Genomic DNA, 72,089 nt, shown 5'->3' on the forward strand with positions numbered 1-72,089 from the left:
TAATCATATTGGTGATTCTGACATTGAGTGGATAGTTGACATATGAGCGGCATATAAATATGTTCCTAAGAAGAAGTTATTTACAACTTACAAAATAGTGACTTTAATTACACTAAAATGGGAAACAAGAGTATGTTGCATATTATTAGAATTGGTGATATTATTGTATAAACTAGTACAAGCTGTATGTTGACTTTGAGGGATGTTAGACATATTTTGGATATGAGAATGAACTTATTTGCTATTAATGTCCTTGATAAAAAAGGATATAAGAGTAGATAAAAGAATGGACAGTGAAAGCTTCTCAAAGGATCTGTGGTAGTTGCAAGAGAAAAACTATATTGCACAATGTATAAGATATTGATGGAATTGAATAGCAACTAGATAAATACTATTGAGAATGATGCTTTAGCAAACTTATAGTATAAGAAGTTGGCACACATGAATGAGAAAGGGTTACAAGTTTTAGCAAGGTAGTTTCTCATTACATTTATCAAATGTATGTCTTTTGATTCATATGATTATTATTTATTTAGCAAGCATTATAAAGTTTTTTTTTGTAAGCATTATCAGAGAAAAAAACATATTAGAATTGATTCATTCTGATGTATATAGTCCTATTGAGGTTGAGTCATTAGCTGATAGTAGGTATTTTGTTACTTTTATTGATGATGCTTTACATAAAACTTAGGTATATATGTAAAAAACAAAAGTTAGGTATTGCAGTATTTTTAAAAATTTTATGCCATGGTGAAAAGGATGACAAGATTGCCCTTGAAGTATATTCGGATTGATAATGGTGAGAAATACACATTTAAAAATTTTGTAAAATATTATTCAAAGCATGGAATCAAGCATGAGATGATAAATTTTGAAACACTATCGCATAATGGTATAGCTAAAAGGATAAACTGCATCATTATGAAAAAAGTCAGATGTATATCAAAGATGACAAAATTATCAAACCATTATGGGGTGAAGCAATCAATATAGCTTGTTGTTTGCTTAATAGATCACCATTAATTCCTTTGAGCTTTAACATTTCAAAAAGAACGTAAACAAGGAAAGATGCTTTATAATCTCATTTGAAAATTTTTGAGTGTAAAGTATTTATACATGTGCTAAAAGAGCATAAATTAAAGCTTGACAGTAAAGCCCCACAATGTGTGTTTGTAAAATATGATGATGAAAAATTTGGCTATAAGGTATGGGATCTAGTGAAAAGAAAGATAATCAAAAGGAGATATGTGATCTTCTATAAAAAAGAAATCATAACAAACTTTGAAAAAAATGAAAAGGCTATACGGGTTATTATTGAGTCTGATGTTTTAACACCGATAAAGGTTTCACTTGAAAGAGTCACAAATGGTGAAAATGAACAAGAGATAAAACTTGAAGATACGAATGAGCCAGCCACAGTAAGTGATGAGCCAGTTACAATCAATTTTAAGTAGGAAAAGTAATCTTCTCTGCTTAAGAGTATTTAGCAAGGTAAGCAGTCCTCTCTACCAGAGAGTGTTAAGTAAAGAGAGCTACTTTCGGAATTAGATAGTGTAGAGTCTTAACCTAGAAGATCTACTAGAAAGCATAGGTCATCTATCAAGTATTCAAGTTTAAATTTTATTTTAGTTACCAGTGAAGGAGAGCCAAAAAGCTTTCAAGATGTGTAGATTACTATGAATATAGAGCATTGGTTAAAAATAATGAAAAAAATAAAGTATTTGTGAAAAAATGGTACATATGATCTTGTTAACTTTTTGAAAGGGAATAGACCATTGAAGAATAAATAGGTGTTCAAATTGAAAAAAGATGATGACAAACTAGCGAGGTATAAAACTTGATTGGTGGTGAAAGGTTTTTCTCAGAAACTTGACATTTATTTTGATGAGATCTTCTTTTCAGTTGTGAAGATAAGTTCCATTCGAGTGGTACTGAGATTAGTAGCTAGTTTAAATCTTAAGTTTGAGCAACTTGATGTTAAGACTACATTCTTGCATAGTGATTTGTAGAAGGACATTTATATGGATCAACCTGAGAGTTTTGAAGTAAAAAAAAATAGCACTTAGATTGCAAACCAAAAAAAAAAAAACTTGTATAACTTGAAACAAGTTTCACGATAATGGTACAAAAAATTTGATTATTTTATGGCGAGCTACAGTTATAAAAGAATACAGTGGATTTTTGTATATATGTCAAAATTTTTTTTATGGTAACTTCATTATTCTCTTATTATATATTAATGATATGTTGATTATGAGATAATATGCTGGTATCATTCACAGGTTGAAAGAACAATTGTCTTATTCTTTTAACATAAAGGATTTAGTTTCTGCAAAGCAGATTCTTGGTATCGATATTAACCAAGATAGAATAGCTGAAAAGCTGTGATTATCATAGAAAAAGTAAGTTGAATGGGTGCTTAGTAGATTCTTCACATGCAACATGTTAAATCAATTAACAATCTACTTGCTAACCATTTTTATTTGAGTAAAAAATCTTATCTGGTAACGAAAGAAGAGCAACTAGCTATATTTAGTATTTTTTATTCTTTTGCAGTTGATTCTTTGATGTATCTTATAGTTTATATGCAGCCTGACGTTACTTATGCAGTTGGTATAGTGAGTATATTTCTTTGTAATATCGGAAAAATTTACTAGAAAATAGTGAAATAATTTTTAGATATTTGAGGGGCACTTCAAAAATATACTTGAGTTATGGAGTTTCAGAACCAGTTCTAAAAAGGTTCATTGTGCTGATATGGCAAGTGATTTTGAAGATAGGAAATTTACTTTAAGATATTTATTCATTTTTGTAAGAAGAGCTATGTCTTGATAGTCTAAGTTATAGAAGTATATTACCTTATTAACTACAGAGGCTGAGTATATTGCATCAATTAAAGTAGGTAAAAAAAATGCCTTAAATGAAATATTTTTTCCTAAATTAAGATTAAATCAAAAAGAGTATGTGTTATTTTATGATAGCCAGAAGTGCTTTAGATTTGAGTAAGAATGTCATGTACCATGCTAAAACAAAGCATATTGATATTAGATATTATTGGCTATGTTCAGTGATTGCGAAACAGTAAATGCAATTAAAGAAAGTTCATACTAATGAGAATATGATAGATATATTAACTGAGATACTTCATAAGAAAAAGTTTCAGCTCTATAATAACTTGATTGAAATGGATTTTTTGACTAAAGTAAGTTTCAAATGAAATTGTTATAGTGATGAATCTCCTCTTAATGGGATTGGAGAGAGAGATTGTTAGGAATGTAAGGCCCAATCTTATGTAATTTTTTTTAGCTAATCAAAAGTCGTGGGTTTTTGACTTGTAACCTAAAATAAAGCTTTAAACAATAAAAGAAGTGGTTGGGTAATGGGTGAAAAGAGTGGTGCCATAAGTCAAGGAGAGAGAAAAAAAGAAAAGCCAAAAAAATAGAGAGAAAAGGAATAAGGGAGAGTTGGTTGAATATAAGTTGATTTGTGGTCTGATTGAGCTAAAATTTTGTTAGTAAGTTTATGATTCAAAGTTTTACATTTTGAATGGTGGAGATCAGGTTTGAAGCTCTCTAGGAACAAATCCAATATATATTTATTGGGTTACTTATTTAGTGAGATTTTTTTTTATTTTTTTAATTGTTAATTAGCTCTAGTTTTAGTTAGAGAATAACTTTGTATATCATTATTTAATTATAAAAATTTTTCTGATGATTTATGATTTTTTTCCTCTACACGAAAGGGCTTTCAACATAAATTTCGATATACTTTATTTTTTCTACGTTATTGATTATTGTTTATTATTGTATATTTATTACGATATATTATTTTAACGTTGTTGGTTATTGTGTTTGTTGCTTCACATCCAATAAATTTATCCAACTAACCTTGTAGAACTGGAACATCCCCTTCTTCAATGAACTTGCATAGATGAAAGTTTGTCCAGATTCAACAAGCGCTCGTTGTTCGATCGTAAAGCGAAAACAGGAATCTGGAATTCCTCTGCAACATCCATAACCGAATAAGACAAGATCCCATCTTCTATTATGCACGTAGCAGGCCGCCACCTTCCCTTTTTCATGCAAAAGGAAACCAAATGGTCACAGAGGGCTGGCTTCATCACAGCACCTGTAGACAATAAAACATCAGCAAGACGCACAGGACCCAAAAGTGGATGATCAAGTGGTAGACCATCAGGGATCGTTAAGAACTGAAAGTCAGGGTAGCGTGCCGGCATGGCGGTGGAAAGGAGACACCCGTGGAAGTGTTGAGTGTTTGTATACGAAGGTGACTTGGAAACTACCATGGCCGAGAAGCTCTGCTAGGTAAAGCATGGGTTTGATGTGGACGAGGGCAGAGAAGGGCAATAAAACTACGTGTGGAACATGGGGTTCTGATCTGCAGAGTGGATTAATTAGCTCCAAACAATCGTTAAATTCATAGATAATTGGTTCTTTGTAAGTCGCAGCATTTGCATGACTTTTACAAATTTAGTCATCTATTTCAAAATTTTAAGTTGAAGTTTATGGAAACTCGAAAGGTGTCTAATACCAATAGAGTATATTTAAGTAATACTGCGTCTGTAGACAGATCACGAGCTTTATGTTGGCCCTGTGAAAGCAACAGAGAGATTAAAACTTGCAGCTGCCTCACTTCCAGCTCCATTGTTTTGGAATAAATGAATAATGATCGGCATACATTTGCATTCTGAGGACGGTGGCTTTCTCATTTTTGTTTTATAATCTCATGTCAAGTACAATTGCACGAACCCGAGCGGATTCATGGCCAGGCTGGGGGCCTATTTCACGCTATAAATTTGTTAGGTTGGGCTTGGTAATAAATCAGGCTAAAACAAACCCGAGAACCCAAAAAGAATTATATCCAACGTACTCAAAAGAGACAGATCAAGGTGGTTGGATGAGTACCAATAGTGCAAAGCTGGACTCTCTGTATCAAATGTTGACACCCATTATTCATGACTGGTCCTGTCATTCCCAAATTAGTGACGCAAAAAAAGATATAAAATTTATTTTTGGCAGGGACGCTATCACAAAACAAGAAGTTAGGATAAAGATTTTGGACTTTAATCTCTTAATAAAGTGCGTGTTTAAATCGCCCATAGTACTTTTTTTTGGGTAAAAGGTTGAAGGTCGAATGCATGCGAAGATTGGAAAACGACAATCCCAAAAGAGACACAGATAAAGAAAAGAAAAAGAAAGATTGCAGAAATAAAAATACCAAACAAAGATTCCCATTAGATAAAATGTCCAAGAACACCCAAAATTTATGTGGGCTGAGCTCGTCTTTGCCCTTTGTCAAAAAAATAGGCCACGGCCACACTAGAGTGGTGAGTAGTAGGCGTTTGGTGAAAATTTCGGTAATTTAAATACTACTCGCTCTGACTTATTTTTTTGTTTTGTTTTGAGATATCTTAAAATTATAATTTATTTTTTAAAATATTTATTTTTTTATATTTTAAAATTACATCTTACATTTTTTATTTTTTTTAATATTAAAAATTATAAAACTTTACTTTTATAAAAAAATTTTAATTTTAAAATAGCAAAAAATTTTTTTTTTGAATTCTATAAAATTTAATATAAAATAAATAAATAGGGACAAAGAGGATATTATTTTATTTTCTATCTGTTTGAATGATAAATTACCTTCTCAAAACTCTTTATCTTAACCTTTTCTTTTATTAACGATTGATTATCCAAAAATCTAACAATGAGAGATGATAAAAATTAAAACTTCACAGAAGACAGAAAAGACAAATATTAAAGTCATTAATGTAAGACTTATTTTTATCCCATCGATAATCGGTGCATGCACTCATAATTAATAGTACACGAATATGTAGACCCGGCTGCAGTGGCGCGTGGACCACACTTCCATCGGGATTCGCCCCGTGGAAGTAAGGAAGACACAGTTTTCAAAAGTCACAACTAGCGGACCCAACATTTCTACCCAAATCCCCCGCCTCGTCTTTGCTTCGCTTTTAACCACCGTTCGATCTCAAAAACATAACGCCAACTTCCCACGCTCACTCTCCCTTCTCTTTCACTCACTCCCCCAACAAAACACCCCAAAAAAAGCCGCGTCTTTTGTTTGTCACTTGATTGTTTCCTTCCTCTTTTGGCGCTGATATAATGAACAAAAATGATTTTTTTTTTGGGAGAGGGAAGAAAAAGATTGGTGATTGCTTTTTTTAAGAGAGTTATTTGTTCTTTGGTCTCAGTTGGCGGTAATTCTTAGTTCTTTGCTTTGCTTAGAATCTACGTTTTTGAGCTTGTTTGGCGCTTGGGATTTTCGCCGACTTATTTCTCTCTGTAATCGTGATCTTTCTCGATATCGACGAGGTATTCGAGATTTACGTCATTTTCTTCAACCTGCATTGCCTCCATTTCTACCTGGTAATGGATGATTCTCTCTCTCTTCTTTCTTTACGTTTATCTGTTTTTCTTGTCAGATAATTAAAGTTCTGTTTGATAGCCGAGAAACAAGAAGAAAATGAAGAAATAGTTTTGTTTTCTATTCATTTTGCTTCAGCTGAATTTAATTTGTAATTGTAAGAGAAATGATGTTTGCTGCTAGCTGTTAACTTCAATTCAAGAGTGGAAAAATGTGAACTTTATATCTTGTTTTCTTTTGCATTTCCCGTAATTTTCTCAACTGCGAAACAGAGGCAGGATTCGGTGATTCTTCATTAAGATTCTTTGCGGATCTGTTTAGATGCTTTATTTTTGGACGTGAATCGAATGCAGCAGATTGTGTTTGATTTTGGAGGATGGATTTTTCATTAGAGCTTTATTTTAGTGGATCTGTAGATCAAAAGAGAGAAAAGTGTCGTCGCTAAGAACTTAGAATCTTTCTTCTTTTTTTTTTTTTTCTATATGCTTTAGAATTACTGGACCTAAGATTGACTTCCGTTCAAGTGGGAAGAAAATATTTACAACTTTGGGACTTTTTTCAACGGTAAATAAATGTGGCTGATGAGATTAGTATGAAAAGAAAACCAAATGATTTGTTGGGTAATCACCCAAGTCATTTCTATTGGTCCGTTGACGTGCTGAGGTGCTATAGATTCCAATTACGGAAGCATTACTAGTTTTTCTAATGTTACTTTTGTTATCATTGGATTTAAATTTTATGTGTTTTTCCAGGGGAAAATGGACTTATAATCTTATATATGGGCAGGTAAAAATGATGAGCTAGGATATGCTAGACCCTGGATGATTAACATAATTTTTTTTCCGTATTTGTTGATCAGAGATGATTAGGACAAGTTTTTGTTCAAATAGGTTTGGAGAGGAAACTTGACATGTTTTGTTAATGACTTTTAAAACTAGCGATAATTTAGTAAATCGTCATGTATATCGTATTCAGCCACAAACCAGGTTATTCAATTAAATTGGCAGCTTATGTGAGAACTTTCTTTCTTTGCACTTTTGCAGCTGAGATGTTTTGGTAGAGCACAAGAATTTATCCGATACCATTTGATAGAAGAAAAGCTAATGAATACTTAACCCGGAGGGACATGGGATTTGGTTCAGTGTCAAAAAAGAGTTCAAACCCGCAGCAAAATTCAAAGATAGGGAAGGAGAAAGCTGAGTTGCCTCAAGCAAACCTGAGGTTAAAGAATCAAGGCGAGTTAAAAGTGAAGAATGGTATTACTTTTTCATATGGTAATCCACCAGGTGAACTAGGAAAATATCAAATACACAGCACCTTCGTCCAAACAAAATCCTTAGGGGATTACCAGGGCCAGCCTCTCAAGGGCAAGCCAACAAAAGAGGAGGAGCTTGTCAGGTACATGTCAAACTTGCCAGGTTACCTACAGCGTGTAGACACTGGAGAAAACCTTCAAGAGAAGGCATTGAATGTGGGAGTTCTGGATTGGGCACGTTTAGAAAAATGGAAGTACCAGCAAAGGCATATCCCGACAATAACTGGCAATGATGTATCATCCACAAGCACCAATTCATCATTGAAAACAAAGACCAAGTCATCTGCCCTTTCTAGTGCAGTTCCCAAGGATGCTTATGCCAATAAAAGTAAGCAACACTCTTCAACTTGCTCCGGTCTTAGCTCATCTCATGAGGATGGCTTTCCCCGAGGTGCAAAACCATCTACTCAGAAGGTTAGACACTTTCAAGATACTGCTTTCAAGAGCACCGTGGATCAGCAGAAGAAGACACCCAAGACACATACATCCTTTGGCAAAACTTATTCAGATGTAGTCCTTGAGAAGGGAAAGAAAAAAGTCTTAGATCAGAAAATCGCTTCTGAAATGGGAAATATTTCATCAAACATGAGAAACCTTTGGGCCTCACCTCTGCCAAATGAAACTGCAATTGCTGGTGAGGGTGGAGCAGCTAAGAGAGTAGAGCAAAGGCTGGAAATTGATGTGAATAAAAAGGACTTGGATCAGAAGAATACTTTAGATGTGGAGGCTTCTTCATCCAAATCAAGAAATTATGCAGTTTCATTGGGTTCTAGGAAAAAGTTGAGTGCTGAGAGCGACAAAACTGAGAAGAAAGAGACCCAGGAATCAGAAATTGGCCTTACTCATCAACATTCTCCTGGTGAGTGCAAGAATGTTGCTCTTCATCTTCCAAGATCCTACCGAAATAGCTTTTTTGAAGAACCCCGAGAATTATTGGATGAGACTTTGAATGAAGCAAATCGGAATAGTTTTTCCTATGATTTCCTTCAGAAGGTTCACTTTGGGGAATTATGTTCTGAAGTCCCTCATTCTTGTCCGCTTCCTTCTGAGATGATGGAACAGGGTCGGGAGCCTTCATCTGATGCATCTCATGGGTCAGCATGCTCAAATAACACAGGAAATATAAGAACTCAGGGCATGTGTTCAGCAGAGAACAAGATTAAATCTCAGGATGCTGATAATGAAACTTTAAAGATACTGCAAGAAGAAATGGCCGAACTGGCAACCAGAAAAAGCAGAACAAATTCACCAAGTCGTCGTTTTAGTTTCAGCTTGAGTCGTATTGGTAGAAGTTTTAGTTTCAAGGAAGGTTCTGCTGTCCCACAATTGAGCTCCACTTATGTTTCTGTCAGGTCTGGCCCATTGAGATCTGATTCTTCTGTTTTTTCAGATGACGCAAACAGAGAGAAGGTCCATACCAGAACTAGGTCCAGCCCCTTAAGAAGGATGCTAGATCCACTACTGAAGTCGAAGGGCTTAAATTCCTTCCCTTTCACTGACACTGTTCAGCCATTGAAAGGAAGCTTGAATTCCTCTACTCCAAGGCCAGTTAATACTAATGAATCCCTTCTGGAAGAAAAGTTTGGGTCATCAACGGTTCAAGCTCTTCTACAGGTTACAATAAAGAATGGACTCCCACTGTTCAGATTTGTTGTCGACAATGGCAGTAACATGCTTGCAACTACCGTGAAAAGCCTATCATCAACTGCCAAGGGGGAATCTGATCAGAATTACATATTCTATTGTGTTAGTAAAATTAAGAAGAAGAGTGGCAGCTGGATAAGTCAGGGAAACAAGGAAAAAAATTGTGGCTACATCTATAATATTATTGGACAAATGAAGATTTCCAACTCTCATATTTCAGACTTGACTGCACAGGACTCTTGTAATCAGTATCTGGTAAGAGAGTCTGTTCTGTTTGGCGTGGAGCAAAGACAAGCAGATCAAGCATCAGCAAAGTTTACAGCAAAAACGGAGCTTGCTGCTGTTGTAATCAAAATGCCTGGTAAGACCAATGATGTACAAGAGGGTGATAACAACAAAATGAAGAAAGGCTTTTCAGAATGTTTGGCTACGGATAGATTCACTTGCGACTCTGTGGAAATTGCAAGCTTTAATGGTACTATTGTCATACTTCCTGGTGGTGTCCATAGCTTGCCAATCAAAGGAATACCTTCCCCATTGATTGAACGATGGAAATCTGGTGGATTATGTGACTGTGGAGGTTGGGACGTTGGTTGCAAATTATGTATTCTCTCCAACCAGTACAGCAGATGCTGTAAGATTTCAAGGACATGTCAAGCTTGCCTAAACCCCAACCGACTTGAACTCAATGTGCAGGTATCCTCTTTTCTTTTTTATTACCTTTTAGTTTCTCCATTATATTATAATTTTGTCAAGATATCTGAATTAGTTCTTTTTTTGCACTTCATGCAGGGAGAAGCACAAAAGAACAGGCCTACCTTTAGCTTGGTTCCACATAAGAATGGAATCTACACAATTGAGTTCAGTTCATCAATCACTGCATTACAAGCTTTCTTTATTTCTATAGCAGTTATAAGCTGTCAAAAATCGTCTGGTCTGCCAGAATTCAGTTACCTGTCCAATGGAAAAGTTATAAAGGAGACCGTGGTGAATGGCAGCCGTGGGATGGAGAACAAACCAGCCATCGTTCTTGGAACCATGCCTGCAAAATATGCTCCTAACCCTCCTCATTCCCCTGTTGGGAGAGTATAGTTTCAAACGTGGGACGTGCTTTGTTTTTCAGGTATAATTCTCAAGTCTTAGAATTGCTACAACGGGAAGCCGGGTTTAACTCTTGAAAAGTGCATCCTACGTTGACAATCAATCATTAATGAGACGTACATGGAATCAGGGTATAGGCTTGTTAGACATTGTTAATCATCATGATTTTGTAATAGGTGCACGACATTACCAACAGATCACTTGTATAAAAGAAATAAAATTGGCAATTTAATAAAACACTCACTGTTTTAATCAAGTGAGTTTTTCTGTGTTGGAAAATGCTTATACTTTTGGAAGCAGGGAGACAACCTTGTTATGATCATAAAGCAACTTGACTACATTAACTGAACAACGTCCACGGCAGCAGCAGAGATCCAAGGAAAGAAACGAGGGAAGGTTGATGAAACACGAAGTTAAAAGCCCCTGGTAATAGTATTTACAATTTAATATACCGTATCAAGCTGAGAAGTCTGAGAGTAACTACGGCCGAAAGAACTGGGATAAGCAAACCCCCATTTTAGAAATAGAACAGCCTTTAATGAAATGACTTGATTTATGTAAGAAACGAGGGACGTGATGAAACACGTAGTTAAAAGCCCTTTATCTAGTCCCCTGGTAAGAGTATTTACTATTTAATATACCGGATCAAACTGAGAACATTGACAGTAACTACAGCCAAAAGAATTGGGATAAGCAACCCTGAAACCCCCATTTTAGAAATGGAACAAACTTGATGAAATGACTTGATTTATGTAACATCCACTCAAATTGAGGGTGGAAAATCAGACACCAACAAAAAGGAATATGTTCGGACAATCAGTTCTACAAATGGGTATCCAAAATGGTCTTAAGCAAAAAAACCAACACGAATATGCATGATAGACTAAGCGCAAAACGTACTGAGGCAGAACTGTGGTTCCAAAATGTAAATTGATGCTTTCACAACTCGGCTGGGGAAGCATGGTGAATACATACAAACCACTGACCATCAATCCTCTCAAACACATTCGTCACAAACTGTCCCCCCCAACTATTACCTTTTGTCTTGACAAATTCCATGCATGTAACATACCCAACATCTCCTTTAACATGAACTCGAACATTTTTCAGTTCTATCTCTAGTGGAAATTCATAGTTCATCCATACAATTTCCCAGCTTTCCATTACAAAATCATAACCGGATATCCCATTTGCTGCTGGGTGTACACAACAAACATCATCTCCTTTTGCCCAAAGGTTCTGCATTGTGGCTAGATCCCCTCTTCTGAAAGCATCATAAAACCGAGAATTTGCTGCCAGCACTGAAACCTTACTATCCTCATGAAGGACTCGAAGGTCATCCCTGATTTTTGCTGCTTCGGCATAGTTCTCTTCCTCAATGGCAATCTGTAGGTCCCTTCGTAAGGTTTGTTCATCCAATATGGAGCTTTCAGCATTTAGGTTCCCCTCAATTTCATCTCCTTTTGCTTGACAAGAAATCAATGGTACCACCATATGTGAATTTTGTCTAAAGGGTGCTGCACTAAATTAATCGGGAATTAGACCTGTGTGAAACTCAAGTCCTATTAGGAAATACAGGAAATTATTTTGGTGAAACAATGAAACTAAATAAAAGTAAAATTGATCCAATAAAAAAATATATTGCATTACTCTTTGGAAGCTAAATGTGGGCTCAAAACATGGACAACCTCACCAAAAAACTAAAAGGAAAAGCGCAACCAACTTAACAATGAATTTATATGGAAAAATCCAGAAAAATCAGAGGAAAATACATTGTTTAATGCATAACATGCTCATCGAGGCAACAAAGTTTAAAATACACTATGCATTCTAAAACTTAAATCAGACACGGTTCATGATCATGAACAACTGAAATTACAGTGGCAGTTGACAAACAAGCCATGTAATTCAGAACAAATATGATAAAGAATTAACTACCAGTTTTGAAGGTCTACATAGAGGAACATTTAAGATCAGGTGCCGCAATTATGAAAACAAAAACAGAAACTTTACAATGCCTTCTTTCTTACACAAGCTGGGCCTATCACATACGGATGAATAGTGCAGATAGCTGCTAAGCAAAGAAACTTACGAGGTCTTCCTCTTGGCAACTTGGGCAGACATTGAACCGGAAAACACTCAGTCCTGTTTCCACTTGAAATCCTAGCTAAAACCACATTACATCGCTTTGGAAGAGGTGGAAAAAAGCAATGAAGACTCCTGAAAGTATTAGTGCTTGAACATGGCATGCAATTAACATTTACCTAGAACAATTAAAGAAAATTAAGGGTTAAAGACTGAATTATAAATATTTGTAACTGAATTTTTACCAAACAAATGTGCAATTTTCATCTTTCATTATTTCAAGAAATCATTTTTCCCAAATAAATTGATATAAAAAATGAGCTTGAAACCATATCTAAAGGATTTAAATTTAAGAACTTGAATTCGGTCATTAACTAGATTAATAAAAGATGAAAATTGTCTATTTGTAGAAATTCAAGGATCAATAGCAACTAAAACTTCAGCAAAAAACCGAATTACAAATAAAGTACTAGGAGAAAATTAAACTTACATAGTAGCAAAAGCTAGATCCTTGGACTGCCATGAAAGGAAAAGTTATTTACACGGAAAGGTATTATAACAAAGAGAAAATTTCAGGTTTTGGGCTTTGAAGATAAAAGGGTTTTTGTTAAGATGTTATCTTCTGCGAGATCACGACAGAACAGGCGCCGGGAAGCAGAACTGGAAGGCTTGCTTGTTGAGGGCATTTCAGGTAAAAGACAAGAAAAAGGGCTATGGGCTCCACAGTCCAATTGAACATAGGCTTAATTGACAATTACTTAGATAAAATATGGGTCTGATTGCAGAGACTTGAGTTTTGGATTCACTTATTCGAAGCCCACTTTATTTCACGTTTGGTATTATTAATGCCTGATTCATCGGAGAAACCTTTTGCTGAATTTTCAGAAATATACCCGGACCTTGATATGATCCTATTCCTCACAGATATGCTAATGCTAGAGAATCAAATTTCAATGATAATGTTAAAAGCAATCGCAGATATAACCTACAAAATTTGGTGGACTTTGTTGAGGCTCTATCTCCTCTCTAATTAGCCTATAGTTGTTAATTTCATTTTAGTATCGATTGTATTAATCGATATATTTCAGTTATATCAAACTACAGTATATTTAAAAATAATTTTTCATATGAAATTTGATATCAATTAATAAAAATTATTTTTATTAGTTTTAGTGAGTTCGGATGAATTTCGGTGAAATATTATATTATGATCGATACATGAATGTAAAATATATTTTATAATTTTTAACTTACTTTTGTTATTTAATTATTTTTAACTTAATAAAAATAAAAGTAATTAACAAAGTAAACTTTAAAAGTTAAGTTTCTTTATTTTTTATTTTAACTTGTTTTTTTTATATTTTATTTTTTCAAACAAAAGTTTATAAATATTTTCTTTTTTTTAAAGAAAATTATTATACTCATTTTATAAAGTTTAACAATCATAAAACTTTGATTAATTTTTTTATATATTTGTTTTTATCTTAATATTTATATTAAAAAAATATTTAAATATCATATGATCAAATTAAGTGTTTAAAAATATCATGAAAAATTTATGATATTATTTCTTATGTTTTTAAACTTATTGATTTGATTTGAATATATTGCATGTTTATTTTTTGACTTATTAATAATATTTAATGTATAAATTCATGCATGTTTATAAATATATTTGTATTAAATCAAAAAATTTAAAATAATATACCAATACAACTGATACTAATATATATCATATTTTTTTAAAAAAATCAAAACATTATTTGATACGATATTAACAACTTTTCTACAAACCCCCAATTTTGTCAAGCATAAGCATTTGTTGGATCTCTTCTACCAATCGATTTGTCCCAAGGAAGACAGAAACGAAAGAGAAAGAGGAGGATCACTGAAACCCCAGATTGTTTTTTTCCTTTTTAGTAAGCTCCTGGCTTTGTTATCTGTACCACAATTCAACTTTGCAGCTCTTCCTGTATAACTCATGAAATTACTTCTCACTTTTCTTGAACTATTTGGAATATCCCCTCACAATTTCTTTGATAAGAACAGGGGATGGATTCCTACAGCTTCACAGCTCAATGATGCTGGACTGAAATTCTCCACTTGTGAAAGCATCAAACATATCAAATTCGACAACCAAACTCTTTACCTTCCTGTCGTAAGTAACTTTATACTCAGAGCCTGACCAAGAAAACATTCTCAGCTCAAAGCTTACTTCAGAAGTGATGCTGAGAAAAATAGTGGCATTTGAAAGCATTTCAAAGGATAATCCTTGCCTTTCACTCGACAGAGTCAATTAATGAAAGGGATCCTAGATAATGCTGAGGATGTGAATTTGCTTAAGAAAGCAAACATCATCAAAGGTGATTTATACATTGTTGAGGAAATGAAATATTGCAAAAAAAAGTTGCAATTTACTATAAATTCATAGTAGCTTCTGCTTCAAAACTAATTTTTTTTGTTGAAAATAATAATAATATTTGATTTTGAATCATTTGACATGAAGAACAATGTGAAGATTTAAAGCGTGATGGTTGGTGGACAACAATTTCAAAACTTCAAGCCCTTCCGATTATGTTTGGGCTTAAGTTGGAGCCACATTGATTCGGATTTTGTTTAGAAATCGAAACCATTTGTTTTTTTAATTTTTGGTACTAAATCGAAGCCAATTTTCCCTTTTTCTTCGACGGACCAAAATTGAAAATTCCAAGAAGTTTCCTAAACTAAAACAATTTAAGCATAAAGTTGAATATTTCCAAGGGGAAAAAAAATTCCTGACCCAACCAGTTGACCTTACCAACTTAGTTGTATGGAAGGTGCAGCATGCGGTGGTCTTGTTGGAAGAGTCTGAACAGACTTCTAAGTTTCTAGCAATCAGTTTCGATAAGAACATTCTAATTCTTCAAAAGTCAACCCCTCCGTCTTATTTAAAGTCTCGTAATCATCATAAAGTTAATGAGTTCCCTGCCAGATCTTCTAGAAAATGAAAATTCAACATCGCCCTCAAATTTCAAAACCAATATATATATATATATATGATTAAATAAAATTGAACAGGCATAACATGATGACGTTAAAAGTTTTTTTTGTAGTAGACGAAAGCAATGGCAATTTTTGACGTATATTTTGGAAAAAACCAACTAAATGGTAATTTCATTAAAAGAATATCAACTCACAAACAAGACGCAATTAATATTAATGTTAAAGGCATCGATAAGATTCGAATCCAATGAAATGATAAATTTATTCATAAAATTAATATTTAATTGATCACGTAAAATTTAATTAATGAGGAAATTAAAAAAATTAATTTTATTTTTGTTAACTTTAATTTATTGATTTTAAAAATTTATAATAAAAATAATTGATAAATACAATAAATTGACAGTAAAAATTAAATTTTAACTTCTATTAAATTATTAAACATAAAATAGGATTATTGGAAAAAAATAATAAAAAAAAGTTAACAATTTTTGTTTGGGAACCAATTAAATCTATTTAACATATAAAGACCAAGGGTTTCTAAATTTTTTTGGGGTGGCTCCCATTGTGATCCACCCTTTGGATGAAAGGTAAACGTTGACCAATATTTAGCAGCAATTGTAAAAATGATATTTAAAACAGAAATCTTTAATTTATAATTTTTTTTAAATTGGAGAAAACAATTCATAAACACTTGTTAACCGATTCCTAGATGATATTATGTGGCTCTGATTTAAGTAGAGACTAACACAACACCCAGGAATGAAGCTAGGAACCATGAAAGAAAAAAAAATGATGCTGACATTGTGTTGGGAACTTGAAAGGTGGTGCTCATATTTTGGCATTTAGTACCGCACACTGCGGAACACGGAAGCTGAAGCAACAAACAAATTAGGCACCCAGCAAAGTCAGGCCTCCATTCATTGGAGCTTTCCCGGTCCCCACGGTCCTAACCTGATGGCAGCAGCCTTTCTAATTTTGAAAAAGCTTTAAAGCCTAGTTTAGGCTATTGGATTAAGAGAGAGTGCGACTTAGGCTTTGGGTTTTTTTATCCATATGCAACTTTGGCGTGACTTTCTGGTCTCGTATTCGAGACTCGAATTATAATTGTCAATTTTAATTTAAAATTATAAAAAATTAAATTTTAATCATTAAAATTTAATTTTTAATATTTTATTAATAAATCACATATTTATTAATACCATTTTAATTGCCATACATAAGAAAGGACACAATTAACTCGATTAATTTAAAACAAATGTTTAGAATTTATGACATATTTTTTTAAAAAAATACATATATAAGGGTTAAAGGTGGTCCTAAGTGCTAAAATGAGTTGTTTGAGAGAAGGACGACAATTAAACAAGTCGCAATCATGTTTCTAGAAAGCCGCCTCGGCGGTTTTGGTTCTTCAAAATCCCCCCAACAGGCCAACCCCCCCCCCCCACGCACCCTCTTCTTGATCCATTCTTTTACGTTTCATCGTTTTCGTGCTCTTTGGTACATGAAATAATAGCCCACCTTGACAGTGGGGAGAGGTCCACCCGTCGGCAATAACGACCATTGACTCGTTGAAATCCACGTACTATCTGCTTTCTGATTTGAATTTTTCTTCTATTAAATTTATCATATCTAATATTTGTGACAAATGGCAATTCCTTGCTTTTCTATTAGATTTGGCATAACTGCCCTTAACTTTCACCAAGGACTAATCTCACCTTTCATTTCCTTTCCTAATCTATACTAATAGAAAATTAATTAAACTCTAATTATCATGTTTTGGTAAAGGGGAAAATATTAGTCATTAAGAATTCAAAAAGAAAAATTGCAATTAGTGTTTGGACTAACGTCATATAACATTTGAAATTTTTTTGTAACAATTTATATATATATTTAATTTGATATCAAATATGTAATTAAAATTTTTTTATCAAAATTTTTGACATTATTTAATGATTGAAATAATTTGAAAGATAATAAACAAATAAAATTGTATAAAGTATGGTTTTAATTAAAAAATAAATTAATTAATTGAATATTTAACTTATAAAATTTAGGTAGATTTAATTTTTGTCTATCAATTTTTTTTTTATCGAAGATCTTCAAATTCAATGTAACTATTAGCAGAGACCTAAAATATACTTTAATTTTGAAATAAAATAACATCTTCTAATCTAATTTTTTATGTAAAAAATACTTTAAAATATTCAAAACTCTCGCATATGTCAATTACGTAAGCTAATATTAGTTCAAGAGGAAGGCAATGGAATTGTGAATTGCTGAATGGGGTCTGAATTTTCCATTTGCTGATCGATAAGCTTTTCTTTTCTTTTCTTTTTCTTTCGTAAGGGGAAAAGTAAACCAAAACGGCAAAACCCAGCCAGATCCTTGTTCTTTGTATCACTAATTAATTAAGGAAAGTTTTTCACTATTAGCTTCCAGGTCATAAATACTTTGGAAAAATCTTCATATTAATTAAATAATAAGCCATACAACTAAGGCCATTCCACAATTTTCCATCCCATGGTTCTCGGATTATGTCCATATATTTATATAGTTAATAACGTGTGATTAATGTCACGCTAATTTTGATTATGATCATAAATTTTCTCTCTTTTTTTTAATGAAAAACTTCAGTTTTTCTTTTGGATTACAACTTACCCCTCAAGTTTCTTATTTTACAAATTTGTCCACCTACAATTTTTCTTAATCATTGGAATTAAAATTTTCTCATAATGTATAAAATAATAAGAATTCTGTATCAAAATCGCTTTTAATAAATGTCCATTTGGAACTTATAATTTGTTGATAATAGTAAAAACGAAAAATGTTAATTTTGTTTTATATGTAAATGTGCATCCCCAGTTGCAGTTAATAACATGGTGGAAGTCACTTGGTTATAAAGTTGTTAGTAAATATATATATTTATTTATTTATAATAAGAATTAGAAAAGGAGTAGCATGTGAGATTGTTAAAGGTTAAGCAAGAACGAGAAATTCACAGACATACTGGCAAGTAAGAAATACGAGTATATTACCAAAAATTATTTCACCCTTCGAGGTGGTGCGTTCAACGTGCGAATCCCGCATGCTTTTCTCCGCCCTCCACTCCCTTTAATTTTTTCCTATCAATTTAATCTTAATCAACCAAAGACAAATGCTCTCTTCTCTGCCGCATTGTCCATCTCGCTTGACGTGGCGATTCCACGTCAATCTAAAATCTAAGAATCGTCTTCTTCCATATTTCTCTTTCTGCCACCGCTCTCTCAAGAGCCTGTTAATTATCGCAAGCTGAGACGCTCGTGACCATCTCACCCACCAAACAAGGCCACTTTTAGTAAATATAATAATCTAAATAAAACATATATTCTGCCCGAAATTGCAGGCCGAGGACGGAGGACAACTTGGTCATGAAAAATATATATTTACAGCCTCTCCGAAGGTAAAAGAAAAAAAAAAGTTACTGCCGCTCTTTTTGTAAATTTTATTATTAAAAGAAAAAAAACAAAACAAGTACTTTCCAGAAGGAGAATATCTGCCCTTGTTTTGTCCTCCTATTTCTTAATTTTTTCACCTTTGATTAATTAAATTAGTGTTACAGGAATTACCGTTTCTCTCTCTTTCACTTTCGCAGTAATAGTAGTAATTAGTTGCGGCGAAGTTTCTTTTTTTTGTTAAATTAGTGAAAAATGCCTCTTTATAAATTTTGTTTTTTCAGCTCATTCTCACAATTCTCAACTGTCTCTCCGTGTTCATCTCGCGTTTTTAAGCAGAGAAAATCAGCGAATCCCAAAGGTTTTTCTTTTTCTTTATTATTATTATTTAAAAAAACCAAAATTTTCCTTCATTTATATCGAAGCCGAAGAGAATTCTTAATTCAACCCTTTTCCTCTCATTCCTTTTCTTTGTCTTCTTTTCTTTCTCGATCTTGATTGTGGATCGCGAGTCTTTGATATCTTGAAGAATCGATTAAGCGTCAGCGGCGTTTGCTGTTGTGGTGGATTTGAAGTTGGTTATTGGACGAAAGAAAGAGAAACATAAATAAATTTCACTAACTTTTATTATTATTTATTTTTTAAGAGGTTAAGGTTTTGGTGAAAGGGGATTTTGCTGAAGATTGAGCGGTTTTTAATTTTAATGATGTTGACCTTAACTGATGGGTTTTGAAGTACTATGGAACTGGTTGTTACACGACAACAAGATGACGCTTTACATTGGTCGCGAAGCTTCAAAGGTATGTGTGTGTGTGTGTGTTTTGCTTGTTCTTTGTATTCGATAAATGGAAATTATAAGGGATTTTAATTTGATATTTTGGTTTTATTTTTTATTTTATTTTTGTAGTTATGGAAGAAAATTTCTGCAGAGACAACTACAGAGATCAACCTTCTTCTAGACAATTGGAAATACCTTCTTGCCGGTCTCATTTTTCAGGTTTCATTTTGTTTTTTCGGTGGCAAAGCTACCATTTTTTTTAATAGAGATGCTTGTTTTGGTGAAAAAAGTAGGATCTGGTAAACTGTAATGATCGTGGTTTCTTATGTTTGTAACTTAGAGAAATGAAAATCTTATGCTTTTAGCATAAGATAAATCCCTATCATGGTTCAAACAGAAAACATTGCTTTTGCAATGGAAATTTTGGCTTAAATGGATGTCGATTGTTTAAGCTTTAGTATGTTACTTTTACATTGTTTCTCAAAAGATTTGTGCGTCATCCAAGCTTGTTTAGTGTTTTTATTTTCCACATTCAAGTATACTTAATTTATGGTCATTTGTGGCTTCTGTTTTGGTCTGAAATGTGCATTTCCTCTCTACAGTACATACATGGTCTAGCTGCCCGAGGAGTTCATTATCTCCACCGGCCTGGGCCAACACTTAAGGATCTTGGGTTCTTTCTTCTTCCAGTAAGAACAAGTTTCTTTTGTTTTTGCTCTTTGCTTGTCTCTATTATGTGCCAATTATTAGGTAAAATGCATTCTTACATTTAACATTCTTGTAAATTTAGGAGCTCGGGCAAGATAAAGCCTACATCAGTGAGACGGTGTTCACCTTTATCTTTCTGTCATTTTTCTTGGTAAAGCTATTCCCATGTTGTTCGATTTTTTTTTTTTTTTACTTCTCTATTTATAATTCAAATTCATTAGTTTTATTCAGTTCTCACATATTTAGTACAGGATATTGTAGTTCTCTTATTTCAGTTCTATTAGCATCTTTTTTGTCTCCACTTCTAACATGCGAATTGCTACTTGCAGTGGACTTTCCATCCTTTCATCTTCAAGAGCAAAAAGATCTACACGGTTCTAGTTTGGTGCAGGGTGCTAGCATTTTTAGTTGTGAGTGCTGAGGCGTTAGTTTATCTTTTTGTTCTGATTATATATGCTCTCAACATAGGGCCCTGTTCTAGGACTAGTATGTAGGTTCTTACTTTTGTCATATTACACCAGTGTATGTTACCATGGTTGAGTGAGAATCAACTAAAGCATTGTTGGATTCTCTTATATTATCCTCATTCTCTGGCTAGTAATTTATTGAGCTGCTAATTCAATTTGAGAAGCTCATCCAACCTTGGTGCAATAGTAGTCAAGAGTCAAGTGAGTTCATTTTGGCTCAAATAGGACATAAATTACACAAAGGCAGATGATTTTGCCTTTCCCCCCTTTTTCTTTGTAACCAAGGTGTCTATAAATTTGAAGTACCATTTTCATCAATGACCTTTCCAATAAAACTGAACTCAATTCTGAAGTTGTTCAACTGCCCTTACTAATTTGATGAATCTTGATAAATCATGAAAAACCTCAAGCATTTCATCAGTATTTTACTTACAGTTGTTTTTTTTTTCTTTGTTTATTTATTTATTGCAGGCTTCTCAGACTCTCCGAATCATCACATTCTATTCTACTCAGCTTCCTGGTCCAAATTATCATTGCCGAGAGGTCTACTCTTGAACTTATGTTATGTTTGTATTTGCCCTCAACTTTATGTTTACATTTTGGAATGGTATTCTTTTATTAATTTTTCTTCATTGTATATGTGTTCTCTGGGGATTAATGTAAGAAATGAAATTGGATTTTAAGATCATTTTATTTAATAACTCGTATTTTATGCAGGGTTCGAAGCTTGCCAGGTTGCCAAAACCGGATAGTGTGCTAGAAGTCCTTTTAATTAATTGTATGTATTTTATTTTACTGATATTTTCAATTTATTGATTTTAAAGATGTAGATATGTTTTTTTAATAAGTACTTCGGCTTATTTGCTTGTCAAATTTGCAGTTCCTCGAGGTGTAATTTATGGTTGTGGTGACTTGATTTTTTCATCGCATATGATCTTCACCCTGGTCTTTGTGCTAACCTATCAGAAATATGGCACACAAAGGTAAAACATGGCTTATTCTTTTATGTAATTGCTTTTAGGTATTAGCCCAAAGATAAAGGGAAAAGACTAAAGGAAAAGTAACTATTGGGAACATCAAGAGATTATGATGTTGGGTACCATTCTTACAACATCTGTGATTCGCAAAAGCAAAATGTTTAGATCAGCTTGTACCCTAAGTATGTTTGATTAGTTTTCTTGTATTCAATCTTTGGGCAATTTACTCTACCTTGCCCTGTTTACATACATATGAGTAGACAAATTGATTGATTTCTGATGGTATTGTTGTATAATTGCAGGTGTATAAAGCAGTTTGCTTGGTTGGTAGCTATTATTCAAAGTCTCTTGATTGTAGCATCCCGCAAACATTACACGGTTGACGTAGTTGTTGCATGGTATGAACTATACTTTTGAAATTTCTATATATAATTAAATTTTTGTTCTTTTCAATTTAGCTTGACAATCGAATGATTTATCTGCAGGTACACCGTTAATTTAGTGGTATTCTTCTTAGACAAGAAACTGCCAGGTTAGAATATTTTGATCTTATCTAACTTTTGTCTAACCTTATTTTAATTCCTCTTCTCCATTGATTGGGGCATAAACCTTTGGTAGTGGTTCTAACACTGAGATTTACTGCAGAATTGCCTGACAGAACCAGTGGAAGTTCACTTCTTTTGCTGCCATTGAGCACCAAAGATAAGGATAGTAGGAGCAAAGAAGAGAATCAGAAGCTCTTGAATGGGAATTCTGTAGATCCTGCAGATTGGGTATAGTAATTTTATTGGTTAATTCTTTTCCGCTTTGAATATCTTTGCAGTGATATCCAATTTAGATTGTCATTTATTATTATTATTATTATTTTTTAATTTGTTTAGAGGCCGAGAACTCAAATTAATGGCAAGATTCTGGAAGATGCCAATGAAAACCATGTTAATACTGCAATGAATGGTGCGTAGATGATCGAAGCTGTAGCTGTCATTGTAATAGGGCTGTTTGAAACCTCATGATCTTGGAATAGAGGCTTAGCTTCTTCCAAGACTGGTAAATTTGATTTGTATTCTTAAGAAAACAGAACTTGAGTAGTGCACTTGTACGTTGTGCATTCCTCTCCCGTGTCTTGGTTAAAACCATCAGCCATCATCAGCATCAACATGTATCATGGAATTTTCGAAGTTCCTGTTGCTGCTGTCATTCTCCTTCTCATGATGATAGTGCACTCATTTATGTCGAATGGTGAAATATTGATTTTGTCTCTCAATGCCGAAGGCCATTGAGATAAAACTACTTTTGAGAGACTATTAAATCTTTATAGTTCATATCAAGACTGGTTTGCAGGTGGGGACTTAAATCTTAATAAAAAGAGGTAGGAATCGTGGCCCCTTAAATGTTCATGTAGTTGCGGTAGCTAGGCTTTAATACCTCTGATTCATGCCACAAAATTACCGACGGTGTGTTGACAAGGGGGAGCACATGACATTCCATTTGTTTACTGTTGCATGTGCTGGTGATGTAAGCTAATGCGTATTGTCTATGTGTTCCCAGGCGCCAGTTGTCTACAATTCTTCCCTCGCTTTTTTATACGTTTGAAAGGCGCAATAATATGCTGGAAAGGCTTCTTTTTCCTTCCGTAACTAAGACAGGCTGCTTCATTTCGCTGGCTCCTATAGGAAACCTTTTTCTTAAAATGTTCCAATTATACTTTCGCCTATATTTAAGGGCTGCCCATCTTAGCCTACGTATATAAATAGAAACTAAATATTGATTCTTAATTATTCTCATTCATACTGTGAAATTCATAATTCGTGATCTTAGATTTAATGTCTTAAACTAATGGTAACAATGAATGTGCTGACTGCTGACCATTATCAATGCATTGAAGAGAATGTGAAGCAATATATATATATATATATATATATATATATATATATATTGTCTGCCTAAAGAATCCAACAGAAGCAGCGTGGTCATTTTGATTGTTGAAGGACACAAATGCAGCCTGGACAAGGTCTTCGAAACAAAAACACTTCCATTTAAGTAATTGTGGCGTCGGTACTAGGGACTAGGGAGGCAACGAGGCATGTCGAGTATGACTTCCAATTGGAAAGAATATATCATGTGGATGTGAATGGGATACATCAAGATTGTTGAATACTTGAACATTTTCCATAACCTTTTGGGGAAAAAAAAAATTCTAATGTCACAAACTCTGTCAGAAAAAGGTATAATTTGAATGGGATTCATCAAATCTTATTTCTAACTTCATTAGAAATGATTTAAACAAAAGAAGGGTATCCATATATTTCTAAGTCTGTCGTTATAATTTTTAGATAAAATTATGACGAATATCTCTATATTTTATCAAAATTTAAAATTTAGTTATTATATCATAATTCATATACATTTACTTCTTCTATTATTTTGATTTGATAGATTTAGTTTCACTATAACTCTATTAATTTTTTATTACTAAAAATGTTAATGTGATTATTAACTCGATGATATGGATATTGACTTTGTTGATGTGATAATTTGAAAGGATGAAATCGACTATTAAATTATCAAATTATCTTTATATTGATACAAAATTTAAAATTTAGTCATTCGAATATAATTTTATAAAAATCTTATCCTCATACAAACTAAAATTAATAATGTTGGTACAATTATTAATAAAAATCAAAGTTTTACTTTTTTTAAAAAAATCAAATCTCAAATTTTTGAGAAATTTTACATATTTTAAAATATTAATTTAATATTTTTTTAATATTTTAATTTTTGTAAAAATCATATTTTTAAAGTTTTTGAAAAATCATGTTTTTAAATTTTTTAAAAATCATATTTTAATTTTTAAAAAATCCAAAACATTAAAATTTTATTTTTTAATAGTAAAAAATTAATGAAATTTGTAAGTGAATTAAAATTATCAAATTAAAATAATATAAAAATTAAATTTATGAAATATAATAAAATATTAAATTCTAAATTTTCATAAAATATAAAAATGTTGGCTATATAACAGCTAGTTTTGCTTGCCCATATGGATTCCCTTTGGAGTGTCTTTTTTAGGGATGGCAACGGATCAAGTCGAAGTGAGATTTTGCTTACTTTGAATCTGACTTGACTTTATATATAAAATTCGAATCCAATTTGACCTAATAAATTATTTTATTTTTTTCATACCCAAACTCGACTCGATTCGACATTGTATAAAATCATACCTGACCTGATTTGAAATTAATAAAATATTATTATTTAAATATAAAATAATATTTTTAATATAAATATAAAATTAAATAAATATATAGATATATATATAAATATAAAATTAAATAAATAAGTAAAAAAATAATTTTATATATATATCGGGTTGGGTCAAGTCAAGTTTGCCTAAAACCTAATCCCGACCCAACCCCGATTTTTTTTTCACAATTACCCAACTCGGCTCGACTCATTACATGACTAAAAAAAAAAAAAGACCTTAAGAGGTGGGGTTGGGTCAAAACTCGTCAAATTTGGGTTGGACTACCTTTCCTAGTCCTTGTAGTGACAATTTGATAGCAAATATGCCTTATATTTATTTGGTGATCTTGTAATTAAGGGTAAGTGGTAAACATTGTAATTATTTGGTATTCTGGATTAATAAAATTAATTAATTTGAATTTAAAGTCAATTATAGTCAAATTATAAGTAATTTTAATGATATCATATTATGATATATTCAATTATATAATATGATATTAATTAAGTATGATTTTAATTTAATTTTGTATTTAGACTAATAATGGGATGGATCAATCTTGATTAAAATGTTAAAAGATATTTTTGCTCTCACCTTTTATATATATATATATATATATATATATATAAGATCGATTTATTAGGTTTCATAACTTTAATTTTTTAAAGCAAAAAACACTTCTCTTTCTTTGTCTAGGTCACTGTTAAATTATGAATAGTTGCTGTGGTATCATATTATGATTTATCATATAATATAGTATGATATTAGTATGATTCTAATTTAATTTTGTATCTAGACCTGTAATAGAATTGATCAATTTTGACTAACGTATCAAGGAAAATCTTTACTCTCATTTATATATCTATGAAGCTAATTTATTAGGTTTTATAAATTCAGTTTATGAAGGTAAAAAACAGTTCTTTTTTGCTCTTTGTGCAAGTCATCACTTGGAGCTGAAATATGACATCAAAAAATACAGGACGGCATAACATCATTTTTGTGAATCTCGATTAAGTGGAATTAAACTTTTATCCACATACAAATGAGTTTTATTTTCAATTATAAATTGTATTAGTGACTTACGAGGTTGTGGATAAATCCAATAGTAGATACCCATTTGTGGGGATGACTAGAAATGAGAAGCTGGCGCAATTTAAATTATGAAAGTTGGTCTAATATAGAGAAGCATGGGAGAAAACAATGGCAAGTTTGATTGAGAGGTTGAGGCTTGAGAGAAAGAAGCTGCAATTTTTATCATTGTTGCATATTTAAATAACGACCAGTTTCCTTTTGCATGTCTTCCCTTTTTTTTTTCCTTGTTAAAAGCCAAAAAAAGGTTTTCTTGAACCCTGAGTGGGTGGTACTAGTTATGTCACCACCTATCACACATGAAGTCTCTTGATTCTTTTGTTTTTGTTAACTTTGCCCCTTGATGGATGAGTGTGACTAGGGCATGCTTAAATTACAATAGAGATTTTATGTTTTTGTTGTATCTGATTTCTTGGGTCCATTTCTTGATTCTATGCTTCCATTTTAGAATAGAGATAGCAACATATACTTGTGATAAGATTTTGTATCTTTTTTCTCAATGACTATTGGTTAATTATGCATTAAACATATAGAAATTCTGAAGTTCTAACTTTCAATTCATTATGAGAAATTCAGAAACGAGCATTGGGAAGAGCCTTTGCTCAATTAGTACTTTTTACAACTTTTAATGTTCCAATACCAAGGAAAAAAGTGTAGTGATACACTAATAGTTTCTTTCATTGAGTATGTTTGTTGGAACTTTTTGAAATGATATGTACTTTATAGGTAAGTTATAACCTATAATACAAATCTCTTTCAAAAAGCCATCTACCTTTTCTTCCATTGATTATGGTTTCTTAGATTGAAATTTTTAGGTTTATGACAAAAAAAAATTGGAAAAAGAGGTTGACGAGTCAAATGACAACTTGCTTGATTGTCAATGATCACATGCTTTCCCACAATTTCCTACAATCTACTCAAATCAATTATGAATGAAGCCTTTAAATTCAATCTTTCCTAAAAAAGAATTCTTTTTTATGTTAAGTTTTTTTATTGACAAGTTTAGTTAGATGATCATGTTGCTGGTAGTCATAAAACACGATTCATGTTTCATGGTGAGTTTGTCATGCAAAGTGTGATACCTAAATAACTTGCAAACTAAATGTTTATTCATTTTCCCACTTTCACATTTTATCACATTTGCAATAAACAAAGCTAGAACTTTTGAACCCAAATTTCATATTTTCTCTTTTTTGGTTAAATTCTTTATCCATAAATAGTTCAAAGTTTTGAGCAAAAAAAAAAAACAAAACATCAATGGCCGAAACAAAAAATGAAGAAAAACATAACAAAAAAATTGGTGGATTGGTCCCTGTCAAGAAAGATACTTAGCTAAATTTGATAATTATTTGATCAGGACATAATATAACACAAGTGAAAACGATATTACTTTAAGATAATTAAGGGGACGTTTGGTTTACGAAATGTTGGATTTCAAAGGAAAATGTAATCATTAGGGGAAAGTTTGATTTTCAAGGCATCTTGTTTTTAGATTTTTATGTTTGGTTAAAGAGAATTTGTGTTTATTAAATCATGTATGTTTACTATAATATCCGTGATAATATAACAAACACAAAATTTTGTTAAAAAAAAAAACACGACAATTAATGTCTTTATCTTAAAAAAAAAAAAACACAAGTTTTTATATTTTTTTATAAAATTTAAACTATACCAATTACTACATTTATATAAAAACCTGCAGTAATTGATGGTTTTTTTAAAAATAACTATGAACAATTATTGCATTATTTTTTTAAAAGACATAATAGTTGATTGTGTTAAAAATATTACAATGATCAAATAATGCATAATGAAAAATAAACGCCGTAATTGGTTATTTAAAAAAATGACTCAATTACTGTATTTTTCTTAAAAAAATACAATAATTGATCATTTAACATGTTTTAATAAATCTAAAAAGAATTATTACTATGTTTTTTTAAATATGTAATAATTGATTTTTTAAAAAAATTACTTGATTAATTATTGCGTTTATTTAAAAGAAATGCAATAATTTATATTTTTAAAAAATTTCTTGACTCAATTACTGCATTTATTTAAAAGAAACGAGGTAATTGATATTTTTTAAACCATAAACCCTATTCAATTTTAACCATTCTGTTTACAACACCTAAACCCTTAACCATCAAATGAAACGCCTCAAGCAAAAAACCCCTAATCGATTGTCAAATCGTCCTCAACTCTACATCTCTATCTCCGTCTTGCCGCCAAGCCAAAATTGTCACCCTTGTTGCCTAGCCTAACTTTAGTAAGTTTTTTTTTTTCTATTTTCTTCACGGTTGGATGCACTTGTTTGGATTATGTGTTATGTATTCACATGATCTAGCATTGAATTGAACTTTAATTCTTCTTTTGCTTTGTGTAGACTACAATGGCTATGAATGCTAGATTATATATGTTTACAATAGTATATTCTTGCCAAAGCTTGCATTTACATATGGCCACCTTTATGTATGTTCCATTCTTTACTTTTGCATTTAGAATTTGTAAGCATCAAAAGGAAAAAAAAAACTAATTTTCCTTATTTCATTATGATATATTGTAGTCTTCTAACAAGTTGGTTTAATTTGTGGTAATAATAATTAAAAATTGAGTGAGCTTTTCTAACCAACAAAAATTGAGAAAATGGTTATTGTCCCATGTTAAAATTAAATTAAAGTTTATTATATGGTTTCATGTGTATTAGATTATATATATTTTTCTTGGAATTGGTGTAATGGTAAGAAAAAACTTTTTTTTTGTCATCAAATATGTTTATATACGTTTATAAGTTTAAATTATATGGTATCATGTGTATTAGATTATTTTGCAAGGGTTATTGGCAGCTAGTTATCATTTATACAAATACGTTTACTCCTTATTTATTAGACTTAGGATAAGAAGGGTTGAAGCCTAAATTTGAGCTTACCAATATAATAAAGAGGTATTACATTCATATTTAAGTGAACAAATTTATAAAATATTATACTGTGTATTTATTAGTATTTATGTTTACAAGTTCATTTGTGTTTATTTAAGGGATTGGGTATTGTTCATAAAAATAGAAAGTTCAAATGGATGACATTTTCGGTAAGTGTAAAATATATTTTTTTATGTTGAATTTATTTAAAATCATTTTGACTATTGAACAAATTTTATTTTCAAGTTCCTCGTCAACCAAGACTTGTAAAATATGAATATTATGTCTTTTGTTTCATGAAAGAGACTGTTATGTATGATCTAATAAAAATACCAGATAAGATCAGCATAAGTACAACCTACTAACTAATATGTTTCTATTAAACATATATATAAAACACAAATTGATTGACAATGATTTTTTATATTTTGTTAATAATAAGTGAAGAAGGAACACTTCACGTAGGATAAAACTGGTGAAGTCTATCAAGAATGGTATTACTACATATCCACATTTATACATTGAGGATTGAGAACAACCTTTCAATTGTAAATTTATACAAGAGTTTCCAATTCTTTGTACTTCATATGAATGTATAGTTTTTAATTAATAAAAATCATAATTGTTTCAATTAATTTCATTCCCAATTGTTTCAATTAAACACTATCATGACCTAAACATATATGAAAATACCAGACAATGTCAACATAAATACAACCTACTAACTAATATGTTTCAATTAAACATATTTATAAAATGCAAATTGATTGACATTGAATCCTTATATTTTATTAATAGCAGGTGAAGAAGGAACACTTCACACAAGACAAAATTGGTGAAGTCTCTCAAGAATGGTATGATTATTTATCCATATTTTCACATTAAGGATTGAGAACAACTTTTCAATTGTAAATTTATAAAAGAGTTTCCAATTCTTTGTACTTCATATGAATGTAGTATAATTTAATTAATAAAAATCATAATTGTTTCAATTAATACCATTCCTAATTGTTTCAATTAAATACCATCATGACTATTTTTTTATTAATTTATACAAATAGAAATTGTATCATTTACACTAATACGACTTTTATTCTATTAATACAAATAAGAAAATTATCATAGATAAAAGATTAAATATTAAATTCAATTTTAAAAAAAGAATTTAGAATATGCCAATCTTTTTGCAACAAAAAAACATATTTATACTAATTAAATATATATCAACAATATATAAGATATGAATGCTGGCAATATTTACTACGTTCTACATGTGTCTAGGAGGAGAAAAGTCAAATGATAGGAGATAAAAATTACATTAATTAATTATTTTCATATGTATTCCTTTCTAAATACATGTGTTAGTACAAAGAAAAACTATACTTTATGATTTTCTTTTAATATATACTCACCAATAGTGAGCATTTCATCAATAAAAAAACTATCAAGTTGCATAATTTCATTGAAAAGTGAAATTCTTCTATCATTACTCTCGGGTTATTTTTTTAAGAAAGTTGAAATGCCCTCAATTTGGCTCACAACCTTATCATATTCGACTCCTAAATTGCCTATGTGCTCAACCAATTCAACAATTGATCCGTTTTTGCTCCTATAACACTTCTTACCTGACAACGTCCTAGTATAAGTCAGAGCAACTGAACCTATTTCTTTTTCTTCCTCTTCTCTTTTCGTATTTTTTTCATAATAAAGATCAAACTCTGGAGAGAAGTAAGCATCCTCATCAGTATTCATTGCTTCAACGACATTAGCTGGTATTTTAGTTCTTTGACATGTTGCTTTGTCGGTTCCAAAAATCATTTTAAAATTACCAAAAAAAGGAAAAATATTTGTTCTTTAACCCTTTAATGTATGGATAAGTCTACACAAAAGTTAAAATAAATACAAATCAAATATAATGAATAGAAAAAAATAAAATAAGTAAGTTAAGCAATAGTTCCAAACCCATTTATCAAAAATTGATTTCTTAGTAATGATACATTTATCTTGATCATTCCACCCAAATCCACTTGTATTTTTCATATTACAAATAGCCTGATATTGATTTTTTAGTAACTTAATCCTTTACTTAATGTAGAAGATGGCTCTAAGTTAGGAATTGGGAATGAGTTGCCCTAGTATCATTTCAAAACACCTTAGATATGTAACACAAAATGTTTCATTTTCTACCTTCCATCTAGGATCATTTGCCAATGCATGTAGGCATTGGACGGGATATGAACTTTCCTCCCTTGTCCATGAATGAGTACCTACCATTAAGTTTTTTATTTTTTTTCTGTTTAGGCCTCCTACAGATTGAGAAGGATTGGCACAAGATGCAGACATGTTGATTTCCTAACCACATAGTTAAATATCATGCAACAATATCAATATAATAAATCAAAAAAAAAAAGTAAAATGTCTGTATTAGGGTATGAAGCAAACCAATAGACATGGAAAGAAAACAAAGATCATTGAAAACAACTGTCATATACATTGTACACTTAACAAGAAAAAAAATACATAAATATATATTCAACAAAGGTAAAAAACAAATTGTACATTTAACCATATCGTACAAACATCAATTAAACTAAGAAAACATGCTAAGAAATAAACAAAAATTTATAATGTCCTTATTTCTAGGATTGTGACTAATTTGTGAACATCTTTTATACCATATTATCTCTAAATTGAGCGTAAGCATCAGTTGGCTCAATATACATACCAAATCTTAATGTTTAGATCCATCTAATTGGCTACTATATCTTTCAACAACATCACTTTCAATAGGGTCAATTAATATCTCAGACCTAATAAAATTATGGAGAAGATAGCAAGTAGGAATGATTCTACACTGTGTCTTTATTGAATAAAATGACTTCTCTCTTAAAATTACACATCTAGCTTTCAATATACCAAAATAACTTTTGATACAATTTTTTACTTAAAAGTGTTTCATATTAAAGTATTTTTGCAGGGTCATCGGTTTGAATCCTGGCCTTTAAATATTCATATGGTATCTTTGACATCTATAAAGTGCCATAAAATCTTTTTCATTTGTGTATTTGATCTCACACAAATACTAATTACCTATTACAGTAGAACAACATTAATACACGTAAAAAATATGTTACATTCTAAACTAAATCAAAATATTAAAATTAATACCTTATGGGATCATCAACTCATTCTTACATGTAATGGCATCCCTTAACACTCTACTATTTACTGTAAAATCTTCCCTTTTTAGTAGTAATTTCATTTTTCCTAATCCTGTATCTAAGCCTATTAACTGCATTTACATTAACCTTGATATATGCCTCATCTAAGGCACCTAAACAACTCTTAAACTATTTTCATCTATTATCTATTGAAATTTCTAATATCGATTTAGGTTTTTTAAACAACAAGGTATATAGTTTCAAAACAAAGTTCAACACAAAATGAAATTGCCTATTAATTCTCTCTAAATCTAGTTATTTAACGCTTCATAATCCTATTTTTTGTATAATGGGCAATGATGTGGAGGAAGCTAATAATCAATTCTTCTATTGAGTTATGTCTAGATGCCTATAATTCCTTTCCTATTTGAAGCAAATAACATAATTTTGCAAAAACTTTCATATCCATTCTAATGTTATCTACACACTATCTATCACTTTAAAAAATCATTGCATTTAAGTTTAACTTTTTAATATGTAGCCTATCATAAGAGATTCCATCATAAGATACTTTACCTTATTTTTTAAGTTTCATTACAATTAAAGTCATAGCAACAATAACTTACACATGCAACAAAGTCTTTTTCTGGTTCAACTACAAAATAAGCATTGTAACCAATTGCATCTTCTTTTTTAGTGATAAACGAGTTATAACTATTTACAAGAAATCTTCTTGTTAATGTTGAAAATATAACAAAAAAGTAAATCTTCGCATATGGTAAATGGAATCTATCACAAATCTAAAACCAAAACATAAACTAATAACAAAACATTTATGGACGAAGAAGCTAAAACCAAAATGAATAACACATTTGATATATCAACATATTTTCAATCAAGATCTAAATGAGATCTAAACAAATAAAACAAAAAAAATTGAATGCAACAAATAATGCAAAACAGATAATTAGGTAACAGATAGTAGGCATACTATTTATTGGAAAAAAATATAGACAAACTAAACAACATGAATATTAAATGATGGATGTTGAAGTTGATGTTGGTTGAAACATAAAAGTATTTGCTTAGAACTTTACTATGTTGAAATAAAAATCAGAAAATGGTATTTGCTATTGAAATATGATAAAGACACCAATTACTACATTTCTTATATAGAAACATCGTAATAGTTATTAAAAGATATTCTTCTGAATTTGATTAGACATTACAACGTTTATAATGTCATAAACATGATTTTTGAAATTTTTTTTTTTAAATTACTCAATTATACCATTTATTTTCAATAAACACAATAATTAATAATAAGAAATAACTGCAAAAAATAAAAAATACAACATTCTAATTACAAAAATAAAATAAAATTTTTAATAAATTAATGTGTTTTTACAAATAAATACAATAAATATAAACAATTACTACATTTTAAAAAAAAATATGTAGTAATAAAGTTTGAACTAAAACCACACCCTCTCATAATTATTACGTACTTTTTAAGAAAACATAGTAATAGAAATATGAAATTAAAAAATAATAATAATAAATTACTGTATTTTGTTTATTACAAATGCCATAATTGACCAAAAAAATTTTAATTTTATTGACAAAAAATGTTATTCAAAGGGTAACATAGATAGAATAATTTTTTATTAAGATCGTTTTTCAAAGGGTAACATGGATAGAATAATTTTTTATTAAGATCAAATGTGAAATTCAAGTAATTTTGTGTCCAAAATCATAACATATTACAGGAAAAAATAAGTTTCTGATTCTAAAAGTTTTTTGAATACTATTAAAAGTATGATATTTTCTCTAAGAATCGAATAACCTTAAATTAAATATGAAAATCAAATACTTACAATTAAGATTTAAAAAAAAAAAGTTTTAGATTTTTCCAAATCAAATACCATAAGGTTATCATCGAGTCGGATTCTCTTCTAGTTGTTCAAAAGATCTTACAGACTAAACATGAATAGGAACTCATGTATCAGATTTTAACGACTTTTATGTATAAAAGAACAATTCTTTAAGCAACTTTACCAAATCAGCTTTCCATGTCGTTGATTTGGTTGACTTTTAAGCAAAACCAAACACTATACTGTCCTTGATTTTATTCCAATTTTACAGCCTACGCGTGAAAACAAGAATTTATATCTCTAAGGACCAAAAGGCCAAAAAGACTCATAAATCAAAGTAAAAAACTTAGATAAAATTCTTTAAATGAAGATCATGAAGTTTTTAGTTAAAAATAATTAAATTAAAATTAAAATTAAAAATTAAAATCATTGACAAAATTTTTATTATTAAATAAATATCAATCAAATTTAAATTATAAATAATATTTTTAATAATTTTTTTACATATTATTAATTTTTAAAATTTTATTAATTTATCGATTTAAAATTTTTATTAAATTATTAATTTTTTAAAATTTTACAAATTTTACTTAAAAAATTTCACGTAAAATTTTTCCTAAACCATAACATATTTCTAAAAAAAAAACAAAATAACAGTTGAAAAGAGAACGGAAGAGGGAAAAGAAATCAAATAATGAAAGATTGTAGAAAAAACTGAAACCCGAAAACAAAAAAAGGTGCTCTTTTGGAATTTGGGTTGGATAAATACTTAAATTTCAACAAATTTTAAGTCATAAAATTTCGCATTTTTATAGTTTTATAGTCGAGAGAGGGGAAAAAGTAGTAAAATAAAAGTGAACCAAAAGAAACCCAAACAGCCAAAAAATTAAGAGAGATAACTTTGAGTTCACGACAATTAGATTTCGGTTTGCCGCAGCAATGTCCGGAGTCTGATAATATGAGTAGCCGTTGATTATCCGTCGTTTGATCGTTTAAATTAAAAATAATGGCAGCTCGTTGTTCTAAATTCTCTATCTGTTGGTTTCCGTCTCACCTTAAAGCTTCCGTTCTCGAACCCTCGGATCTTGGTACCCTTTTGTCGTCTGTTTCTCTTTCTCTTGTTTGAAAAAATCTCTTTTTTTTTTTTTTTTTTCGAGTAATGTTGTAATTTAATATAGAAAATGGGGGCAGAGGTGAGAAGGATAAATGGCCAAGTTTCAGTGGGCGTGGAGCAATTCAAAGCTGCCACGTGCGGGTTCTCTTCCGATAACATAGTATCGTAACATGGTAAAAAAGCTCCTAAGGTTGTTTACAAACGGAAGATCGATAATGATTAATGACCGTTGGGTAGCCGTTAAACGGTTTAACAAGTTCGCTTGGCCCGATTCTCGCCAATTCCTCGTCCGTCTAATTCAATCCCACTTGCCACTTCATTTTTTTTTTCGGATTGTTTGATTATTAAACTTAGTTTTGCTTAAAAAGACTATGAAAATGTGTTTTAGGAGGAAGCGAGAGCAGTTGGGAGTTACAAGGAGTAAGCCGTTGGCAAATCTGACAGGTTGTTGTTGTGAAGATGAGGAGAAATTGTTGGTTGCCGAGTTTTTGCCCAATGAAACGCTGGCTAAGCATCTTTTTCAGTGTAAGTTACTACCTTTTTCTTTTCCACTGTGAAAATGATAGCTCAGTCAAGCCTCGTAGTGAAGTTTTGCAGTTAAAAGTAAAGAAAGTTGAGGGGTTGAATTTGTGAGGGGAAAATCAGCCGATGAAATGGGCAATGAGGTTGAGGGTGACACTATACTTGGCGCAGGCTTTGGAGTATTTTAGCAGTAAAGGAAGAGCTCTGTACCATGATCTCAGTGCTTACAGGATTTTGCTTGATAATGTAGAGTTAATGAAGATTTTGCTTGTGAAAATGACCCTTTTTAGCCATCTTGGTTTTTTATTCTGAATTGGGTTTTCTGTAACAGGGTGGTAATCCCTGGCTGTCTTGCTTTGGGCTCATGAAGAATAGCAGAGATGGCAAAAGTTATAGTATAAACTTAGCTTTCACACTCCAGAATACCTCAGAACAGGTTAAATGTGTTCAAGTGATTCATTTGTTCTGAATACTAAGTAATGCATTACTTTGAATATCAGCTCAAAGTCTGGATGTGCTTCTTTGGCAGGTAGAGTGAAGCCGGAAAGCGTTGTATATAGCTTTGGAACCTTGCTGCTAGATCTTGTTAGTGGCAAACATATTCCTCCTAGCCATGTAAATTCTCTTTGTCTCTTAATAATTTCCATTTCTATTGGGATCTTGTCTATGTCACTGAAGTTTTTTGCAAGACAGAGTTGGTCATGCGAACTTAATAATTAGCGTTGCCTTGACATTTTGAATAAGGATGTACGGATATTGGTTAGAAAATTAATATTTACTGTTATTTCTGCTGTATGATTTGATTTCTTGAGGATTTAGCATGTTCCTATATCAAAGGTGCTGTAATAACTGCGTGCTAGAGTAATTTCATGAGATGCTGTGGTTTTAGTGATCATTGTCATTACAAAATAATTTTCATATATCCACGTTTGGTTATACCGATAGGTAAATTTCATCAATAAAAAAAAATTTTATTAATGAATTTTTAATATTGTTAGAATATATCATATTTATACTAATATTTTATTTAACCATTGTCATAATGTTTAGATCCAGAGATCCATACTAGACATTGACTTGAAGGAATCGTCACCAATTTTTTTATTTAGGTGCGATTGATCACCTAAGGAATCTATCCTTTTAAGAAACACCTAAGCCTAAGAGTCCCTAAAAAAATAGGTTCAGGTCTACTATCTAGAATAGGATTCGGGAGTATGATTATATATGAGGAAGGTTATAGCACCTTTACAACGTCCATCGAAAGATGATACTAGCTTAATTTTGTGTTATCCAATAAGCCTTAAAAATTTATCAAGTAATTAATTATTGAAAATTATTCTCAATTGACTCTAATACTTTTAGCAAAAAATTAAGAAAATTTTCTCACCTCAAGAGTATGCAAAGAGACTACTGTTTCACTTGCAGAGGCTCTATCGTCGGATTATTTAACATTAAAGAAAATTCAAGAAGCAAAAATAAAGAAAAACATGATTCAGCTTTAGGTATAAATCCTTTTCTCTTCAAAAACTCATTGCTTTTGTACAAGAAAAAATTGATACTTTCAACTTTTCCTCAAAAAAACCTTTTTTAAAAAATTATTTTCAAAGAAAATTATACTTTCAACTTTTCCTTGAAAATATTTTTTAGAAAACTTATTTTCAAGAAAACTTGATACTTTCAATTTTTCCTTAAAAATATTTTTTAGAAAACTTGTTTTTAAGAAAAATTGATACTTTCAACTTTTTCCAAAAATTTTTTTTAAAAAACTTATTTTCAAGGAAAATTGATACTTTCAACTTCTCCTCAAAAATATATTTTTTAGAATTTTTATTTAAAGAAAAGAAAAGAAAATAAAATAAAATAAGAAATACTAAATAATTCTAATCTAATCAATAAATAATAATAAATAAATAAAAAAATAAATGAAAAAAAAAATCTTGGAACGGCTCGGCTCGGCTCGGCTTAAGGAAAAAAACGGTTCAGAGACGCAGCTTGGCTTGGCTCGACTTAGGAAACGGCTCGCACTCGAGTCACACATGGGTCAAACACGGGTTGGCGCTCGGATCGGGTCGTCCGATTTCAAAACGTGCGAATCTTCTGGGAATAGTAACGCCAAAACGACGTCATTTCAACAGGCATAAAAGGCTCTAACCTTTATTTTTTAGCAGATTCCTCCTTTTTTCTCTCTTCTTCCTTTCCTTTCCTCTTCCCTTTCTCTACCCGAACGAAGAACTCCAGTTGAATCTCATCGAATTCTGAAAAATATCATCGGAATCTGGGTTTTTGGTAGAAAGTTTACCGAAAAGTTAGTCGATTTCTGAAAATAGTTGCCGAAAACTGGGTAACTGGCCAAAAAATTCAACCAGTGCCGAAAAATTCATCGAAAAATTCAAACTTTGCCCAAAAATCCAACCGAAATCTAAAAATTTTCTAGAAATTTTCAGAAAAAATTCGCCTAAAATTCTTTAAAATTTCTAAAAAATTTTTAAAATTGCTATTGACCTTTCTAAATGCATTTTTTTTCTTCTCTTCTGCTCTCCCTCTCTCCCAGTGTGTATTTTCTTTGTCAGTGTCTTTTCTGTTCTATTTCAGCACCTATTTATATGGATTAATCAGAAGAGTTTCTGATCAATCCCAATTCCTCTAGAATTTGGATTCAATCTTTGAATCCAATCCCAACTCTGTCAGCCCCAAATTCACGTCAGAATTTCAATTATTCATAATCCTAATTCCAATCGGGTAAGCAGAAAAAGAAAGAAAGAAAAGAAAAAATAAAATAAAGATAATATATTAATAGATAATTAAAAGAAAATAATTAGATAAATAAAAATATTAATAGATAAATAATAATAATAATAGATAAATAATAATAAAGTATATATATTAACAAATAAATAATAATAATAATAATATATTAATAAATAGAATAATAAATAATAAAAAAATAAAATACAAAAAATAAAATAAAATAAAATGGGCTTACCCATTTGGACCAGGCCCAATTGATCCGAGCCTGGACCAAATTGGGTGTTTACAACCATTGATATAAATGAACTTTTTTTGACAGTATATGACTATCCATCTATATAAATATGTTATATATTGACGGTTATTAACATAACGGTCAGTATAAGCTAAAAAAAAACTTTTGGCTTACAAAAAATTGAATGAGATTATTGAAGATATTTTGGGTTGAAAACACCTTTAATAATCTATTCAAAAAAATTTGAAAAGGGATTATTGAAGGCGTTTTTTTCTAAAAATGCCTTCAATAATCCATATAAAAAAATTTTATATGAATTATTTACTGATAAATTTTTAATACTGTCAGAATATATCATATTTATACTAACACTTTATTTGACTGTTGGTATAAATAAATTTTTTCTGATGATATATGACTATATGTTAATATAAATATGTCATATACTAACTGTTACTAGCGTAACCGTCAGTATAGGCTCAAAATATAAAAAATTGAATGGAATTATTGAATGTGTTTTTTGCAAAAAATGTCTTTAATAATTCATTTAAAAAATTTTGGAAAGAGATTATTGAAGATGTTTTCGACCAAAAATGCCTTCAATAATCCATACAAAATTTTTTTTGTATGGATTATTTACTGATGGTTAAATTCTGTCAGTAAAAGAGACTTTTACTGATAGATTTTTAATACCGTTAAAATATACCATACTTATAAATTTTTAATAACATCAGAATATATCATACTTATACTAATATTTTATTTGACCGTCGGTATAAATAAACTTTTTTTGATAATATATGACTTTTCGTCAATATAAATATGTTATATACTTATAGTTATTAACGTAACTATCAGTATAGGCTTAAAACAAAAAAATTTATTGGCTTACAAAAAATTGAATGAGATTATTGAAAGCGTTTTTGATCAAAAACACCTTTAATAATCCATACAAAAAATTTTGTTGAGGGAATGATTGAAGGCATTTTGACCAAAAATACCTTCAATAATCCTCTGAAAAAATTTGGAAGGGATTATTGAAGATTTTTTTGACCAAAAATGCTTTGAATAACTCCTCATAAAAATTTATTAAGGAGATTATTTAAGGTATTTTTAGGCAAAAACACCTTCAATAATCCCTCATAAAAATTTATTAAGGGGATTATTAAAGGCATTTTTGATAAAAAAATACTTTCAATAATCCCTCATAAAAATTTATGAAAGGAATTATTGAATGTATTTTTTTATCAAAAACGCATTCAATAATCTCTTATAAAATTTATTGATGGAATTATTCAAGGTATTTTTTGTCAGAAATGACTTGAATAACCACATTAAATTTTTTTAAGGGATTATTCAAAGCATTTTTGGTAAAAAAACGCGTTGAATAATCTAAAAAAAATGATAGGCTTATGAATTTAAATAATTTTTTTTACCTTCACCTCCCACCGACTTTGCATACTTAATTTTTACCTTCCACCAACTTTCTCCACCCATCAGTACCCATAGTCTAATCTCCACCTCCCACCAACTCTCTCCACCTCTCACCAACTCTACAAACTTAAACCCATCGACATCTATTTTGTTTTAGAGTTGAATCAAAGTTGAAGCATTAAGACTCTCGTCATTTTTCAAAGGTATTTTTCATTTTTTGTATTTCAACTTTGTGTCATCAAGCATGCCTTTTTTTTTTTTTTGTATTTTTGGATGTATTGGATGAATCTAGGCTCAGTTTTTGTCATCTCGAAAAGTAGATGAAGGCTTGGAAATGTTATTAGCAACACTGTTTTTATTAATGGAATAGCTTCAATAGGAAAAATAGATCAAAACTTCATCTATTCTATTGTGGATTGGTGGTTTCTTGATAAATGTGACTATGGAACATGTAGTTGGGGAAGAGCTTCTCTTCTTAATCTAGTAAGCAACTTATTCTTAGGCCTCTCGGATAAAAATATCACAAAAAAAAATCTTTCTTTTTGAAATTTTTATGCCTGCTTCGTTTTTATAGAAATTTCTTAAATAATAATCTAGCTGATAAGAAAATGAATTGTGTGGCTCTAGCATTGGAACAAGAGTTGTAGCAGATTAATATGCATCTAATGTGAACAATCTTTAAAGCATTGTTTAGAATATATATAGAGGATTTGAGGTTCAACCACTAGTAATAGCACCAGAAGGATTCTTTGATGCAAACTTCGAGCACCATCTTTGTAGACATTCGATCATAGATATTAATGGTTTTTTTTTTTTTTTTGGATTTGGTACAATGATGTTAGTTCTTGACTTATTATAAATTTGTGGATTATAAAACAATTTTGTTGTTGTTTTATTTCAAATGTTATTAAATATTTTTACTTTTTTTTTGTGTATTTTTACTTTATATGAAACTATATCATATTATGATCATAAATAAATTAACATTAATAATTGAAAATATAATTTTAAAAAAAGTTTTTATTGATGCCTTAAAATTTATACCAATGTATTTTATTATTGAAATATTTCAGGCTATACTGATAGTCATCACAGATCGTCGGTAAAAGGTAAAACATAAAGCTACTGACGGACATTGATTGTTGGTAAAAGATATACTAACGGAGACATCGTCGGTATAAACTGAAAAAATTAAAATATACAAGTCTATACTAATGAGTATCAACTATCTGTAAAAAGAATAATGGTGGAATACACAACAGATGCTATACGAATAGATTTATATTTACTGACAGTCTTGAATCGTAAGTATATCTCTGTAAGCTATTTCGATACCTTAAAAATTGATAGTACAGGTCTATATCAATAAGGGATATACTGACAGTTAAAAATTTATCAAAATACATATTTTGATTATTGGTATAGAGTTTGTGGTGCTATACTGACAAACTTAAGAGTTTTATCAATGTTTTTTTTAGTGTCATTATATATCAAATTTCTTGTGGTGTGGTAAAACTTTTGGATGGTCTAAAAGTTTTTCAAATGAAAATGTGATGCCGGTATTTGGATGCTTTTGACTTTAGAATATCTGAGTTGAATTAATACATGGTATTTAAGTGTCTGTAATCCTTGTTTGTAGGCACTTGACTTGATTCGTGGCAAGAATTTTGTTATGTTGATGGATTCCACTTTGGAGGGTCATTTTTTCAATGATGATAGAACAGAGTTAGTGCAGTTAGCTTCCCGCCGTTTGCAGTATGAATCTCGTGAGAGGCCAAATGCGAAGTCCCTTGTCATATCTCTCATGTCACTGCAAAGTGAGGCACAGGTACATATAATTGCTGATTGAATTGACTACGGTAAGTTCGTATTCTCTGGCTGTTAATTTGTGCAGCTTGGTATCTTCCCAACTTTTGAACTTTCTACCTAAGACCATTCATTCATTTCAAGGACATTATTGTATTTTGCACTTTGTACAATTCTTCCCCATGTCTTTCATTATTTCAGTTTGTATTTTGCAAAGACCATTAAATTTCTCATATGATGGAGTTTTGCTAGATACCATCATATCTTTTAATGGGTACTCCACAAGGAATCGGTTCTTCAAAGCAGCCATTGCCATTGACACCTTTTGGAGAGGCTTGCTTGAGGATGGATCTGACTGCTATACATGAAATATTGGAGAAAATGCGATACAAAGATGATGAGGGAATTGCTAATGAGGTTCGCTACTCCATCCTTGATGTTCTGTTTTTATGAGGTGCATAAATTTGTTTAAGTATTAACATTTTCCTACCGTTATACATGTTTTTTCATGCTCTTTTATTTTTATTATTTAGAATATGTGAAGTACTAACAAAATGAAAAACAATTAAGATCTAAACACATAAATTAAAAATATATAGAATTAGAAGTTATTAACCCAAAAAAATAGTTGAGAAATAAGTTGCAAAAAATTTAAACGTAACATGAATGGTTAATTTGAATATTATAATAATATTTTTTTAAAAAATAAAATATAATAAAAATATATAATTATTTTTATTTAAAATTTTTTAATTATTTCCTTTCCTTTCTGTTTACCCCAATTTGAGGTAATAAAAAATTGGAGCTTTCAAGGGAAAGAAAAGGATGCTCATTTTCCTTTATTAAAATATAAATGATAAACCAAACAAATGTTAAAACTTTTTATTTCCTTTGCTTTCCTTTGCTTTCCCTCACTTTTTCTCGATTCAAACATAGTGTTAAAGAAACTTGCCACGTGATTATTACTCTCTCCTCTCAAAATCGACTTATCAAGATATGCAGTGTCAATATTTTTATATTCCAATGACCTCTCTTTCATATTCGATGTGAAATTAAAATACCTTACCTACTCTCCCTTGGAATACTTGGCATGACATTCTCCCCCACTCAATCTCGTGACACTCTCATCACCGAAGCTTGTCACCCTACTTATCCCATCTTGAGACGTTTGGTGTGGGTTGAACGGCCCAAGGCTTACTATGATACCACTTGTCACGTGATTATTACCTTCTCCCTTCAAAATCGATTTATCAAGATGTGCAATGCTAATGTTTTTGTATCCTAGTGAGAGGCCAAAAATTTTAAATTTTTTCATACATATGTTATTTTCATAATAATTTTAAATTTTTTTTATAAAAAAATTAGTTTGGCCTCTCAATTTTAAATTTATTGTGTTAATATATATTATTTTTTATTTTATGTATTTATATTGGATGTATAGTTACAAAAATTAGTTGTATCAAAATATTACAACTCTTAATTTAAAAAAAATTATAAATTTTTAACTTGTGTTTACTTATTATAAATAATTTTTAATTTAAAACAAATAATAAATTTGTCAGCACTATTTTTTCACAAACATGTAAATTTAAGTTTAATATATATGTAAGTATTATAATAATTAAAACCGATTTAACAAATATCCAATTGTGATTTTTTTTCAAACAATTTTTTTACTATATTGTTACATGTCAAAATAATTAATATAATTAGTTTAACTACATTTTTATTTTTTATAATGTAAAAATACCGTGTAAAAAATTAGAGGGTTTTAATTTATGTATCAAAATCTTTATTTTATTATTTTAAATTTTAATTTATTTAAAAAATATATTTTTGTGATTTTTTTACTTTAATACTTTAAATATTAAATATGATAAAGCAATATGTTAATATTGTAAAAAAATATACAATTTTATTTTTATAAAGAATATTGTTAATGATTTATGATTATAAATCGTGAGATCAATTATTTAATATAGTCATTTTATTATATATAATATATATTTATATATTTAAATAATTATAAGTGTAAGTTTTGTTAGTGTATGTTTACATCTTTTTTATTATTAATAAATTTGATGTTTTTTGAAAAAAAAATTATCGCAAAATATTACTTTGACGCTTTCAAAATTAAAGATAAAGATCCGTAACGGATGAGGTGTGAAATATGCTGTTCTGTACGTCATTTTCAGTGTAACCAATGATTAGTGGCAAGCAAAGTTCTGTTTTTATCTTAAAATTTAACTAATGGCAGGAGGAAGCTTAATTCTGACTTTCTTTATCTTGATCTGGTTTAGGAAGGAATACCTGTCCTCAACCTGCCACAAAATCATATTGGGTTAGGAATTGGAGGAGAAAATAACAGATGTAAGAACTGCTATTGTCCTTGAGTCATAACCAATTTACTGCAAAATGTTCCTCCGTAGAGATTCAATTCTGTACCCAATTATTTGGTGAAATCCATATTTTGTGGCTTAAGAAGCAAAGGATCATTTCCTTTGATTATTTTGCAGCCTACTTTTATTATTACCTAGTCAATGATACTCCAGCAATCATGCAATTTCTATCTAATGGATTTTGCTTTTTATCGCCTTTCAGCTTTCTTTTCAAATGTGAACTCTAAGAATCACGGAGATACTGCTTTTCGAGCCAAGGATTTTGCAATTGCAATTGATTGCTACACACGGTGAGCTTCCCATGTGCAAATCTATACAACTTGCAATATAAGCGTATAACATACTGAGTTCAAGACTGTCTATTTGACTGCTTATTGAACATACCATGTTGCAAAAGCGGGGAAAGAAGAAAATATGGTTTGATAATTATAGTTTGTATGCATATTAAGAAAGAAATGATGAAGGCTACATGTCTGTTCTTGGAAAACAATAGGGGTTATGGTGCGGGTGAAGGACTTGGCTAGTGTTTTCCAAAACAAAGAAAGTTTTTCCCCATTTTGTTTGGTTTGCTACATGTGCAAACCCCCTAATTTTCTTCTGAACAATTATTGCTGGTAGGCATTGAACTCAACTCATTAATGTAGAACCATTTTCAAGTTGGTCACTTTTGCATTAATAAGTCATACAGGAAAGATTTTTGATGGTTTAAAACAGCATGATGTATGGACTCAAGATCTTGTCTGTCTTACGTAGTTCATTGATGGCGGGACCACGGTGTCACCAACCGTGTATGCCAGACGCTGCTTGTCATATTTGATGAATCATAGGCTAGAAGAGGCCCTTGGGGATGCTATGCAAGCGCAGGCGGTGTCCCCTGAATGGCCCACTGCTTTGTATCTGCATGCGGCTTGCCTGTTTAGCCTAGGAATGGTAAGTGACGCCCAAGAAACACTCAAAGATGGCAACAACTTGGAAGCCGAAAGGAGCAAAAACTGAAGTTGTATAGGTTTTCAAATTTTGTTTGTTTGTTTTTTTTTCCCTCCCATAGTTTTCTTTAGGCTCTTGTGTTATTCCTTATTTTTCCGCCTTTCTATCATTCTAGGTTTTGGCTGCATTGCATAATTCTTCTATATTTATTGTTGGTTTTGATATTTCACGTTTGTTCAATCTCCTACTGACGTCTGTTTGAGACTTTGAGCTATATCATAGAGAAGAATGTCTAATTGAAACGCTTAGAGACTCTGGTTTCTACGACCCTCGAAATCAGTTACGTAACCTACCCTAGAAATCAGTTACGTAACCTACCCTAGAAATCAGTTACGTAACCTGGGTCTTTGAACCTGAAGATTGCCATGTAACTTTCATTGGGCAACTATTAATATAGCAGTATTAATTGGAGTGCCAGCAGTCACAAACGGAAGGAACTAGGGATTGGCCAAACCATTTACCAATCACGAGTTCATGACCTTCCGACTCGTCTTGAATTGGCCAGTCAAAATTTTGTTTTGGCATTTCTTTGCAATTTTGATTCATTCCTTTTACCTCCAGAGGACAATTTTTGTCGGGACGTAATAGTAGGTAGATAGGAAAAAAATGAGATGGGGAAAGGTTTTAAGAGGAGCAGCCAAACCGGTACTACTAGCTATGACTATGAGCCTTATAAAACCAGGTAATGCTCCAGCACGTCAAGATTGTTAGGTTTAGTTCTATTAGACAACAACTTCAACAATTTTTAATGGCACTTTCAATGCCTAAGAACCTTCTGCAAAGTGAAACAAAACCCACCACAACAGTGAAGAAGTGCTATCTGACTCATCATATAGAAAGGAAAATTTTGTTAAATTTTGAAATAAATCCTTGACGAGGTATTTCCTTGAAATCACAACCCAAGGAGAAAAGAAAACCCCCCAAATAACCCTTTACAAGGTATTTTCTTGACATCATAAACGAAGGATAAAAGAAAATTCACAACGACAAAAGGCGTCTCTTGCAACAACAATAAAGCAACAATATCGATTTATACAGAAGTCTTCTAAAACGAGATAGAGTGATTGCTTACGTACTAATGCAAGACATGGATTTGATAATTATGATGAAAGTGCATATATTAGATATAACAAATTTTCTACATGTATGGAGAAGAAGGGGTGTATAAAATACCTATTAACCATCACAAGACTTTCTAGACTATCCCATTGCTTCTTTATTTTTCATTCTTTCAATTTTGTTCAAGAACTGTGCTACAGAATTTTAGGATGATGGCACATTGAAGTGAAAGAGCCATGATATGACAAATGCAAATACCATGCAAGCAAGGAGAAAATTGAGGAAGCGATGGCCATGCCAGAAGCTTCGAGAGTCTGTATTGGGTGCTGGTCCTGAGACTGCAGCTGTTGCCGTGGAACTGTTGGTCTCATTTGATTGCTCTGTTGACTCAACTTCATTCACTCCAACTACATTGCATGCAATAGAATGACAAATCTCACAGTTCCTAAAAAACAATTAAGCAGTCTGAGTATAGGTAGAGGTATGATAAATCACAAAATTGAGGAAGCTCAGTATGAGGAGGAGCTAATATACTTTTGGAGGCAAGGATAATGGTTGTGAGTAATGGAACATGCAGCATTATAGATATAATGATGCAATATACAATCATTACACCCTGCATTTCAGTCGAAAGTTAAAACTATCACTTACGTAATCTCAAAGATTTACACATGAACAAAAGGATCAATTTATCGCGTAAACTATCATAGCTGGCATAGTTTCAAAAATTGCACATTAGGTATTTTAATTATGAATCATGCATGCCTATCTGCAATGATAACAATTTTATGCATATTTTCAACAATTGCACATTAACTCAGATATCATAGCTGGCATTCTTCACCAATTTCAAATGTTAGTTTCTCTTTGCATAGAACTTTTAACATGAAAGGTATGAGATGAATGCCTTGTAAAATTTTAGCCATAACTAGTAAATTTAATTAAGGTGGCCTTCCATTTGGCTTTCAAGTCAGAAATAAGTTAGAAGATCAGTATGATGGTGTTGTATATGGAGTAAGATCATATAAATTGTTAGACAGTTTTCAAATCCTATCTGATAAATTATCCAGGTCAATGACGGGGCCAATCAACCACTTAACTGGAATGTTAGATGATACAATAGCTTGCAAACACCACTAGGTCCACTGTGGTTGTGGTAGTTATGGTATCAGTAATTGTTTCACCAAAACATGACACCAATCTAGGTATGCATGAAGTGCAGAAAATGCCAAAGCAAAATCTACCAAAAGTTCAGAATCACATCTAGAATCAGGGAACTTCTAGCACCGATGGTTTGGTATCTAAAATATCAGTAATTCCTAATCATCTCAAGTAAGAAATCTAGAATTAACAACTGCAAATTAGAAAATTCCAAAGTGGCGCACCAGAAAGCAACGATCTTCAAGCAAAGATTATAGAACGCATCAATAAAAGTCAAATCCCCACTTTCCTACAAGGAAAGAGAACCAGAAGGAAAAAGATAGAGAGATTCCTAAACCTGAAAAAAGCACATAATAGCAAAGAATTGTCGGTGTGGTTAGACATATCATGAGGAGTTCTTAATGCTTTAGCCTTTGGCTTTATTTCAATTCCTATCATCCTCCTTTATAAATGTAATATCCATTCCACTTTCTTTTCCATTAAGAAAATTTCTCTTTTTCGTTTGCATCTTTTCACCTTATAGGATTACAAAACTAAAACCTAAAACGGTCAACTTTTTTAACTTTTTGTTCGCTTTAGTGGGTAGTTATTGCAATCACTCCCTCAAGCATACATACACAAATGGTAAATTGTAAAACACTATGAAGAAAGAGTAAACCCAAGTCTAGGAAATCATCAAAAGAACAATACATACAAATCACAATTATGATCCACGAAATGATAGTTTTCACTAAAAAGTTAATAATGTTAAGAACTTACCAAGTGGACATCTAGAATTTTACCTAGAAGCCAAAAGTAAACATAAAAGTTGAACAATTAAAAAAAGGGATAGAATTCTTTTACTTACTTATTTCCTCTGATCTTAAACCATGCCTCAGCACACTGTTTATGAGCAGTAGCAAGATCACCCTTACAAGAACAACCCAACACAATAGGAACACCAGATTCATGATTGTTACTTTCCAAACCCAAATGACAAATTCTACAATCTTTCTCAACTTTGGCCAAATGCACCTTAATTTCAGGAACTCCCCTCTCAATCTCCACCTCCACTGAACAATCCGAGGGTGAAGACACCCTCCTGGAATCCAACACGTCACCAATCTCTCCATCAGAAGCGCAAGCAAAGCTGAACTCATCGTAAGAACCACCTGTAGTAGAATAAAACTGAGAGTAGCAAGAACCCTCGTCGGCGTCCGAGAAGCAAATGCTAGCCTCGCCGACGCTAACGTCACTCACGTTCCGGCGGTGAGTTCCTTGCTCTAAATCGATATGAGACATCTCTAATGATGACATTTTGAAAGACCCAGAAGCTAAAACTTGGAGTTAAGGCTCTGTAAAGAGCGTTAACAGGCTCAAAGTTTCAAGCTTTGAGGATCAATACTCAATAGACTCAAAGTTTCAAGCTTTGCAGTCGGTTTTAAGAAGTCACTATTGGATTAGGTGACCCTTTGCCTCCATTAACGTTTCACTAACAAAGAAAACTTATAAAACGGAAAAAATTGGAACACCCCAAAAAACCAAAAAGTGAAAACACGGCAAGATTTAGAGATCAGCCATGGCTTGGTACTTAAGAAAAATGCATAGAGAAAAAAAAGAGAGAAGTTTAAAGAGACGAAGAGGGGTTCAAAGACAAAGGACCCATGCTCTGTGTCGAGACTCAGACACGCACTGCACAGAAGAACAGAAACGTGCAGTGAGTGCACAGGGAACCGAGACGAGATTTCTTTTCTTTTCTTTTACATTATTAGGCAACCAAAAAAAAAATACAAAGAAAATGACGGAAAGACAGGGAAACAAAGTTGTTGGAAGATTTGGTAGTGGTACATTGGGATCTTTGTCTTAAACAGATTCTGTACGTTTGATGGTATCAGTTTAGTGATGTGTGAATCTTTAAGATAATCGGACGGTCGAGACAGTAATCAGTGCGCTAAGCGCCCGTTTTGTTGTAGAAATCCGCAAGAGATTATTCAATGCCACGCAACGCCAGCTTCTTAAGTTATTGTCGTGTCTTCATTAATCAGTCTCATCAATAATCATAAGTTATTAGTTACTCATCAGTTATATATATATATTTACTTTCTAATATTAGTTGGGTTTTAAGCCCATTAAATCTCAATTAATGTGAATTTGAGTAACTTCAATTACTCGAGGTGAATTGGATTTAAGTATGCAATCGGGTGATTTTAAGACCGATAAAGCATTGAATCTTGATTTTGATTTTTTAAATTATAAAGGATTAAAAGAATTTTTATTTTTAGATCCTGTCTGTAAATTTTCATTTCTCTTCTATTGGAATAAAAATTTAAATTTTTATTAGATTGAATTGAACATTACTACCTGAATTTGATATGATAAAGAGATGGTAGATAAATACATACAATTAAAGTATTCGTTAATCCTTATAAGTAAACTTTGGTGTTAAGAAATTAAGTAACTTGATTATCCAATTGAAACAATTGTACGTATGGATGGGACTTAGCTTTGATCAGTGATCACATCAGGCGAGGGAAACGGTGAGGACGAAGAAGTGATGTGTCGAGGAGTAGATTAGGGTTCTGTGCATGGAGACCAATAAACAAGCGAAACATCCGATTAAAGTTAGAAGCATCCGAGTGTGTGAAAGTGGTTTGACCGGAGGTGGACCACCTGAAGATGGATGTTATCTGCCTTTGCATGAACAACACGAAAGCAAGCTCCTATATGAAATTCAGGATGTTCATTTAGTTGTTTGTTTATATAAAACGAAATTGAGACAAATAAAGAACAAGAAATCCAGAGAGAAAAATGAGAAAGAAAATTCCAAATGAAAAAAATGCTGCTCTAAGGCTAACTTCTCAATTTAAAGGCAATAAGAAAATTATTATGATAAAGATAGGACTAAAGAGTGGCCGTTCACCTATATTCAGATGCTTGCGTTTGTCCTTAATGTTTTTCTTCATTTCTTTTTAATTGTATTTCTGCAAATATACAACAAAATAATATAGAAATAATATAATTATCTCAAGATTTCGACTTTTTTTACAAAATATAATATAATTATTATTCATTTTTTATGAACTACATTACGTTATATTTCATTTATGGTATAAATATAAAAAAATTTTAAATTAAAATTAAATATTCATAAAATTTTTTATTATTTTATTACAATTAATTGAATTTTAAATATATATTTTTGTCTAATTAAATTTTTTATTAGATGAAAATTAGTGACGATCATTAATCAATTAAAGGTTGAATGAGAATAGAGACTTGAAAATCCAATTAGCTGTAATAAATTAAAAAAAAATTAATGATTATTTAATTTTTATTAAGATAATTTTTTTATATTTAAGCTTTCATTTATTTTACAAATTATATAATTGTGAGGAATGTGAAATTGCTTTGAGGACACGACTTGTAATCTGGAATTGAGCTTTCTTTGAGAGCAAAACGATTTGAGAATCCGTTGAAAATGGACCACTGACTGCTTTGGCTTGTTTATTTGCCTTTGCCATTCAAGGCAAATTGCTGAGTACCACATTGCTTTTATTTTCTTTCCTTTTATCTTTTGGGATCATAATTAATACTTTGAATTGATAATCATAAGCCTTCGACTATTCTACCAAATGGTGAAAGTTACAAGCAATAAAGTAGTTGAAGTGAAGGCTAAAGCTAGCTTCAACAATCCATGTCTGTATTTGGCGTTTGGAATATGTTGGGGAACTCCGATCTCCATTATTTATATATATATATATATATATATATATATATAAGCTAAGGAGAAATCCCGACTCCATATTTTGGGAAACCAGCAAATAACGACCCCACCCCCCCCCCCCCAAAAAAAAAAAAGTAAAACCGTTTTGGATCGCTTTCAAGCGTCAAAGGTGTAATCATCAACCATCCCACTTCTGCAATTCCCATTTCCCATCAAGAACAAGTGAAGTGTGAATGTGGCTGCGGGCCTGGTAAGCCCCGTTTCGTTGAATCTGCCATCTTTGTTTTCCCTGATATTCCCTTTTATCTTTTTCATTTTTCAAGAATAGCTTTTTCTAGCTGTTAAAAGAAAACATGCATCTAACTTGAACATCAATTACCAATAGACCAAGAATCCTTACTCGTCTTTAAAAGCACAAAACGATCAATCAAGGTATTGTCAAGATTTTTGTTGTCTGATTCTTTTTTTTTTTCTTTTGCCGGTATTTTTAAAGATATGTATTTAAAATTTTATTTTCCAAATATTTCTAACAAAATTATCAAATTTTAATCCACTGAAAACACTCACTCTTAAAATCAGTAATATTTATTATACCAAAGTTATACCTCAATCATCTTGAAAAGTTGAGAGCATATCTTAAGTGTGTCTGACTGTATGAATACTTTTTGATTTTGGTGTATCCATGGCATCCAAAGAAAAGGATGATTATCATTTATCACGCTTTGATTGCATCTCTAATCTCTTTTTTAAAGGTCCCTTGGTGTTTCGGTTAAAACTCAAAAGAGTGCATAATCCATCAAGTCTATGGGGGCTACTTGCGTTTGTTTACCAAATATGATTCTACCTTTTCTAGTGAAATTTCCAGGGTTAGGTTACGTTTTTAATAGGGGTGCTCATTCAGTCATTTCTATTAATTTTAAATTAAATTATCTAAAATTAAATTAATTGAATTATGTTATTTTATTTTTTTAATTGAATCAAATTTCTTTGTTTTGAAAATTAATAAATCAGAATTAATTTGATCAATTTGATTTATTTTTTTATTAATTAAATAATAAAATATATTAAATTAAATTAAATTTTAAATTTTTTATATTTAAAATAAATTAAATAAAATCATTCAATAAAAATATTAAAATATCATAATATTAAATTAAAAACTTTAGTAACTTGAAATGAAATAGACAATTTCATATATTTTTAATTATATATAAAATTTTTATTGTATTTGAGTTAAAATTTTGGTTAATTCAATTAATTCGATTTTTGAACCGAATTACCATAAAAAAGAAAAAGAATTTTTTTTAAAGTTATTTTTGATAATTGACTAAAATTAATTTAATGATCAATCGATTAACTGAATTAAATCGATTCGATCCATTAATTTGATTAAACTGAATTTTGAATACTCTAAGACTTTAACATAAACAAATTTGCAATTCATCCCTGTTAAACACAAGCCAACACAAAATGCACAAAAAAGAAAAAGAAAAAAAAAAATCCATTCCGTGCATAAAGTTGAATCTTTCAATTCATAAACCAACAGACTTGGGACAAAAATGGACTGATGGTACCGAGAGTTGGGTACCACATGCTGATATTTCATATTTGGTTTCGATCAGAAAGCAGCTTTGCAAATAAAATACCACATGTTTATCTCTTTCAAGTAGCCCCTAGTATGTGTCTCTTTCGGGATTTGAAACCAGGAAAGATTAAAAGCAGTTTTTTTTTTTTTCTTTTCCTTTCTTTCTAGAACCTGGGGAGTGAAGGGTTTTGAATCATTGAAACCTGAAAGGGATACCTCAACATGTTTCTGTCACTAGCCATCGGCACTCATTCTTTGTGAACTAGATGTCTTCCGCTTTCTATCGGCACCATCCCCAGGTTTAAGCCTTTCACTCTGATTTGCTTGCAAAAGAAGGAAAGATAATTAGCTCTGATTACCTGCTTGAATCTAATAGAAATAAACATCAAGGCAGTTGCCATTATACTCTTTGGCATCAATGTCATTCAAGCACTAAACACAACCAATTCACGTAGATACCGCCTTCTTATTTCCTTGTTCTCTTTAAACTTTCCGCAGTCATCTAAATACATTATAACCAAAGGATTCTAGTTCAGTATGATTTACAAATAGAAGAGAAAGCTTTTTCCCCACTAGAGACTTCATTCTAGGATAGGCCATGCCTTTAACACTTGCTAGTCGGCCAATGAGTCCTTTGGGCTCGTTTAAGTACTATCACAAGCAGAGATTTAAATAGTGGTCACGGTCACGTTTTCGGTCACGTCACGTTTATCGTGTTTTCGGATATAATGGAGATCATTGCGGTCATCACGATCGTGAATTTTTTTTGGGTACAATTTATTATAAAATATAATAATTATAATTATAAAAATTCTTATTTAATGATTTTAAAAACAATTTATGACACTCGATGTTTTTTATTTTTTAAAAAAATTATTCATAATTTTATTTAGATTATAATAAAACATTCATATTTGGTTTATCCACAAAATTTTTCTTGGCCAAGTTCATATTCAATATTAATTCTAGACAAATCAAATATTAACAAAACATAGTATGTTAAATACCAAGCATCTATATTTAATAAAATTATAAACTTAAAAATATAATAATTTCAAATTCCATCAACTACAATTATTGATATATATTTCAAATTTTACCACATAGTAGATTGACGAGAAGTATCAAATTCTCTATCTTCACTTTGAGAGTCAAGTTGACTTTATCCCCATCCATGTGGCCTTTGTTTTATATTACATTTAATATGGAGGATACACTTTAGGATGATACATTTGTGGTAGGGGATACATTTGTGGTAAATGATACATTTGAGGAGGTGGAGGATATATTTGAGGTGGATGATACATTTGAAGTGGATAATAACCATATAGAGGTGGATAACCATGAGAAGGTTGAAAATTAGGCTGTTCCAGTGGATAGTAATTTTCTTGAGTACTAGTAGATAATTCACTATACTCAAAGTTACTAGAATTTGGTCTCTCACCTGAAGATGAAAAATCTCTAGAAATACCATAGTGGTGCTTCTTCGTTTTTCCCTTTGATCGAGCTGTACGTGCACTTTGACCCACACTAGATTCAGCAGATGGATTTACTCCATATTCTGTCATATTAATGAAAAGTTCACCAATAGCAGTAAGCCTAAATTCTCCTCTAAGTGGGCTATAAAATCGATTTGAATTCATATTATCACCAAAATTTGCACCATCACCATCACCATCATCATCATCATTATCTAGACTTAAACCCTCACCATCATCACTTTGACTTGGTATTAGACTTGAACTTAAATGAGACACATTCCTTTCTTGAGATTGGCATGATTATTCAACATTCATTTCTTTATCAGAATTATCTGCGGGCAATCAATTAGAGTTTTGATCATCTAATAGAGGTTTTTTTTTCTCTTGCAGCCATTCTATTAGTGGATCAACATCTTAAAAAATATAGTCAAGGCTAATAGGATTAAAAATATTATTTATCTCATTAATGCTTATTCTTTTATGATGTCTCATCCTTAGCCTCATGTTATAATAGGTATATACAAGCTTTTGAAATCTTTTAAACTTTAATCTGGTTCTTACTTTGGTGTGAATATAGCTAAATGTACTCCAATTATGTTCACAATTTGATATAGATGTTGTTTGACTAAGCATTTTGATTGTTAGTTTTTGTAATTCAGGAATACAAATGCCATATATTTTTCACCACTCAGCTTGTATAAAATTATTTAAATTAAATTTGAATGTATTATACACTTAAATAATATAAATAAATTATTATTAATTTATTATTTACTTGAATTCATTTGCTTTCAAGCTCTTTACGTCTGTGGAGTACCAAATATTTCATACTTGTCTCAAAATAATAACAACTACATCAATTCAAAATACAATAATAAATGAGTAAATAAAAAATAATTCAATTTTTAATACATAAAATAAATGTTAAAATTATAAAATAGTATTAAATACTAACCTGATTAACCATGCTGATTTGAGTATATATCAAAGGTTCTAATCTTTCAATAACTGCTTTTATACCTTTTAATGTTTCTTTAAATACATTTGTAGAATGTTTCACTCCAAATTAAAATTATGGATTTAGATAGTAACCTAAACATAATTCATAACAATATTATATTAAAGTAATAAAAAATAAATATATAAGCAATTTAAGTATAAAAAATAAACATATTTTTTAAATACCATCTATATTCTTGGTTTACTTACCAACTAAATGCAAATCAAAGTGCATAAAACTCCATATATTATCAATAATCTTTTCATATTCAGTAGAATAACAATAATTTTATTGAATTATTTGTTTAGCTCTATCCACAGCCTCATAAATAAAGCCTATTGTTGGTTTTTCATCACCATCCACAAGGCACAATGCTTTTACCAAAGGCTCATAAACTTTTATTATATCACTTGCTTTTTTTCAAAAATCTTTTTTCAAAATGATTTTTTTGACTTCATTAGTAGGTCATGATTTTTGTTGTCCCTATTTTTATTCTTTAAATTCTTATATATTCATCAATAAATTTTTAGAGTAATATATTTTAAACAGTGATATCATAAAAAGATGCTAAATTTAAATAGTTATACTAATTACTAAATACTAACCTTTGAATTGAACATCTCTCTCAAACCTTGCTTTTGCCTTGTTATTTCTTCTAACTATATGAAATGAATGGCAAATTGGGTAAGAGCAAGATCAAGTATTTACTTCCCTTGTGTATATTTCTTCATCAAATTAACAATCTAAATGTAATTGTATATAAAACAAGTCACTTTTTTTGCATCATTCAAAACCTTTGCCACATTTTGTTTTCTTGCCAATATCTTCAAGACACAAGTCCAAATAATGAGCTAAACATGTTGTCTAATACAAATGTTTTCTCTTCTTCATTAGTCTTTTTCTTGTAGCCTTAAGTGCTACCTTATAATTAGTGACTATTTGAATAATGTATTTTTTCCTAATTTCTTCTAAAGTTTCATCCAATAATCTATAGTAAAAGTTTGTATCTTTACTATGAATACTTGAGACATCTACAAATTTCCAAAAAATGGTTTCTTTACTACAGTAAACAAGGAAATTAATGATATGTATTTCATTTAAACTGTTGATCCAACCATCATACATCATAGTGACATCCAATTCATTCCAATGAGCTTTTAATCTATTAACACATTCATGAACTTGTTGATTCTCAAACTCTAAATGCATATCTTAGACCTTATAAAGTGTTGAAAGTTTTACATGTCGACTAACTTCTACTGCCATAGAAATCAAATTATGCAATCATGGAGAATTTGCTAATTAAAAAATAAGTCGATCATATATCAAAAATTTTGATACTGATTCACCTATCTTTCTTCTTAATGTCTTTAAAAATGAATCACTTACTTTTGGTTGCCTTGAACTCTTACTTCTAACCAATTCAGGTATAGCTTCCCTTAATGAAAATTCAGACTTATTTGGAGTTGATTTCCTTATTCTTTCTTCAAAATATTTAGCAATTAAGCCATGAGAGCTTTGTCTCTCTTCATATATGTTAATCCAACCACTAGTTTTTTGTCTGAATTCTTATCTTCTATGCTACTCATGTTGTGAGTGGATACTATCTCGCATGGCTTATCTGGTAGCAATGTCTTCATCAATAAATCTTTCATAATCATCTTCCCCTTTGAACTTTGATAAAAATTCATTTTCTCTCCTTTTATTGTCAACTTATTTTGATTTGCTTTCTTGAAGGAGTTTCATCATACTTTCTCTTACTATACCTATTAATAATATAGTTAAAAAAAAGGAAAAAATTAGTTGCACATGCTTTTGTAATTTTATAATTTTTATTGAGAAATTAACAATAATATTTCAAAGGAATTATAAAAACATAACACACCAATAACGTTAGGGCATGGTGTAATATTGTCAGTTTTATGAGCAATGTGTTCCTTGAAATGTGTTATTTCTCCTTTTACAACTTTACCACAAAGTTTACATGAAATATTTCCTTTTGTATTTGGCACAGGTGTTCTAAAATACCAACCTATATCATCATTTGGCACACCCTCTACTTCTTTACTTAGGAACTTTTACATGGTGAAATACTTGCTATTTTGTATAAAACAAAATAAACTTGTATTTAAAAATATTAATATTACTTATTGCATCATTAAAAATTGAATTATTCTAAATTTTTTAATTTTTAGTTTTTAATCTTAAGAATAATAGATCATAAAACGCTAAATTTATTAAGTAACTTAATCTTTTTTATACCCTAATTGATATAAATTTTTTTATCACAAGTAACTTTCAATAATAATATAATAAATACAATCTTCAATAATTACTTAAAAATAATAAGAATGAATCTAATATCAAAAGAATTAACAACAATATAAATACCAAAACAACAAAAAATTTATTAAATTTCAGATACAAAATTATAAATTAATATATAACACAATCAAAATATAATATTTAATTTTAATTAATTTTCATCTAACTTATAAAAAAAATTTATCAAAATTTTTCATCTAAAATCTCTATATATATAATATTAAATTATTAATCCCTTAATTTTTTTTAATTATAAATCTTCAATCCCTCTAATTAGATTTTATCTAAAAAAATTTTAAAATTTTAAAATTTTCAAACTTATATTTTAATAAAATTTTCAAACTTATATATTTTAATTTTTAGTTTTTAATCTTAATAAGAGTAATATATCATAAAATGCTAAATTTATTAAGTAACTTAATTTTTTTGATACATTAATTGATATAAATTTTTTTATCACAAATTACTTTCAATAATTATATAATAAATAGAATCTTCAATAATTACATAAAAATAATAAAAATTAATCTAATATAAAAAAAATTGACAACAATATAAATACCAAAACAACAAAAAAATATAAAATTTCAAATACAAAATCATAAATTAATATATAACAAAATTAAAATATAATATTTAATTTTAATTATTTTTTATCTAACTTATACAAAAAAATTTATCAAAAATTTTCATCCAAAATCTCTATATAGATTATATTAAATTATTAATCCCTTAATTTTTTTAATTATAAATTCTCAATACCTCTAATTAAATTTTATCTAAAAAATTTTTAAAAATTAATTACAAAATTAAATAAAAAAATTCATCCACCCCTACCCCTCACTCCATCTCAACCCACCCAATCCCCCTCCATCCGTCCTACTCCCACCCACCTGCCCTAAATATCCCCTAATTTTGCCTAATCCCAACGAACCCAAACACCCATCTTAATCTTTTATGTTTTTCTTCTTCATGCTTCTTAAGTTTGGCCCTCGAGAATCTTCTTCTTCTCTCTCTTTTTTTTTCCATCTTTCACTTTCTCTCGCATCCCCTCATCACTATCACTTGCCTAGTGCCTACAAAGTACCTCGTTCATCTCTTTCAAACTCTCACAAAGACAGACATCATTTTACAAAAAATTTGCAAAAAAAAAAAAAAAAATTAACTTTCTCTTTTTACCTTATTTGATCTTGATTGTTTGTCATAACGTCTAGATCTGAGGATCTATCGCTAGACATTGACTTAAGGAGTCGCCATCAATCTTTTTTATCTAGGTGCGATTGGCCACCTAAGGAATCTATCCTTTCAGGGAACACCTAAGTTTAAGGGTCCCTAAAAGAATAGGTTAAGTTCTACCAACCAGAACAGGGTTCGAGAGTTGGATTACGTGTGAGTAAAGTTATAGCACCCTCACAATGCCCATCAAAAGATGGTACCAGCTTAATTTTGTGTTATCCAATAAGCCTTAAAAATTTACCAAGTAATTAGTTATTAGAAATTATTCTCAATTGACTCTAATACTTTTAGCAGAAAATTGAAAAAATTCCTTCACCTCAAGAGTATGCAAGAAACTACTGTTTCACTTACAAAGGCTCCGTCATCGGATTATTTAAAAAGAAAATAAAAAGGAAGGAAAAAAATGACTGCTTTTGTGCAGGAAAAATTGATACTTTCAATTTTTTCTCAAAATATTTTTTAGAAATTTTAATTTTGAGGAAAATGGATACTTTCAACTTTTTCTCAAAAATCTTTTTTGAAAATTTATTTTTAAGGAAAATTTATATTTTCAACTTTTCCTCAAAAAAACTTTTTTTGAAAATTTATTTTTAAGAAAAATTGATACTTTCAACTTTTTCCCAAAAATATTTTTTGAAAACTTTAATTTCGAGAAAAATTTATACTTTCAACTTTTCCTCAAAAAAAACTTTTTCTGAAAATTTATTTTTAAGGAAAATTGATACTTTCAACTTTTTCTCAAAAATATTTTTTAGAAAGTTTATTTTCAAGGAAAATTGATACTTTCAACTTTTTCTCAAAAACCCTTTTTCGAAAACTTATTTTGAAAAAAAATTGATACTTTCAACTTTTCCTCAAAACCCCTTTTTTGAAAATTTATTTTTAAGAAAAATTGATACTTTCAACTTTTCCCCAAAAATATTTTTTTTTGGATTTTATTTAAAGAAAATAAAATAAAAAATAAAATAAAAAATAAAATAAAAAATAGAATAAAGTAAAATAAAAATAAAAATAAAATAAAGATAAAAATAAAAATAAAAAAAATATTAAACAAATCTAATAATAATAATAATAAATAAATAAATAAATAACGAAAAAAAAAACTGGGAACAGCTCGGCTTAACGACTCGGCTCGACTCAGTTTGATGAAGAAAAACAGCTCGAAGATTCGATTCGGGATTCTAACACACCAAAATCCTTTTTTAGCTTCTGTTTCTTCTCTGTGTTTACGTTTTTCTGTGTGTTTTCTTCTATTCTTTCAGCACCTATTTATAGGGATGGATCAAAAGAGTTTCTGATCAATCCCAACTCGTTCTGGGATTTGGATTCAATCTTTGAATCTAATCCCAACTCTGCCAATTTCCAAATCACAGCCAAATTCATTCCAATTTTTTGTCCTAATCTTAATTGAAAATTAATCAAAATAAAAAGATAAATATATTAATAGATAACAAAAAAAATAATTAGATAAATAAAAAAATAGATAAATAATAATAATAAATAAAAGCAGATAAATAATAAAAATATTAATAGATAAAAAAAATAAAATATATATATATTAAATAATGAAAATAAAAATAAAAACCTATTGGGGCCAGCTAATTGGATCCTCAACCGAGTCCAATGGGCTTAGACCCAAATCTTATTGGACCAGGCCCAATGGATTTGGGTCTCGACTAAATAGGATGTCTACAGCTGCCCCTCTTTGCACATTTTCTGTGAAGCAAAAATTGTGTAAAGACGTAGACACCCATTCAAGACTCAACTTGACACTTTTTTGTTTTTGTTTTTTTTTCTTTTTTTTGTTTTGTTTTTTTTTTTTGTTAAAATTTTGATAAAAGCTCCTCTAAGCAGAGGCTTAACGACTTTGAGAAACATAAACAAAGCTTCTCTAATCAGAGGTTCAACGACTTTTGAAAAATAAACAAGGCTCCTTTAATCAGAGGCTCAATGATTTTGAAAAAATAAATGGCTTCTCTAATCAGAGGTATCAACAACTTTGAAAATAAATGGCTCCTCTAATCAGAGGCATCACAACTTTGGAAGAGTAAATGGCTACTCTAATCAGAGGCATCATAACTTTTAAAAGTAAATTGCTCCTCTAAATAGAGACATCACAACTTTGAAAAGTAAATTGCTCCTCTAAATAGAGGCACCTCAACTTTTGGAAAGTAAATTGCTTATTTAAAAGTAAATTGCTCCTCTAAATAGAGGCACCTCAACTTTTGGAAAGTAAATTACTCCTCTAAATAGAGGCACCACAACTTTAAAAAGTAAATTGCTCCTTAACAATCATGTCCAAAAGAGTTATAGATCATGCTTGAAGAAATTTTGTAATGGGAACTCAAAGATTCACAATTTGAGTTCAACATTCATAGGTTCAGATTCGCAAGAACCTTTCAACTTCATAAGAATTTACTGAAATTTGATTCTCAAGATTTCAGTTTCATTCAATTTTACAAGATCTCAAGATTTGCATTTGCATCTTGTAAGACTCGCATCAAAGATCCTCATTTGAATTTTGGAGGCTCACATCCAAAAGTTCAAGGCTTTTTAAAGGTTCACATTTGGCAAGCTTAGGATTCACATCCAAAAATTCAAACCTTTTCATTCTAGTTCGAAGATTCACATTCAACAAACTTTAAGGTTTTACTCCTCAAAGATTCTCATTTTGAAACTCAAAGATTCTCATTTGAGTTCTTAAAAATTTTCATCAAAATATTCACAATTTTTTCAAGTGACTCAAAAATTTGCATGAATGAATGTTATGACCAAATATGCAAATGCAGCAACCTATATTCTCATAGTGCCATGCATGTCCAAACAAAGTTAATTCATCTAATTATGTGCATGTATTATTCAAATGACAATGCCACCATGATGCATGTAATGCAGATGTCTATGTAACAAAACTCTAAATAATTGTAGTAATATGGCTCTTAAAACTCCACCATTTCGCATGTCTTCCTTGTTTAGTTTCTCAATACTTTGAAACAAGTTTCATCAATCGATCATCACTTGACCACCATTCATGGACTCTCAGCACTAATAAATTTCAGAACAAGTTTCATCCACCATTTCTGGGTCATTACTCATAGGTGTCTCAGCATTAACCATTTCAAAACAAACTTTGTTCACTGATTATTTTCATAATTCAATCATAACTTGCAAGTTATATCAACCAATTCATCCTTGTACTCATCACTTGGTTATACCACTTTTCAAGATTTGCCCCATCTTCATTTTATTGTCCAATCCATCATCATATTCTTCATTTGGTCACATCATATGTCCTTTCAAATAATTTCTTTTAGGTTTCTACCATTTCTTCATTTTGTTACCACCATCATCTTAGATTTCTTTTCAAATGAATGCAAGACTCTTTTAAGCACATATTCATTCATTCATTATCATTTCAATTCTTGACAAATACAATGCAATCAAGCATTTTCTTAATTCATTCTAGAGGTGTAACAATAAGAGAACACAAGGTGAATTATGGTAAAGATAATCAATGAAGACTCTTTTAAGCACATATTCATTCATTCATTATCATTTCAATTCTTGACAAATACAATGCAATCAAGCATTTTCTTAATTCATTCTAGGGGTGTAACAATAAGAGAACACAAGGTGAATTATGGTAAAGATAATCAATGAAAATCTATTTTGGTACAAAACAAATGGGAAAGGAAATAAATTGGATACATGTCATTGGGATGAATGGTATGTCCAAATGATGAATATTTAGACAATTCTCAACATTAATCTAGGATTCTTTTTCAAAAACTCATTCCATTTACTATTGAAGTCATCTTGAGCTTGGTGAACTTTGCCCCAGTCTTTGAAGGATCTTCAGATGTCTTTGATCTTCTCTCCATGTGAACCATTTGACCTGGATCTTTTTCTACCAAAATCACCATTTTCAAGTTTTCAATTTGAATATCTTTTTTTCATTTTCTCATTTTTTCCTTTTTTTTTTCTTTTTTTATTTATTTTTATCATCTTTTTTTTTCTCATTTTTCATCCATTGTTGATATCTTTCGTATATCAAACTTTAGAGCAATGTAGCATGATTCCATTGTTTCACTATAAGTATGTCTTTGCCTAATATATGATCATTCAATTTGAGCATTCACACTTGATCCAAATGAACTTTTCAAGGTTGTAATGTAGGTCAAGGTGAGGGGTCATAAAAGAAATGGATATAATAGGCTCAAAACATGTATTAAAAAGATTCAAAACCAAGGATCATTTGATGCAACTTGGCATTTTACCCCACATCATTTCATTACTTTTTTCTTTCCTCACACAAAAGATTCTCATTATTTTACACCAAATCATGTGTGACATTGTTTTTTTTTTTTTACTTTTATTTCCTTTTCCATCTTTGAGACCTTTTATGATTTTTTTTTTCAAAAATTACCCTCCAGTGTAGAGGGTGATTCTTGGTTAGGGTTCTTCAAAAAAAAAATCATAGTAGGCTAAAAAAGATAGCAATAAATGGTTTTTCGAATGGTAAAAGAAAGATGGCCATTTTTCATCTCAATTGTGAATGTTTTTCTTGAACATCATTTATTAAACAAAGCTCATGAACTTGTATAAAATATTACACATCTTCAAAACATATCTATTTCACCTCCGGTAACAGCTTACTTTTTACTCAAATCATCTCCTCATATTAATGTGGATGAGTTCTCAAAATTAAATCTCAAAATTATTGTTATTATTGTCTAAATATTCATCATCTTAAACTTCAGAATGGGAATGTAACGTTATGAAAGGTAACAGGGCATGGAATAATGGTCGAGTGAAAGAGAAAATGTAATGAAATGCATTAACTTACCCTTATTAAGATGATAACAAGTGAAATCATATTACAAAAAAGAAATCTTAACATTACTTTAAAAGAACTCTTAGAATGACAAGTAGCATTCAACCAGTTTTAACATCCTCTTTAAAAGCATGCCCATATGCAATCAGGTGAAAGATTTTTATCTCGTCTCATTGATTCATTACGACTCTTCATATTCTTGATCCTAAAAAAAAATGATTGGCCTTTTCCTGCCGAGTTCTAAAGATACATGCTTGACCATTTGAGCGGATGCTTCCATTATCATACTCCCTATTGTAGTGCTTCTGGTAAAGGCAATCTTGTCAACATTGAGATGGATGCCAAAGAAATCGTAACTTTCGAGCTCGATCCAGTAAGAATGTTCCTGAAAAAAAACCAACTTTCTACACACGTCAACCAGCTCCAAACAGGTAATAGATACCAACTCGAAAGGTTTCAGTATTGCAACATAATCTTTTGCTTCGCCTCTAAACTTTAAGCAAGGTACGTATAAGACTCAAAACATCTAGCAACATCATCGATGTCCCAAGTTGCTTCATCAAGTGGTTTCCCATAATCAATTGCTCAAGCTTTGCTAATTCAGATTTTCTCTCTGTTATCTTGGAAATGATGGCCCGTAAATACTTGGCACGAATAGTGCCAGAAGCTGAAGCCCAATCTTTGTCTTTGTTTTTAAAAAAAGCTTTCTGAGTAACAGCCACCGTAAGCTCCACATCTTCAGCTGTAGTTATTGGAATATGATCGTATTTTGTTCACTTATAGGATAGATAATTAAAAATCGCTTCTTGAGAACAAGCTCTCTCTACTCACTGTCGATGAGTAACATTCGACTCAAAATTTAGAACACCATATTAAACCAATTTACCCTCTTTTTATTTTTTTGGTTTCACTCTCATCCTCAAACCAGTGTTTAAGAAGCTTTTTCTTTTTTTCTATGATCTTTTCCTAATCTTTGTACTCGTGTTCCCCTATTGCTCTTTCTTAATCAAAACTTACCATTCCATCATTGATTAATCATTGCACCTCATACTTTAGAGTGGTGCAATTTTCAGTGAAATGGTCAGTAATTCTATAGTGATAATCACAGTGAGCTGTAGGATCATACTACTTAGGATAAGGCAGTTTGAGCGGATCCACATGACTTGAGGGTAATCATATGGCTATTATAAAGCTCTCAGTATAACTCCGTATAAGTTATGGGGATTGGATCAAATATGAGCTTTTTTTAAATAGTTTATTACTCTCGTGAACCACTTGTCAAGCTAACATGATGAATTTAGGGTCTTGTAGGAGTTTGACTGTTAAAGTTGTATATGAGAGCTTGAGAGATAAAAATAGGCTGGTATATGGATGAATTAGGTGGTTGTGGGGCTGGTTGGTATGGATAAGATGAAGTATTGTTCACAGTAGGATAGTATGGAGAGTAATCTGATGGTGAATATGGTTGATATCCCTTGAACTATCTATCAAAGCCTACAGTTTGAGCTTCAGTCTCTTTCTTCCTGGGTGCCTTCTTGGTTTCTCCTCCTTTCAGCTTGTCATTTTTAATAACATTCTCAATGATTTCGCCTGAAATTATCATGTCAGTAAAATTCTTTGTGGCATTCCCTATCATCTCTTTATAATAGAAGAATTTTAAAATACTGATAAACAATACAGTGATCTTCTTTTCAATCAAAGAAGGTTGCACCTGAGTAGCCATATTTTTTCACCTCTGGGCATATTCTTTGAATGATTCAATTGCTTTCTTCTTCATATTCTGTAAAAAAAGACGATCAAGGGTCAAGTTTATTATATATCGGTATTGACTAATGAAAGTATAAGCCATATTGCTTCAAGAACAAATGTGAGTTCTGTCCAGAACATACCACCTGGTCGCTAAGCCTGTAAGGTTATCCTGAAAGACATACATTAAGAGTTTTTCATCGTGAGCATGAGCTGTCATTTTCAGGCATTACATAGTGATGTGGGTTTTGGGACATTTCGTACTATCATATTTTTCAAATTCTGGTACTTTAAACTTATGAGAAATGATCACATCAGGGACTAAGCAAAGCCCAGTAGCATCAACTGAACCATAGAAACCAAATCCTTCCATAGCCCGTAGCCTTTGTTCTAGCATACTAATCTTGGAGCTTTCTTGAGTTTCCACTCTTATTTTTTTTTTCTCTTTCTCTTTCAAATCATTTAGATCAGGAATTAGTTCTACTACTTTTTCAGTAAAGACAAAATTTACATAGCTATTATAATGCCCTGGGTTAGAAGCTGACGATATTCCAAGATATGTTGGACATGTGAAGTGTTACGGTGGAACATCTTGAGCAGACTAGTCTTGAGGTGGGCTAAAACTTGAAGGATATAGGGGGCCAGTCACTTTTTGTGATGTAAGACCTTGTTGGTTTGTGTCATCTTCTACTCATTTCCCTTTATTTAATTTGTTGAGAGCATCCAAAATATTATTTAACTCATTCTCAATCTTTTCCTGAGCTTTTTCCAATTTTTCAAATCTGTGAGAGTTTTTCTGCTCCATTTGTCTGACTCTGGCTCTTGTGTTATATCGATGGGTGAGGTTACTTGGTGGGGCTATCTTTGAACCTTTAGCACCACAATTATGATTAGAAATGCTATGCTATGCTTCATGTATGATACATTGATGAATGAAATGTACATTTTCATGGATGAAATCTAATATGAAATAGATGCAAATGATAATGTTAAAACATGATCATGCGGATGGATAAAATCAAACAAATAACATGGTTAGTTTCATAGATGAAATGAAAGTGATACCGATGCATAATGTTAAATATGATAATGAAAATGATGCACAAAATCAGATAATCAAAATGATTAGATAAACATTCTTCTTGTGTTCTAGTTTCAGGGTATACCTATCATTAGGTAGAAAGGGCTCTATCTTAGGTTTAGGCACTTCTAAGGTTCACTATATGTAGTTCAAGGTTAAAGTCTAAAGGTTTTCAAATTGCTCCTTACATCATTGTCCATCACAGACTAGTAAGGCACTTTAATCCTCACCCATTACAGGCTACAAGCGAAAAATGTTCAATTTAAATGGGAGTATTTCGTTAGCCACTATGGAGGCATTAAACCTCACGAAAGCAATAGGTACTTTACTCCCTCCTAGAGGGATGGAGCTCGGGTATAGAGCTCATGTTATGCATATGCATATGAATGACATAATTAATAAAGTAAATAAACATGAATGAATAAATAAAATATATACAAAAAGGTTCAATTTTATTAGGCTTTTGGATAACATAAATTTATTTGCTGACCTGACTCTCAGAGTCTCCAGTGGAGTCACCAAGCTGTCATAATGTCTAGATCTGGGGATCTATCGCTAGACATTGACTTAAGGAGTCGCCACCAATCTTTTTTATCTAGGTGCGATTGGCCACTTAAGGAATCTATCCTTTCAGGGAATACCTAAGTTTAAGGGTCCCTAAAAGAATAGGTTCGGATCTACTAACCAGAACAGGGTTCGAGAGTTCGATTACGTGTGAGGAAGGTTATAACACCCTCACAACGCCCATCAAAAGATGGTACCAGCTTAATTTTGTATTATCCAATAAGCCTTAAAAATTTACCAAGTAATTAGTTATTGGAAATTATTCTCAATTGACTCTAATACTTTTAGCAAAAAATTGAAAAAATTTCCTCACCTCTACTGTTTCACTTGTAGAAGCTCCGTCATCAGATTATTTTTAAAAAAAATAAAAAAAAGAAAAAAATGACTGCTTTTATGCAGGAAAAATTGATACTTTCAACTTTTTCCCAAAATATTTTTGGAAACTTTAATTTCGAGGAAAATTGATACTTTCAACTTTTCCCCAAAAATATTTTTTGAAAACTTTAATTTCAAGGAAAATTTATACTTTCAACTTTTCCTCAAAAACCCTTTTTTGAAAACTTATTTTGAAGGAAAATTGATACTTTCAACTTTTCCTCAAAACCTTTTTTTTTAAAATTTATTTTTAAGAAAAGTTGATACTTTTAACTTTTCCCTAAAAATATTTTTTGGAAAGCTTATTTTCAAGGAAAATTGATACTTTCAACTTTTCCCCAAAAATAATTTTTTTTTTGGATTTTATTTAAAGAAAATAAAATAAAAAGTGAAAATAAAAAATAAAGAAAAGTAAAATAAAAATAAAAATAAAATAAAGATAAAAATAAAAATAAAAGAATATTAAACAAATCTAATCTAATAATAATAATAATAATAATAATAATAATAAATAACAAAAAAAAAAACCTGAGAACGGCTCGGCTGGCTTGAGGAAGAAAAATAGCTTGAAGATTCGACTCGGGGATTCTAACACACCAAAACCTTTTTTTAGCTTCTGTTTCTTCTCTGTGTCTACGTTTTTCTGTGTGTTTTCTTCTGTTCTTTCAGCACCTATTTATAGGGATGGATCAGAAGAATTTTTGATCAATCCCAATTCTTTATGCGATTTGGATTCAATCTTTAAATCCAATCCTAACTCTACCAATTCTCAAATCACAGCCAAATTCATTCCAATTTTTTATCTTAATCTTAATTGAAAATTAATCAAAATAAAAAGATAAATATATTAATAGATAACAGAAAAATAATTAGATGAATAATAATAAAAAAATAAAAGCAGATAAATAATAAAAATATTAATAGATAAAAAAATAAAATATATATTAAATAATGAAAATAAAAATAAAAACCTATTGGAGCCAGCTAATTGGATCTTAAACCGAGTCCAATGAGCTTAGACCCAAATCCTATTGGATCAGGCCCAATGGGTTTGGGTCCCGACTAAATAGGGTGTCTACATTGTTGATTGAGAACTTGAGGTTGATTTGAATTTGAGTAATTTATAGATTAAGCTAGGGTTGCTACCGAAGTGTCGATTGAATGGTTGATAAATAATGTCTATTTTCTATCTTGTTTTTAGATTGATTTTGATACTGAGGACCTAAGGTTTAGAGTTTTTTTTTTGCTTTTACTTTTACTTTTGCAAACTTGTTTTATTCTGGCAGTGTTGAAATTTTTTTTTTCTTATAACATGAACTGGTGATTCATGAGTTGAGTAGGAAAATGAGAATAGCGGTAATAACGGTCCGTTATTACCATTATTTTTCATTACACCATTTTTTTTTATGATCGTTATGTATCGTTTTGACTGTGAATGAATTTCTCAACTATATTTCCTCCAATAGCGACAATGGTGGTGGTGTTATCATAATTTTGCGGCTACTATTCCACTATTAAACCACTATTTGATTCCCTAATCACAAGAAACTTCTCCTTATCAGGGAAATGTTATTATTTATTGTTTAATCATCCCTCCCATTAGGCAAAAATTTACTATAACAAGAATAAAAAATAAACATAGAGAGATATATAAGCATATTAAGATTGTTTTAAGGCTCTCAAAACTAACTAGCCTTGCCACAAACTAGAATAAGATCTAAAACCAGAATAAAAATCGATTAATCTTATATATTATATAAATATATAATAGTCAAATTTTTTTATAAAAACAATATAATATGGATGATTTATTTTTTGACACATATATTACTTAACTTGACGTTATTTGTTTATTAATTAATACGAATTTAATTATTAGTTTTAAAACACTTAATAGGCACAAAATCAATCAATTTTTTTTTTTTATAAAATTGACTAGCAAAATTTTTGAAATCATATTATTACTATTTTACTAAAAATGAGGTTTCATTTAAATTTGTTTTATTGTCATGGTCCAATTCCAAGTTTGAATATCCTTTATTGTTGGTAACATTAATGAAAAATATATGATAATTTAATTACAAATTTCAATTTTCAAAACATAAAAGAGTAAATAGAGTTTTTTCCCCTACCAAGGTGGTTTTTAATCTTATTTACTAAATTAGAATAGTTTTAGTCTTAATTCCCAAAATAAGGTACCATGTATAGATGGAATCCAAGTCATACACAAAAAAAAAAAAGGAAAATAAATAAAAGTTTATTTAATTAATTATAACTTTGTAAAGAATTCAAAACTTGAAAAAAAAAAACTACTCTTTTATGAAATCTCTATAGGTAGAGTCTTTGTTTTACTCTAACATTGTTTATCAAAATCATTTTTATACAATATTTGTGATCAATGAATTATTTAAATTTTTGAATGATTTACTTTTTTTAAAAAAAGAAACTATAATATCAGACAATAAAAATCTTTAATTTATAAAAAATAAAATCCTAAATTTAGAGAGATGTGAAATGAACGGAAGAACACAAGTCAAGGGTTTCTCCATTACCAAAAAATATCATCCACTACAAAATGAAGTTGGCATAATGAGAAAAGCAGTAGCAACCAAAACAAGATTTAAATAGCCTTGAGTTTTTACAAATCGATTAGCTATTTTTTTTAATTTTATTTTGTTGTTTTGTGCTTTCTAATTTGGACTAACACATTTTCTTTTGTTTGTTGTTGTTTACTTACTTATTCCGAAGGAAAAAAAAATAGAGATTTGAAAAGCAGGGTCAAGGAAGAAATGAGAAATCTCATGGCACCTTATGCTACTACAAATTAGGGAAAGAGATAAATAGGAATCTAGAATAAAAAACATAAATATGAGTAGAAAATAAAGAAACTGAGAAAAAAAAGTTGTACAATACATTTGGAACCATCATTTTTTACAAAAGGTGAATGGGATATAAGTTTTGATGATACTTTCATCTCCATTAAAAAAGTCTTGTGAAAAGTAATGATTTTGTTAAAATGAACATTTTTCTTACTTTAAAGCTTTATCGATAGATCTTTTTAATTCACTATGAAGATTGAAGAAAAAATCATCTCTTTAAAAAAATATATGGATTTTCAAGGATGGCAATCACGGAATTTTTTATTTTTTAGAAAAAAATTAAAAAAAATATGAAGACTTTATCAGGAGCCAATGGGTTTTTTATTTTTCATTTACAAAAACTTTATTAAGGTTTTTTTTTTTTACAAAAGAAAAAAATATTAAAGAAAACATATATAGTTACATTTATACCTACATATAAAAATTGTTTCTAATTCTCAACATATCCTCAAGTTGGCAATTATGCTATTCATTTTAGTGCCAAATCAGTCACTTTATTGTCATATAAGCTTTGTTAACTATCCACCTCATTATAACATTAGCCTTATTAAAATCTAATTAAATTAACAAATTCATCTCCTAAAAAGAAAATAACAAGCAGCAAAAATTTGACAAGCCATTCCTGTGGCTACCTCAATGGAGCTAGTGCCAACACTTCATCCCAAGTAGTGTCCAAAACAAAACACCCTTTTAACCAAACAGCCCCCCTCTCAACCATTATAATTAAAACACCTATCCAAAACAACACAAAAAAGGAAGAAAAACAAAAAATAAAGGGATTTCAGGTATGGGGAGTTTAGCATTTAAAGGAGTTTCTAGGTAGATTCACCTCAGATCTTTTTAATTTATAGCACAAGAAAGAGGGGTCGTTTTTTGGTTTATAAACGACGACGAATAAGCGATGGTGTGAAGGGTGGCTCACAACAGCAAAAGATTTTTAGGTGATCGAAGATGGAAGAAATGAAGGTTAAGGATAAAAAAATAACATATTAAAAATGTAGAATGATTGATGATGTAAGGAGGATATTTTGTGGTTTGAATTTTTTGTTTAAATTTTCAATTCTAGGCAAATTTAGGTACTTTTGGAAAAATTTGAGCTTAAAATAGAGATCAAGAGGTAGAGCAGAAGTTGTGGGTGAAAGTTGGAACTAAAATAACATTAGTCAACGGTGGAGAGCAACGGTTCAACCAACTGTCGGTCACTGAAAACTGAGTTAGTAGGGGTTGTTGGGTTTTGTTTAAAGGAAATGAACTTTTTTTTTTAAGATGAAGCATTTAAATGAAGATAAAAAAATGTTTTGGTTTTATAGTTAAAAAAAAAAAAAGAAACAAAAAGGGTTTAATAATTCATCACAGGGTGCAAAATGCACCATTATAATAAGAAGAGAAAAAAGGGAAAATTGCCAGGTGACTTGCGGGTTAGACCCGAGTTGAACTTGTGACCTGATCTGTGACCTTTAAGCCCAAGAATTAAAGGTCCAAAAATACTTCCTTTTAGTTTATTTTATTTTATTTATTTTTTCTGTGGATTAAAGTTAAAGTGTTAAAATAAAAAAACTTAAAAAATCAATAAAAATAATTTCAAGAATTGAATTTTTTTTTTTTTTGAATCAGATTGAATA

The 72,089-nt window shown here is 30.5% G+C and overlaps 6 protein-coding genes and 1 long non-coding RNA gene across 10 annotated transcripts; 4 read left to right on the forward strand and 3 right to left on the reverse strand.

Annotated features, from left to right (window-relative positions):
- Positions 1–3,913: 3,913 nt before the first annotated feature.
- Positions 3,914–4,306, reverse strand: LOC111310639 (7-deoxyloganetic acid glucosyltransferase-like). The gene has a single exon (XM_089742791.1). It carries the CDS (start codon positions 4,304–4,306, stop codon positions 3,914–3,916), a length of 393 nt encoding a protein of 130 aa, XP_089598917.1.
- Positions 4,307–5,968: 1,662 nt separating this feature from the next.
- Positions 5,969–10,730, forward strand: LOC111311994 (uncharacterized). The gene is made up of 3 exons (XM_022911896.2): positions 5,969–6,416; positions 7,458–10,069; positions 10,166–10,730. The coding sequence occupies exons 2-3, from the start codon at positions 7,541–7,543 to the stop codon at positions 10,463–10,465; spliced, it is 2,829 nt and encodes a 942-aa protein (XP_022767631.2). The 5' UTR covers positions 5,969–6,416; positions 7,458–7,540; the 3' UTR covers positions 10,466–10,730.
- A 464-nt stretch (positions 10,731–11,194) lies between these two features.
- LOC111311106 (uncharacterized) lies at positions 11,195–13,226 on the reverse strand. The gene is made up of 3 exons (XM_089762044.1): positions 13,050–13,226; positions 12,567–12,738; positions 11,195–11,991 (listed from the first exon to the last, which is right to left on the reverse strand). Exons 1-3 carry the CDS (start codon positions 13,080–13,082, stop codon positions 11,414–11,416), a joined length of 783 nt encoding a protein of 260 aa, XP_089618170.1. The 5' UTR covers positions 13,083–13,226; the 3' UTR covers positions 11,195–11,413.
- Positions 13,227–19,249: 6,023 nt separating this feature from the next.
- LOC111311995 (phosphatidylinositol:ceramide inositolphosphotransferase 1-like) lies at positions 19,250–23,680 on the forward strand. Of its 3 annotated transcripts, none has more exons than XM_089762054.1 (12): positions 19,250–19,775; positions 19,883–19,972; positions 20,356–20,442; positions 20,544–20,612; positions 20,791–20,871; positions 21,400–21,471; positions 21,646–21,706; positions 21,809–21,911; positions 22,208–22,303; positions 22,391–22,437; positions 22,551–22,678; positions 23,454–23,680. In XM_089762054.1, the coding sequence occupies exons 1-12, from the start codon at positions 19,698–19,700 to the stop codon at positions 23,496–23,498; spliced, it is 957 nt and encodes a 318-aa protein (XP_089618180.1). In that variant the 5' UTR covers positions 19,250–19,697; the 3' UTR covers positions 23,499–23,680. The 3 variants fall into 3 exon arrangements, with proteins under 3 accessions (XP_089618180.1, XP_022767632.2, XP_089618182.1); XM_022911897.2 differs by lacking the exon at positions 23,454–23,680 and adding an exon at positions 22,787–23,233; XM_089762056.1 differs by lacking the exon at positions 23,454–23,680 and adding an exon at positions 22,787–23,169 and having other exon boundaries at positions 19,572–19,775; positions 19,905–19,972.
- An 11,321-nt stretch (positions 23,681–35,001) lies between these two features.
- On the forward strand, positions 35,002–36,705 carry LOC111311107 (uncharacterized). Of its 2 annotated transcripts, XR_016342792.1 has the most exons (4): positions 35,002–35,594; positions 35,696–35,832; positions 36,161–36,265; positions 36,359–36,705. It is a non-coding gene; the product is annotated as an uncharacterized LOC111311107 (long non-coding RNA). The 2 variants fall into 2 exon arrangements; XR_016342791.1 differs by lacking the exon at positions 35,002–35,594 and having other exon boundaries at positions 35,605–35,832.
- Positions 36,706–42,195: 5,490 nt separating this feature from the next.
- LOC149520327 (serine/threonine-protein kinase BSK5-like) lies at positions 42,196–45,737 on the forward strand. The gene is made up of 4 exons (XM_089762070.1): positions 42,196–42,469; positions 44,353–44,422; positions 44,654–44,741; positions 45,205–45,737. Exons 1-4 carry the CDS (start codon positions 42,323–42,325, stop codon positions 45,266–45,268), a joined length of 369 nt encoding a protein of 122 aa, XP_089618196.1. The 5' UTR covers positions 42,196–42,322; the 3' UTR covers positions 45,269–45,737.
- Positions 45,738–46,450: 713 nt separating this feature from the next.
- Positions 46,451–49,425, reverse strand: LOC111311108 (uncharacterized). Its single transcript, XM_022910482.2, has 2 exons — positions 48,506–49,425; positions 46,451–46,942 (listed from the first exon to the last, which is right to left on the reverse strand). Exons 1-2 carry the CDS (start codon positions 48,952–48,954, stop codon positions 46,702–46,704), a joined length of 690 nt encoding a protein of 229 aa, XP_022766217.2. The 5' UTR covers positions 48,955–49,425; the 3' UTR covers positions 46,451–46,701.
- Between the last annotated feature and the right edge of the window lie 22,664 nt (positions 49,426–72,089).

Source organism: Durio zibethinus, chromosome 1 (genome assembly GCF_047325235.1).
Source record: "Durio zibethinus cultivar Kanyao isolate XHJ-2024 chromosome 1, ASM4732523v1, whole genome shotgun sequence".
Taxonomy (NCBI): Eukaryota; Viridiplantae; Streptophyta; class Magnoliopsida; order Malvales; family Malvaceae; genus Durio; species Durio zibethinus.

Coding starts and splice junctions, on each gene's coding strand:
- LOC149520327 (XM_089762070.1), top strand. CDS start 42,323: ATGGGTACTCCACAAGGAATCGGTTCTTCAAAGCAGCCATTGCCATTG. Junction 42,470..44,352: donor ATGAGGGAATTGCTAATGAG/GTTCGCTACTCC, acceptor GATCTGGTTTAG/GAAGGAATACCTGTCCTCAA. Junction 44,742..45,204: donor GCAATTGATTGCTACACACG/GTGAGCTTCCCA, acceptor TGTCTTACGTAG/TTCATTGATGGCGGGACCAC.
- LOC111311995 (XM_022911897.2), top strand. CDS start 19,698: ATGGGTTTTGAAGTACTATGGAACTGGTTGTTACACGACAACAAGATG. Junction 20,613..20,790: donor TCTTTCTGTCATTTTTCTTG/GTAAAGCTATTC, acceptor TGCTACTTGCAG/TGGACTTTCCATCCTTTCAT. Junction 21,912..22,207: donor CAGAAATATGGCACACAAAG/GTAAAACATGGC, acceptor GTATAATTGCAG/GTGTATAAAGCAGTTTGCTT.
- LOC111311106 (XM_089762044.1), bottom strand. CDS start 13,082: ATGGCAGTCCAAGGATCTAGCTTTTGCTACTAT. Junction 12,739..13,049: donor GATCTAGCTTTTGCTACTAT/GTAAGTTTAATT, acceptor TAATTGTTCTAG/GTAAATGTTAATTGCATGCC. Junction 11,992..12,566: donor GTTGCCAAGAGGAAGACCTC/GTAAGTTTCTTT, acceptor AATTTAGTGCAG/CACCCTTTAGACAAAATTCA.
- LOC111311108 (XM_022910482.2), bottom strand. CDS start 48,954: ATGTCATCATTAGAGATGTCTCATATCGATTTAGAGCAAGGAACTCAC. Junction 46,943..48,505: donor TTTAAGATCAGAGGAAATAA/GTAAGTAAAAGA, acceptor ATTGTTTTTTAG/GAACTGTGAGATTTGTCATT.
- LOC111311994 (XM_022911896.2), top strand. CDS start 7,541: ATGGGATTTGGTTCAGTGTCAAAAAAGAGTTCAAACCCGCAGCAAAAT. Junction 10,070..10,165: donor GACTTGAACTCAATGTGCAG/GTATCCTCTTTT, acceptor CACTTCATGCAG/GGAGAAGCACAAAAGAACAG.
- LOC111310639 (XM_089742791.1), bottom strand. CDS start 4,306: ATGGTAGTTTCCAAGTCACCTTCGTATACAAACACTCAACACTTCCAC.